The sequence below is a fragment of the Oncorhynchus clarkii genome, chromosome 16, assembly GCF_045791955.1.
Source record: "Oncorhynchus clarkii lewisi isolate Uvic-CL-2024 chromosome 16, UVic_Ocla_1.0, whole genome shotgun sequence".
In the NCBI taxonomy this organism is placed as follows: Eukaryota; Metazoa; Chordata; class Actinopteri; order Salmoniformes; family Salmonidae; genus Oncorhynchus; species Oncorhynchus clarkii.
The window spans coordinates 22,958,221-23,030,309 of NC_092162.1; the positions used below are offsets into that span (position 1 = coordinate 22,958,221).

A 72,089-nucleotide genomic window follows, 5' to 3' on the forward strand; every position below is an offset into this window, starting at 1 on the left:
GGACTCCATTACTTTGTTGATTTCCCCCTTTATTTCTGTCTGCTCCTCAGTTTGTTCCCTGTGTCAGCACTGATGTCGTTATTTGTCCCCTGTCCAGATGCTGTTCCTGTTCTGTTTCATGTCCGTGTTTCATTAAATGTTCCAAAACATGCATGCTATTTGCAAAAGGCAATACAGTAAAACTGTAAGAAAATGTGGCAAAGAAATTAACTTTATGTCCTGAATGCAAAGTGTTATGTTTGGGGCAAATCCAACACAACACAACACTGATTACCATTCATGTTTTCAAGCATTGTAGTGGCTGCATCATGTTATGGGTATACTTGTCATCGGCAAGGACAAGGGAGTTTTTGGGGGAGATAAGAAAGAATAGAGCTAAGCACAGGCAAAATCCTGGTGGAAAACATGGTTAAGTCTGCTTTCTAACAGACACTGGGAAACAAATTCACCTTTCAGAAGGACAGAAGCCAAATATACACTGGAGTTGCTTACCAAGACAACATTGAATGCTCCTGAGTGGCGTAGTTAGAGTTTTGACTTAAATCGGATTGAAGATCTATGGCAAGACTTGAAAATGGCAGTCTAGTAATGATCAACAACACACTTGACAGCTCTTGAAGGAGGTGAGGGCCCTCGGAGTGTGGTGTCAGGAAAATAACCTCACACTCAACGTCAACAAAACTAAGGAGATGATTGTGGACTTCAGGAAACAGCAGAGGGAGCACCCCCCTATCCACATCGATGGGACAGTAGTGGAGAGGGTAGTACGTTTTAAGTTCCTCGGCGTACACATCACAGACAAACTGAATTGGTCCACCCACACAGACAGCATCGTGAAGAAGGCGCAGCAGCGCCTCTTCAACCTCAGGAGGCTGAAGAAATTCGGCTTGTCACCAAAAGCACTCACAAACTTCTACAGATGCACAATCGAGAGCATCCTGGCGGGCTGTATCACCGCGTGGTACGGCAACTGCTCCGCCCACAACCGTAAGGCTCTCCAGAGGGTAGTGAGGTCTGCACAACGCATCACCGGGGGCAAACTACCTGCCCTCCAGGACACCTACACCACCTGATGTCACAGGAAGGCCATAAAGATCTTCAAGGACAACAACCACCCGAGCCACTGCCTGTTCACCCCGCTATCATCCAGAAGGCGAGGTCAGTACAGGTGCATCAAAGCAGGGACCGAGAGACTGAAAAACAGCTTCTATCTCAAGGCCATCAGACTGTTAAACAGCCACCACTAACATTGAGTGGCTGCTGCCAACACACTGACTCAACTCCAGCCACTTTAATAATGGGAATAGATGGAAATTGATGTAAAATATATCACTAGCCACTTTAAACAATGCTACTTAATATAATGTTTACATACCCTACATTATTCATCTCAAATGTATATGTATATACTGTACTCTATATCATCTACTGCATCTTTATGTAATACATGTATCATTAGCCACTTTAAACTATGCCACTTTGTTTACATACCCTACATTACTCATCTCATATGTAGATACTGTACTCAATACCATCTACTGCATCTTGCCTATGCCGTTCTAGACCATCACTCATTCATATATCTTTATGTACATATTCTTTATCCCTTTACACTTGTGTGTATAAGGTAGTAGTTTTGGAATTGTTAGGTTAGATTACTCGTTGGTTATTACTGCATTGTCGGAACTAGAAGCACAAGCATTTCGCTACACTCACATTAACATCTGCTAACCATGTGTATGTGACAAATACATTTGATTTGATTTGATTGATTTGATGTGCAAAGCTCTTAAAGACTTGCCCAGAAAGACTCTCAGCTGTAATTGCTGCCAAAGGTGATTCTTACACATTTTTACTCAGGGGTTTGAATACTTATGTAAATGAGATATTCTGTATTTCATTTTCAATAAATTTGCTAAAATTTCTAAAAACACTTTGTCATAATGGGGCAGTGTGTGTAGAAGGGTGAGAAAAATATCAATTTAATCAATTCAGGCTGTAACACAACAAAATGTGGAATAAGTCAAGGGATATGAATACCTTCTGAATAAACTGTAGGTGTCTTTTAGTGGGGAAAAAGTACTCGTCCCACTAGATGCTGCAAGTTTGTGGTGGGTGGGTGCGTATTGGTAACGGTCTTGGTAACGTTTTTTGTGTTTGCTAAAAGCAAACTACTTTTTTTCTGCTTGTGTAGCTAATGCTTCCTTGCTTGGGTAGGATTTGTGTTTGCTAAAACCCACTACTTCCTGCTTTGTTTGTGTATTCAGTGCTTCCTTGCTTGAGTACGATGACTAGTGGTAAAAGTCAGTTCAAAAGACTAACCAGCCAAGTTTGAACCTCCAACTGTGCCCTAGGGCATGTGGTTTCACAATGAAAATGAAAGATACTCACGAGTGCTGTCCTGTTTACCTGGGGTGGAAACACGCTCAGGAGGCTTTGTCTCGCACCAGTTCATGTGACTGTAGTCTCAGGCTGGACTCAACTTCCATTGGGCGTCGGGCTGACTTTTGTGAGAAAAATTGTGTCTGCTTGCGAAGGGTCTTCAGGTGAATTGACCCCAGGAATTTAGTTGTCTGAGGCCGGTAGAAAGCTGCAGCGGTGGTCGGAGATGATAGGGGTGTCACCCCAGCCGAGTGAGGTTCATTCCAGTTTCTCTGGCAGTGTTCAGAGTCCAGATTCCGGGGATATGATATACTATGCCTGGTTAGCTTTGGAGGGTTTCATAGTTTGAATCGGATGACATCAAGCCGGAGCCTAAAGCCCCGGCTTTGGTTTCAACGGGGGAGAGTGAACCATTGGGGGTTAATGCACCTTTGATGGAGCTATGTCGTAGGGCAACAGGTCACGTGGGAGTGCATTGGTCATCTTCAGGTTTGGGAGGTATCCCTGCAGCGATGATGCGTCGCTTAACCCCTGTTTAAAGATTTAACCAATGCGCTAAAGGCGGCTTGGTATTCCCCTCATTCAACCAGGCTGCTGCTACCAGGTTATGGCGAGTTCATGAATGTAGAGTGTATGGAGGTGGGGCTTGTTTGCATACCTCCGATGGATGAAATGTTAATGTTAATGTTAAATGTTAATTCGCTCCAGAGGTTAACAAGGGGGCTAATCATAGCACAGGGCTTCCGAATAAACAGTGCCGGTTCTCATGGATCAGCTCAACAAAGTATATCAGGCTGAGGCGGATGTATTTGGATGAGTCAGTTTTGCCGACAAGGTTGTTTGGCTCGTCTGTGCAGCCCTTGCAGACCCGTTTTGAGGAGAATCAAAAACGAGAGGCAACTCTATGGGAAATCCTTTGCGGGGGCTGCTGGGCAGTTCCCGACGAGTGAAGGAAAGGATCTAGGTCAGAGGCGTGTTGCCCCGAACCAGAAGGCGGCTTCGAGATCCGTCTTTGACTGTGTTAGTGCTTCTGGGCAGTGGCGGACGTTCTGGCACAGATGCCCTGCTGAGTCGAAGGAGAGCGGGGTGAAAGCTTCTGCGGCGTGGGGGAATGAGCAGACCTCGCGACCCTAGCTGGAGGCTGGGGGAGGGGGATTGTACTGTAATCAGGGTCCTCCTCCCCAACCATTTACAGTGGCAACAGAGCTCCCAAGTGGCTCAGGCAATGGGGGCAAGTTCCTGGTTGCCGATGTCCCCGATCCCGGTGTGGGCCGGGTATCCAAGGTTCCTTGGTGTTCAGGGGTATTGAGAGTGCGGTATCGTCCGGTGTGGGCATAATAAACACAGTTTCTTCCCCACATTCAGACACACGGTTGTGTGAGATAATGTGTGAGATAATGTTTGGGAGACTGGCAGCGTACTTTGTCCAGTGGCAGTCATGCACAGTTTCACCATGGGTGATGAGGATGGGGATGAGGTGGTACGGTCTGCAGTTCACTGTGCTTCCTCCTCCTTTTCGGGGAGTCATTATGCCAATGGTCCCCGAGGTCCTAGCGCTGTCCTGAGAGGGGATATTTGCTCTCTCCTTCAAAAGCAGGCTATTCGGGTGGTCCCCGTATCAGAAGTACAGAGCGGTTGATACGACTAGTACTTCTTATTTCCCAAGAGCGATGAAACTTGCGTTTTAAATACCATAGAGCTGAAGGATGCATATTTTCACATGGCTATACGCCCTCCCCACAGAACGTTTCTGAGGTTTCATTTTGAGGGTGCGGCCTAAGAGTTTCTGGTCCTGCCTTTTGGGCTCTCCACATCTTTTCTATAGCTTGGGCACCGGTGCGGTGCCAGGGAATCAGAGTATTGTCCAATCTGGATGATTGGCTGGTCATAGCAGACACAAGGGGGGACAGCTGGTTTCACATATTCAGTCTCTAGGGTTCATAGTGAATCATAAGAAAAGTTGTTTGACTCTGGCTCAGCGCATTCAGTTTCTGGATCTTGTTCTGGACTCGGTTCTGAACCATGCGTTTTTGTCCCAACAGAGGGTCACATTCTGTCTCTGTCTGGAATGGTTCCTGTATGATAGCTCTGGTGTCTCTGGGACTTGTTAACACGTTTGTTTCAGCGCTGGGTGATTGCTAGGCGTCTGGAAGCTTCTTGCCACTGCCATAGGTTGCTCAATGTATCAAATCAAATCAAATTTGATTAGTCACATGCGCTGAATAGAACAGATGTAGACCTTACAGTGAAATGCTTAATCACAAGCCCCTAACCAACAATGCAGTTAAAAAAATACTTATTAGAATAAGAAATAAAAGTAACAAGTAATTGAAGAGCAGCAGTTAAATAACAATAACGAGACAATATAAAGAGGAGTACAGGTACAGAGTCAGTGTGCGGGGGCACCGGTTAGTTGAGGTGATATGTAGGTAGAGATATTAAAGTGACTATGCATAGATGATAACAACAGAGAGTAGCAGCGGTGTAAAAGAGGGGGGGGCAATGCAAATAGTCTGAGTAGCTATTTGATTAGATGTTCAGGAGTCTTATGGCTTGGGGGTCCTAGTGCCTTGCGGCTGGAGGCAGAGCAGTTGCCATACCAGGCAGTGGTGCAGTTGTAGAACCTTTTGAGGATCTGAGGACCCATGCCAAATCTTTCAGTCTCCTGAGGGGGAATTGGTTTTGTCGTGCCCTCTTAATGACTGTCTTGGTGTGCTTGGACCATGTTAGTTTGTTGGTGATGTGGACACCAAGGAACTTGAATCTCTCAACCTGCTCCACTGCAGCCCTGTCAATGAGAATGGGGGCATGCTCGGCCCTCCTTTTCCTGTAGTCCACAATCATCTCATCTGTCTTGATCACGTTGAGGGAGTGTCACGCCCTGGTCTTATTTTGTGTTTTCTTTATTATTTTGGTCAGGCCAGGGTGTGACATGGGTTTTTGTATGTGGTGTGTTTTGTCCTGAGGTTTCGTTAGGGATTGGGTTTGTGGCTTAGTAGGGTTATCTAGCATAGTCTATGGCTGTCTAGAGTGGTTCTCAATCAGAGGCAGGTGTTTATCGTTGTCTCTGATTGGGAACCATATTTAGGCAGCCATATTCTTTGAGTGTTTCGTGGGTGATTGTTCCTGTCTTTGTGTTTGTTGTCACCAGATAGGCTGCTTAGGTTTTTCTCACAGTTATTGTTTTTGTTAGTTTATTCATGTATAGTTTTCTTCATTAAAAAAACATGAATAACAACCATGCTGCATTTTGGTCCGCCTCTCCTTCACCGAAAGAAAACCGTAACAGGGAGAGGTTGCTGTCCTGGCACCACACGGCCAGGTCTCGTTAAATGTCGGTGATCAGGCCTATCACCACCGTTGTTTCATCGGCATACTTAAATTAAGTTAATTAATGATGGTGTTGGAGTCGTGCCTGGTCGTGCAGTCATGAGTGAACAGGGAGCACAGGAGGGGACTGAGCACGCACCCCTGAGGGGCCCATGTTGAGGATCAGCGTGGCGGATGTGTTGTTACCTACCCTTACCAGACACATCCTTACTTGGATGGGGACCGCTGTGTGTGGGCTACTCGGAAAGAGGGATTTGTTCAACAGCTGAAAGGGTGCTGCATATCAATTACCTAGAGCTACTAACTGTTTTGCTGGCACTGAGATGTTTTCTTCCGATGTTGGAGGGCCATTATCTGTTGGTAAGCTCCAACAACAGGATGGCGGGATATCCATCAACAGGTGGGGGAACACGCTCTCTCTCTCTCTCCTAAACCTGTCCTGTTATCTGCTCGTATGGAGCAGTGAGCATTTCCTGTCGATCAGGGTGAAGTATCTTTCGGATCTCTCAATGTGGGTGCGTATGTACTTTCCAGGGGGGTCTTATCTCTATGGAATGGAGACTGAATGTGGTTGCCCAGATATGAGACCAGTTCGGCAGGGCCGACGTAGATCTTTACGTATCGTGAGAAGACGCAAATTGTCATCTGTTCTTAATGAGGGAGCTGGCCGCTCTGTTGGGAACGGATGCTTTGGCGTATCAGTGGACTTGGACCCTGCTTTATGCATTTCCTCCAGTGGGTCTGATTCAGGCCACCGTCAGGAGGGTCAGTTGTGGATTCTAATGGCTCCCAGTTGGGTGGAGACTCGTGGAGGGTTCCATGTCGTCGGGATCTATTGCCCCAAGTGTACGTGACAGTTTGCTAGACATGACCGCATAAATGAGATATGTGGGTTTGGCCACTGAAAGGCTGAATTTTGACAATTAGGGGTTTACCCTCGAATGTGATTACGACTACACAGTTGGCGCGTGCACCCTCTACAAGAGGGTTGTATACATATAAGTGGCATGCGTTTGAGGGTTGGTGTCAGATTAAAGGTGTTTTTCCATTTCAGAGCTCTTTGGTGGACATTTTGATGTCCCTGCCTTTTTTTCACATTGAAGGTTTATGTGACAGCCATCTCGGCGTGTCATGTAGAGATTGACAGCTCTACTCCGGGGTTTCATCCTCATTGTAGAATAATAGTGAAGACATCAAAACTATGAAATAACACATATGGAATCATGTCGTAACCAAAAAAGTGTTAAACAAATCAACATAGATTTTATATTTTAGATTCTTCAAAGTAGCCAGGGTGGCACGCCTTGATGAAAGCTTTGCATTCTCTTCTTCTTATTGGTGTCCTTTAGTAGTGCTTTTTTGCAGCAATTCGACCATGAAGGCCTGATTCACGCAGTCTCCTCTGAACAGTTGATGGATGTTGAGATGTTTATTTGGGCTGCAATCTGAGGTGCAGTTAACTCTAATGAACTTATCCTCTGCTGCAGAGTTAAATCTGGGTCTTCCTTTCCTGTGGCAGTCCTCATGAGAGCCAGTTACATCATATCGCTTGGTTGTTTTTGCGACTGCACTTGAAGAAACTTTCAAAGTTGTGGAAATTTTCCGCATTGACTGACCTTCATTGACTGGACTGTCATTTCCCTTTGCTTATTATAATATGGACTTGGTCTTTTACCAAATAGGGCTGTCTTCTGTATATCAGCCTTACCTTGTCACAACACAACTGATTGTCTCAAACGCATTAAGAAGGAAAGAAAATCAACAAATTAACTTTTAACAAGGCACACCTATTAATTGAAATGCATTCCAGGTGACTACATCAGGAAGCTGGTTGAGAGAATGCCAAGAGTTTGCAAAGCTGTCATCAAGGCATAGGGTGGCTACTTTGAAGAATCTCAAATCTCAAATATATTCCATGTGTGTTATTTCATAGTTTTGATGTCTTCACTATTACTCTACAATGTAGAAAATATTCAAAATAAAGAAAAACCCTGGAATAGGTGTGTCCAAACTTTTGACTGGTACTGGACATGTAGGTAGGGGTAAAGTGACTATGCATACATAATAAACATTGAGTAGGAGCAGCGTAAAAAAAGGGGGGAGGGGAAGGGGTCAATGCAAATAGTCCGGGTAGCCATTTGATTAGCTGGTCAGCCGTTCAGCAGTCTTATTGTTTGAGGGTAGAAGCTGTTAAGAAGCATTTTGGACCTAGTAGAAGAAGAAGCCTTTTCGGGTAAGTTTTGGGGGAAATTATGGCTTCTGTAACCCCTTTTTAGAGCTGGTGGAACCTGTGTGCGCTTGGGCTGCTGTGTACCTCCTAGTTTGTTACTCTCTGAGCCGACTTGGTACGTGTGACTGTATGTCCCCATAGTATGCTATACTGAGGGACTGACTGAGAGGGAACGTACAGTTATGAATATAAATACTGTTCGCCGAAATGGATGCGAGCCCGGTATTATAGCCAGGGAGGCGGGGCTTCCGAGAGCGGGCTCGGCATCCATTGGCCCGTTGGGCATGAGTTCAGTTTTCTTCGGGTGAGTATGATTGGTAGTTGACTAACCATAGTATTTTATACCTCATTCCCTTCTTCAGGGAACAGTAGTTATAGTCAGAATTGTACATTTATGAGTGTCCATCAAAATGTAATTTTAATACTGCGTTATTTAGAATTGTTGCTATTCTAGTCTACAACAACAATTTTGAAGAATGACACTAACACTAAACAATGTTTATTTATTAAATAAAAATTCAAAGAAGAGTCACCTGTTTATAATTATATATTTTACAGTACTATGATCTCCCCTGGGTCACATGCTCCCTGTGACGATAATGAAGTGTCTGTCTAATGTATTGACCAACAAAACATTCTCAAAAGACCTGACATACACACACACACACACACACACACACACACACAGATCACTCCACTCTGCCAGCTCACTGTCTCGCCTGCCAGCAGCTCCCCTTCAAAGCCAATTAGTTTAATTAGAACTAATTGTGTTATTTGGGCTCATTAAGGCGGAGCAAACTTCCTGAGCTCTGCCATGTCACCGTAGCCCTTTCCTGACCTAATTGTCCTCTACTGGCCTCATGGGTGGAATATTATCCATATTTATTCAACATTTCATAATTAATAAACGCTGAAAATACGGTGTTTCTGTGTCAAACGGTTTTGGTATATTGGGATGTAAACTCAAAATGGAATACATTTCAACTGCTTTATATACAGTATCTGACATAGCACAGGTGCCTTCTTTTTTTTAAATCCGATAACTGTGTGTGAGGTTTATACTTTTGTTTCTAGTTAGATTTCACACTCTGTGTGACCCCGATTTAGCCCACTGCAGTAAAAGGTTAATCCTTTTAAATGTAACTACTTGTAATAGAAAATGTAATCTATGTAATCACCAAAAGTAATTATTTATCATGAGATAAAACATGAACTAGTAATGCTGCATGCTCCAAGAAAGGTTAATATCTCACCTTTCTGGTAAAAAAAAAAGTTATATATTGCTGAGGTGTTGTCACTTTTGAGGACACAAGTTCAAGTACACAGTACAAATGTAAAAAAATGAAATATTTTATATGATGTATTTCCTATTCAACAAAACTATGAATAAGGCTTGAAATGACATACTTTCTTCTAAATATAAAATAATCAAGTTCTGAAAGGACTACCTATAAGATTTCACCTTCCTTATAACTCTAACTGCTCTTTCCATGACATGGACTGACCAAGTGAATACAAGTGAAAGCTAGGATCCTTTATTGATGTCACTTGATAAATCCACTTCAATCAGTGTAGATGAAGGGGAGGAGTCAGGAGTCGGAAGGATTTTTAATCCTTGACACATGGATTGTGTACGTGTGCCATTCAGAGGGTGGATGAGCAAGACAAAATATTTAAGTGCCTTTGAATAGGGTGTGGTAGTAGGTGCCAGGCGCACCGGTTTGTGTCAAGAACTGCAACGCTGCTGGGTTTTTCATGCTCAACAGATTTCCGTGTGTATCAAGAATGGTCCACCACCTGAAGGACATCCAGCCAACTTGACGTCACTGTGGGAAGCATTGGAGTAAACATGGGCCAGCATCCCTGTGGAACTCTTTCGACACCTTGTAGAGTCCATGTCCCGACAAATTGAGGCTGTTCTGAGGGCAAAAGGGGCAGGGCAACTCAATATTAGGAAGGTGTTCCTAATGTTTGGTATACTCAGTGTACATATGTGTATATTCAGTGTGCATATTTTCTGAAGGCCTCTCGCTCGACCATCGCTGTGAATGTCTCAAAAAGCTCTAGCTTGGCTTCCTGAACTTGTTCGGAACTCACCTTTCATCTCATTAATCTTGTCCATCTTTTAGATTACTGGCTATAAATTGATCTCTGAATGTGCTACAGCCACGAAACTACTCTCTCCTGCTGCGTTAAAATGTAAAGATTCCTAGGCATAAAATTATATTAGTGGCTATAACTTAATAAAATGAATAAAATGGTAGGAGGGACTTCCCAGCTTCAAGTGGTGTCAGATTTCACATCCTGCTTCACACAAGAAAATTAGGCATATTAGAATCAGGGCTATCGCTCGATGCAAGCCATTTCAATCTACGGTGTCCACAGAACAATTTATAAGCTAAAATGTTGGTACCAGAACCACGCAGGTCCCCTAAACAGGGGACTTTACATTGAAATGGTTTGAAACTAAAGAGTCCCAGAGGAGTGTCACTGTCACCACGCCATTCTGTGGCCAATGACTTACACAGCCAGCCATAGGGTTGTCATACAACCACACAGCTCCAAGACCAAATCTAAAATGACACCCTATTCCCCCATACAGTAAGTGATTGAAGTGAGCCAGTCCTGACCTGTATGGAGAACCCGGCACCATCATTTTCTTCTTTGCGTGCATCTCTTATCGAATACTTAGTAACAGCCCTTTTTTCATTCCATTTCAAGCACTGCAATATGACCAGTGTTATGTGCTGTATCAAAACATCCATGCACTATAGCACAGTATGTACAGTATGTCATTTGAGGTGCAGCCTAAGTGAGCCTCTGTAAACCAGAGGCCTTCATCATCACAAGGTCATCATTTCAGTTTATCTAATCAAATATTGCTGTACTTCCTGACTGCCAACCAATTGGGTCTAAGCTGCAGCTAGAGCAGCTGGGCAGGAGAGTGTGATGGTTTTCTATCTATGGGAGTAAAAATACAAAATAAAACAGGTGTTGATTGATTTGACGGAACTTTATTGACATGTGTACAGGTCACAGTCCAGGTGGCCATGCAGGAAGGGAGACTGTGTGTGCCAATGCCAGGTGGATGGGGAGGGAAATGACCTTGGAGTACTGGTCCAGAGCCAGGCTTGGTTAGTCAGTCTCAAATAAACTGATCCAAGACCAGCCCTTAAAGGCTACTATACCCGTTATGCCTCTAAAACCTTTATTACGCAGCTATTCTTTTAAAGCTACACGCTGTACGATTTCAAGTCACTCCAGTGGACATTTTGACTAATAAAATACACCCCTTGATGAGGAGAATATATATACCATACATATTACTCCATTGTCTTTGCTTTTGTAGTTATATAGGACTTTGTAAACAAATTACTGTATGTATAGCTTTAAATCATGTATGAAAAAGTACTGTTGCTCTCATGAAATGTCGTCCCTTGATCACTATAGAAATACCATATAATTCAAGTGCTATATGCGTGTGTAACTGTACTGGAATGCATCGTGATGATCCAATACTTAGTGGACCCACTCCTTGATGGCCAAGAAATCCAAGAGTGTGGCTTAATTGCAATATACACTTTATAGCTGTTAGTAAAGATTGAGACTATACTGAGGGGTAATCAGATGTACAGTGTGACTAGAACGGGTAGAGTGCAAAGTCCTGTGGTTGTGTTGTGCTTTTAAGTCTTGATGCTGATATATTAGGTATGGAATGAATAACCATTACTGAAAACAGTGAACTCTTTGATAGCCGTATACCACATGGTTAAGGCCATGATAGCTACATACAACAGTTTCCCCATAGTTCTATTTAAATGCAGTACCAGTCAAAAGTTTGGACACACCAAGCCACTTTAAACAATGCTACTTAATATAATGTTTACATACCCTACATTATTCATCTCATATGTCTACGTATATACTGTACTCTATATCATCTACTGCATCTTTATGTAATACATGTATCACTAGCCACTTTAAACTATGCCACTTTGTTTACATACTCAACTCATATGTATATACTGTACTCGATACCATCTACTGCATCTTGCCTATGCCGTTCTGTAACATCACTCATTCATATATCTTTATGTACATATTCTTTATCCCTTTACACTTGTATAAGGTAGTAGTTTTGGAATTGTTAATTAGATTACTCGTTGGTTATTACTGCATTGTCGGAACTAGAAGCACAAGCATTTCGCTACACTCGCATTAACATCTGCTAACCATGTGTATGTGACAAATCAAATTTGATTTGATTTGATTTAAAAGTTAATTTGTGGAATTTCTTTCCTTCTTACTACATTTGAGCCAATCAGTTATGTTGTGACAAGGTAGGGGTGGTATACAGAATATAGCCCTATTTGGTAAAAGACCAAGTCCATATTATGGCAAGAACAGCTCAAATAAACAAAGAGAAATGACAGTCCATCATTACTTTAAGACATGAAGGTCAGTCAATCCAGAACAGTTTCTTCAAGTGCAGTCGCAAAAACCATCAAGCGCTATGATGAAACTGGCTCTCATGAGGACCTCCTGCTGCAGAGGATACGTTTATTAGATTTACCAGCATCAGAAATTGCAGCCCAAATAAATGCATCACAGAGTTCAAGTATCAGACATCTCAACATCATCACTTCAGGGAAGACTGTGTGACTCAGGCCTTCATGGTCGAATTGTTGCAAAGAAACCACTACTAAAAGACACTAATAACAAGAAGAGACACCAGCAATGGACATTAGACCGGTGGAAAACTGTCCTTTGGTCTGATGAGTCCAAATTTGAGATTTTTGGTTCCAACCACAGTGTCTTTGTGAGACGCAGAGTAGGTGAACGGATGATCTTCACATGTGTGGTTCCCACCGTGAAGTATGGAGGAGGTGTGATGGTGTGGGGTGCTTTGCTGGTGACACTGTCAGTGATTTGTTTAGAATTTAAGGCACACTTAACCAGCATGGCTACCACAGTATTCTGCAGCAATATGCCATCACATCTGGTTTGTGCTTAGTGAGACTATCACTTGTTATTCAACTGGACAATGACCAAAAACACCCCTCAGGCTGTAAAAATGTTGTTTACATTTTTTTTATTTGAATTAATTATTTAACTAGGCAAGTCAGTTAAGAACAAATCCTTATTTACAATGACTGCCTACACCATCGTTGTAAAAGTTATTTGACTAAGGGCTATTTGACCAAGAAGGAGAGTGATGCATCAGATGGCTTCCATAATCACCCGACCTCAACCCAATTGAGATGGTTTGGGATGGATTGGACCGCAGAAAAGGAAAAGGAAAAGCAGCCAACAAGTGCTCAGCATATGTGGGAATTCATTCAAGAATGTTGGAAAAGCATTCCTCATGAAGCTGGTTGAGAGAATGCCAAGAGTGTGCAAAGCTGTTGTCAAGGCAAAGGTTGGCAACTTTGAAGAATAAAAAACCTACAATATATTTAGATTTGTTTAACACTTTTTTGGTTACTACATGATTCCATATGTGTTATTTCATAGTTTTGATGTTTTCACTGTTATTCTACAATGTAGAAAATAGTAAAAATAAAGAAAAACCCTTGAATGAGTAGGTGTGTCCAAACTTTTGACTGGTACTAAGTGGTTATTGCCAAGAAAGCTTCTGACTGCTACAGAGTGAATCCTAGAGTGAATAAATCAGTAAAGGAAGTAATGACATCCACAGGACGTTGTATCCTGTGTTTCATAGACATTTCACTCTCAATTCAGTGGGATACACAAAAACAGGCATTTGAGAGTGTTAGAATGGTATGTTTCAACACAAAATACAGACTATTTCTCTGCAGAAGAAAAAAAACACATCATGGCATTACCAAAAGGGCTGAGGACATCGCGCATGTGAAAATAATTCTGTCGGGTGGTTGCATCCCAAAACATTCCATGAGAATAATGAATTACCAACTTACAATAAAATGCTATGAAAATGGCTGACATTCAGAGGCCTGCGTAGGAGCCCATATAGAGGGAGGAATCTGACTTTTAGGTTAAGCTTTGTGTCTTATCATGCTACACTGTCTCAGTGCTGTGACCGCTGTGACCTCTGCTGCAGTCACAGAGCTCTAAGCCTTCAGTGATCACAGAGAGGGAGAGAGTGCTAGACAGAGAGCATGTGTGACAGACAGAGAGGTGGGGAAAATAAATAGGGGAAGAGGGACAGAGGTCCCAAATAATCACGCATCGTTGGGAAGGACATCACAGCAGGATTAACATGTGTGTCTGTCTCCCCTCGCTCTCCTGGCTAAACCCTTCTTATTAGTAAAGATCATTGACGATCATGGATTTGATATTATTTAGCGCTTTTCCTGATGCTCGGAGCACTTTAAACCTCATCCAACACCTATAGGCACCCACCTGGATGATGCCACAGAAGCCATTTTGCACCAAAAAAACTGTTAGCCATTTAGCTAAACAAATTGTCAAATGGGATTGAGCAATGTAAAGCAAAGAAGGGGGTTAACAAAGATTAAATGCTAGGACCTGAACCTCCCAATGGTCAGGGAGTGAGTGAAGCATGCATCAATACATTTGACTCAACAGTACACTTTCAATTACATTGTCCAAGCTACAATCCTCAAATCAAGCATAGGGCCCTTGAGGCTCCCTTCTACCCCCACCACCTACCCACTTTGGTTTGCCCCAATGTGCTAAATAATCTGTGCCACAGGGAATGCGGCTATACCATATCTGGCTGGGAGGACAACCTCAAAGGAAAAGAGCTTTGTCGCAACAAGCTGCTACAATAAAATGCTACAGAACTTGGACTCACAAAAACGTCCAAATTTCACTTTCACATGAAATCCAAAAAGGTCACACGACCACACGGCGAATAACTGCCAGTCTTCTCCACCTTGGCTCAAGCAGAAGCTGTGCTTGTGTAGATTGTGAGGTATCCATACATCTTTCAGACAACCACTGCCTGCTACAGTCACGCCGCCCAAGCTCCAGGGCCATTGTTAGCATTAGTGTCTTTGTGCAGTGTGTGTGTGTGTGTGTGTGTGTGTGTGTGTGTGTGTGTGTGTGTGTGTGTGTGTGTGTGTGTGTGTATGTGTGTGTGTATGTAGGTGTGTGTGTGTGTGTGCGCGCGTGAACAGGTAAAAGAGTGTGAGGGTACACCACAGGTAAAGCAGCTAGCTCAACAGAAGCCCTCCCCCCTCCTTTCTCTCAAAATTATTCCACCACTCCAAGCAAAGCAGTGAAACCAATTCGATCCTGGCCAGTGTCCACCATATTCTCCCTCCCTCTCTATGTTTTCTGGTGTTGGTGGGAGGGTCCATTTCCACATCCAGGGAGTTGGCAGTCAGTGAGGTGTTAGGGAAGCGCTCCTGATAGAGGGTGGTCTTCAGGGCAGAACGAGGGTCGGGACACAGAGAATTCCCTTCTTTGACGGAAGTCATATCTCCAGAAGGTACTTGGAAGGGACTAGACCTCTCTTCTTCCCACTGCTCAGCTTTAGGAAACCGTCCAACTCTTCGTTCTTCCCCACACAGATCTAGTTTGAGAAAAGAAAGGTGTGTGTTTAGTACAGGTGCGTGTGTGTGTGTGTGTGTGTGTGTGTGTGTGTGTGTGTGTGTGTGTGTGTGTGTGTGTGTGTGTGTGTGTGTGTGTGTGCGCGCACGTGTTGTGTGCTTGTGCGTCAGTGTACCTGAGACTCTTTCACAGTCATCTGCCCTCTGTCACGGTCACCATGGAAACCACCCGTGACCTTCCACACACGCTCACCTGGGCGCACTCTCTGTACAAAGTTGGCGGGGAAGAAGCCCAGCTTGTCTTTGCTTTTCCCCTGTGAACACACGGCAGAGCATAGTTAAGATAATTAATTACACTATGCTAGTATATTCTCAGGGATGTAGTGATAAAAAGGTGTGTAAACGCCGAATGCCAATAGACAAATGGCAATTCATGTAGATACAGCACTTTTTTATTGTTTGAACAAATGGTGTGTCTGCATGCACGCTTGTGTGCCAACGTGTTTGCGTGTGACTGTGTGAGCTGGGCGATTGCCTTTCCATCTGGGCTCACCTTACATCCATTAGGCCAAACCAAAAGGCAAAGCACATAAAACTTTCATTACATCCTGCTCCACTTACTGACTTACTAGCTCTGCTAAACCAAAGTTGCCCAAAGACACTGATTTATGGTCCGTTTAGCTTTTCCCCACCTAATTGTTACAGGTAGAATTGGGGGAAGTTAAGATGATCCTAGATCTGTGCTTATCGGCAACTTGTACCTAGATAAAGCCACTACTCTCTCTATTGTCTAAGAACACTTCATGGAGATGTACTGTATATTAGTGATGCACCGGTTGACCTCGCATGTTTAGGGTCAGGAAATATTGTGTGGATGAAGGGAGTGTGGGTGGTGGGAGGGTTGAATATAGATTAAACAATGCATTAAAAATCCATAAATGTATAATTCCCGTGCAATTCATATCTATGGGCTACATTGAGGTTTTTCTTACATTATTTTTATCTGGCGTTAGTGCGTAGCCTTTAGGGCCTAACTGTACAACCTGGACTCAGGGGTACGTTTTGTATGTATTAATTTGTGGATGTCTATCATTTATTTCGTATGATATGTTACGAATTGCAATTCGTACAATAAGTTACGAATTCCAATTTGTTGTGGCTAATGTTAGCTAGGTGGCTAACACTAATGTTAGCTAGGTGGCTAATGTTAGCTAGGCAAGGGGTTAAGGTTAGGGGTTAAGGTTAGGGTTAAATTTAGAAGTTAGGTTAAAGGGTTAAGATTCGGTTTAGGGTAAGGGTAAGGGTTAACTAATATGCTAAGTAGTTGCAAAGTAGCTAAACAGTAGTATGTATTTGCAAAGTTGCTAATTAGCTATAATGCTAAAGTTGTCCAAGATAGACGTTTGTGTTATGTAACCGACAAACTGCCCTACTTTCATTTTAGCCTTAAGTAACCTTCTGTCTTACCAAATGTAACATATCATACTAATTTGAGTGTCCCGGATACACATTTACTATGTTACGTCTAGTCTATGAGACCAGGCTGAACTGTAGCACACCAAATACATGCCAATTGCCAAACGCTTTTGGGAACTTGAGCAGAAAAAGTTAATGACGATCCACAGAGGCAAAAAGGACAATGCCGGAGTTTAATTCAAGAAGAGAAAAGCTGCAAAATGGGAAGTTACAAATAAATAGAAGGGAGGGCCAGAACAGTGGTCAAATGTTTGGGAAAGATTTTGTAAAGTGGTAAAAGAGGATGTTAGCAGTGTCGGCTATGTTATGTGTGATGATTGCGAGGCGCTATACAAATTCGACAGTCACAAGACGGGGACTTAAAAATGGCACGTCAAGGGAACTGTACAGTTTAGATGGGTTAAATGGAAAAGTAGCCTAACTGAAATCTGGACACTGACTGTTGGTCTATAACCTCTCACATAACCTAATATAATTTGAACTCCTGCAGAATAAAGCATTTCCTGGAGTAAAAATTATACACCAAAAGTACATTTTTACTCAGGAACAGGAGTGGAGAAATATGGATTTCTTTCTTTCAGCATCTTGAGAGAATGAATGCATGGTTAAGGAGTGTCTGTAAAGGTGGGGGTGCTATCTTGGTCACCATCATAAAAAATGATCGTATTCCAACCACATAGAATATATGCATCCAAGCCGAACTGAAATCTTATGAAAAACATGTTGGGTTATTTTTTTTTAAAACATTGACATTTCTTACAACCGATCAAACTGATGTGATTTGAAAATGTTGCATGAAAAATCTTCCCTGTTTTTTGTTGTTATTGTTTTCTCCCCGGTACATTAAATGTCTTTGCTGCACGAACGAAGCAGCGATGAAAGAGGGAAATGAAAACAAACTTTACCCAATGTCAACTAGATTGAAACATTCATTCTATCGATTTATGAACAAGCGTTTATTTAGTCTTATACAAAAGGTGCTATCTAGAACCAGCGCATTTTCTATATTTGTGGGTTAGGGTCGGGTGCAAGCCTCAGATTGTCACGTTATCACATACTGTATAATCACGCGGTTGCAGATCGGTTATTTGCAAGTGCGGGCAGGTGCGGGTGAAGAAATAGCTGACCCGTGCATCACTACTGCATAAAGTATAGTAGATCCTGTTTGAATACTTGAATGCTTTCATGTCTTTTCTGATATTGACTTGACTGGAAGGGTGAAAGCTATGTAATGGAGCCCTTAGATATACAGTTGAAGTCGGAAGTTTACATACACTTAGGTTGTAGTAATTAAAACTCGTTTTTCAACCACTCCACATATTTCTTGTTAACAAACTATAATTTTGGCAAGTCGGTTAGGACGTCTACTTTGTGCATGACACAAGTAATTCTTCCAACAATTGTTTTCACTTATCAAAATTCCAGTGGGTCAGAAGGTGTCTGTGCCTTTAAACAGCTTGGAAAATTCCAGAAAATGATGTCATAGCTTTAGAAGCTTCTGATAGGATAATTGACATCGTTTGAGTCAATTGGAGGTGTACCTGTGGATGTATTTCAAGGCCTACCTTCAAACTCAGTGCCTCTTTGCTTGACATCATGGGAAAATCAAAATAAATTAGCCAAGACCTTAGAAAATAAATTGTAGACCTCCACATGTCTGGTTCATCCTTGGGAGCAATTTCCAAACGCCTGAAGATACCACGTTCATCTGTACAAACAATAGTGCGCAAGTATAAACACCATGGGACCACGTAGCCGGTCTGTCTCCTAGAGATAAACGTACTTTGGTGCGAAAAGTGCAAATCAATCCCAGAACAACAGCAAAAGACCTTGTGAAGATGCTGGAGGAAACAGGTTCAAAAGTATCTATATCCACAGTAAAATGAGTCCTATATCGACATAACCTGAAAGCCGCTCAGCAAGGAAGAAGCCACTGCTCCAAAACCGCCATAAAAAGCCAGACTACAGTTTGCAACTGCACATGGGGACAAAGATCATACTTTTTGGAGAAATGTTTTCTGGTCTGATGAAAACAAAATAGAACTGTTTGGCCATAATGACGATTGTTATGTTTGGAGGAAAAAGGGGGAGGCTTGCAAGCTGAAGAACACCATCCCAAACGTGAAGCACGGGGATGGCAGCATCATGTTGTGGGAGTTCTTTGCTGCAGGAGGGACTGGTGCACTCCACTAAATAGATGGCATCATGAGGGAAAAAAAATATGTGGATATATTGAAGCAACATCTCAAGACATCAGTCAGGAAGTTAAAGCTTGGTCGCAAATGGGTCTTCCAAATGGACAATGACCCCAAGCATACTTCCAAAGTTGGGGCAAAATGGCTTAAGGACAACAAAGTCAAGGAATTGGAGTGGCCATCACAAAGCCCTGACCTCAATCCTATAGAAAATTTGTGGGCAGAACTGAAAAAGCGTGTGCAAGCAAGGAGGCCTACAAACCAGACTCAGTTACACCAGCTCTATCAGAAGGAATGGGCCAAAATTCACCTAACTTATTGTGGGAAGTTTGTGGAAGGCTACCCGAAACATTTGACCCAAGTTAAACAATTTAAAGGCAATGCTACCAAATACTAATTGAGTGTATGTAAACTTCTGACCCACTGGGAATGTGAAAAAAGAAATAAAAGCTGAAATAAATAATTCTCTCTACTATTATCCTCTCTACGATACATTTCATATTTTTAAAATAAAGTGGTGATCCTAACTGACCTAAGACAGGGAATTTTTTACTAGGATTAAATGTCAGGAATTGTGGAAAAACTGAGTTTAAATGTGTTGGTGTATGTAAACTTCCGACTTCAATTGTACCTATCCAAATGTGTTGCATTTTTCTAAAGGAAGGAAGGAAGAACGTCAGGAAGGAAGGAAAAATAGAAGGAAGGAAAGAAGGAAGGAAGGAAGAACGGAAGGAAGGAAGGAAGGAAGGAAGGAAGGAAGGAAGGAAGGAAGGAAGGAAGGAAGGAAGGAAGGAAGGAAGGAAGGACGGAAGGAAGGAAGGAAGGAAGAACGGAAGGAAGGAAGGAAGGAAGAACGAAAGGAAGGAAGGAAGAACGGAAGGAAGGAAGGAAGGAAGGAAGGAAGGAAGGAAGGAAGGAAGGAAGGAAGGAAGGAAGGAAGGAAGGAAGGAAGGAAGGAAGGATAGAAAAAGTATTCTAACAAAACAAAAACAAAAATTTTCACTTACCTTCCACCAGTCCTCATTGGAGTCATCAGTTACTTGCACTCGATCGCCAGGTCTGAGAGGGAAACAACAGGTACTGATTAAACACACAAACGCACACACACACACACACATACACACACATTCCCGGCTGCCTGTCCTTCTCAGTCTGTGGCTCCAACAGCGTTGCCAGTTACGTCTCAGACCCCCAGTGAGAAGGCAGATGGTCTGAGAGATGTGTTGGCACTGCACACCTGTCCCTCCTCTTTCTCTCACCTGCCCACTGCGACAATACCCCCTACCTATACACACATACATTTCTCCCTCCATCCATTCTTCATCACTGCCCATTTCTTTACCTCTAACTTTTAACCTTTCATGTGGTAATGCGAAGTCTGACTTTCTGTCTGAAGATGACCGAACACGTGTGCAGGCACACATGCACACGCACGAGCACACGCACACACACGCACATGCACACACACGAACATGCACACGCACGAGCACACGCACACGCGCGCACGCGCACACACACACACACACACACACACACACACACACACACACACACAAACACACACACAAACAAAAGTACTATGTATTTAACTCACTGTAATTCCAGATCATTCTTCTCCTGAGGGATGAACTTGTACAGAGCCACATAGGTGTGTACAGAGTGGACGTCGATGCGCTTTGGAGTCTGGACACACACGCACACACCAAATGAGTCTAATACACACCGTTTGTATTTAATTTGATCACTTTGGTACTGTTTTCACAAGTGTGTGTGTGGTGAATTTTCAAAACTCCTACTACAGATTTCCAAACTGGTAACACTTGTAATGCAGCCGGTCTTGCATTCAAAAACCTTTCATTATGCATTCATTTTGCTTGTGGACATCTTTCACCATTGATCCAAAATATACGTTTACTGTGAAATATAATGAGTAGATTGGTTCACCAAAACATAAAATAATGATATCTTCTCAATTTAGTTATTTTAACAACCAGTTAATCCAATAGCAAAAAAATGTAATATGCATGTTTAAAAATTGCCCATTGAACGTAGTATGCTTCAGTACTGTAAATGACAGTACATTACACTGTTTTCACATTAGGCAATACACTTGCACTACACATTCAAATTTACTGAACATAACATTTCTGTCATTTCTGTCCCATGTGTGACCAAAGGTGTGATCATTGTCGACATGTTTCACAACGTGATCAAATGAAAGAAATGAAAGAGACAGTGTTTAGCAGGCACTAGTTTGAGTCCAGCCTGTCTTGAGCATTTGGCCATAGGTTCTCATCAAAATCGCAGCAAATATCCTCATTGTTCATGCGCCTGGGGAAATCCAAGCCTGACATACTTCAGGTCTGGTTTGATGTCATTGCATGCCTCATCCATGGCCTGAAGGAGGGGGGGGGTACACTCATTGGGATGGCAATCAATCGTAAATAGCATATATTACACTATTATGGTACTGTATTGGCCTATGCAATTTTAGTAAAACAGGGGTGAACAAAAAGTCACTTTGAGGTTGATAGCAGAGTTTGAAAGAGGGATAGACAGAGGGAGGGTTTAAATGTAGAGGTGAAGTGGGATTCAAGGTTGAAAGGAAAGAGGAAACACTTGAGAAAGAGATATGCTGACTACGCACCTTCAGACTGACCCTGTCCTCTGAATCAGCCTCACTTTCAGGAGGATTGAGAGCTAGAGGGAGAGAGAGCAAGAGAGAGGGGGGGGGGGGGAGATAGAGAGAGAACGAGAGAGAGAGAGAAAGAGAGAAAGAAGATAGATCGAGAGCAGGGAAAAGAGAGAGAGGAGAGAGAGAAAGAGAGTGGGAGCAGAAAGAGAGAGGGAGGGAGAGTGAAAGAGAGAGAGGGAGCATACAGATTGAAAGAGAGTAGAGATACAGAAAGAGAGAAAGAGAGAGAAAGAGGGAGGGGGTCTTGTCACTTTGCAGTATAGCACAAAGACAAGGTCAGTTAGTTAAAGCATACACAGTACTTTATATCATCGGATTTATTGAAGATGGAAAAACACTGGTGAATTCACTACACACACGCACGCATACACAAACACGCACACACATACACACAGGCATATTCTCACACACACGCATGAACAGACAGACAGACAGACAGACGGACAGACGGACAGACGGACAGACGGACAGACGGACAGACGGGCGGACAGACAGACCACCTAGTTTTGTCAATGGAAGGCCTTCTCTGTGTAATGGATGGGTATAATGATAGTCTATAATGAAAGAGATTATTTCAGGAGAGGAGGACAATGGTTGACAGTCCAGGCTTGACTTTTTGCAAGTTCAACCAACTAGTCACGTTGATGCAACGTTACATATATAACATTACATTAATTACATTTAAATGACATGACATTGATAAAGGAGTTTGAAATAATGAGGAAATAGGTTGACTCAACCATTTAAAGCCCAGAGTGTTGGGGGTTTGGAGTGAGGGTGCTTTAGAGTGAAAGGATAGGGAGGGGCAATGTTTCCTCTAAGCAACGTGAGTGCACAGGCGCTGCTTCCCAGGGACTGCCGCGCACAGAAGAAATATCAAGTCGCGCAGAGAAGCACGAAGTGCTGGAGTTTCCCCCGTGAGTTAACATTAGCAATGTTTGCCTTTACTATGGGAATTGTAATATAATCAACGCGATATTAACTACTTTCCATTTTAACATACCAAAACAAAACAAATGATGCATGCATTAGTATGCAAAACTAACTATGCAAAATATTTTGCTGTAGGCAGAACACATCGGAATAGGATTCTATTGCCCGTACTCTAAACAGACTGGTGCGCCATAACCAATCAGAGCTGCAGTAGGCCTATATGCAAATGACCCTTGCCATATATGGATTTGTGCAATTCCCTCTGAACTGGACTGTTTTACACCATGGGTGGTTGTAATTATTATACGCTTCTTTAGGGTTTAATGCGAGAGCAGCATTTAGCCACGTGTGCACATTTGTTCATATTCTTTGCTAGTTTGTGCGTTATTAGCCCAGTAATAGCTAACTTGTAGTTAGCAATGTGGGAGTGATTGCTTCCTACAAGAGTACAAAACGTGTATTTCTAGACCTTTTTGAAAAGCGAGTAGCCAATAGGCAGAGGGTAGCATAATTTGTCTGATTCTCTGTAATAATGGTATAGGAATAACTCATCTTATTTGGTAAAGTGGTTTCTTGCATCAAAACAACATTTTCAGTCAACTCCTTGTCTGAAAGGACAAGTGGATAAACAGGTTAATGTCAAGCCCAGCATGTCTTTTTCAAAAGACTCATGGCCTGCAGACCTGCATCAAACACCACACATGGGCTGTTACTGTTGGCTGAATGATAGAAACCCTATTTCCATGTTAAAATGTTATGGGATGCCTTTTCTCCATTGTTTTTCATGTTAGGCCACTCTGGTAGGCCTACATTATGATCAAATAGCCACAGTCGTCAACTTAGCCACTGTTAAAACTGTAAATGAAAGCAGGTACAGCCTCAGTGTTCACAGAAAACGGGCGCCGGAAATGGCACGGATATTTCACAAGGTTCGAGTTTGCACTCAGCAGACCTGAAATTTGCTCAGTGCTGAAAAATATTAGAGGAAACATTGGGGAGGGGTTGGGAATAATAGCAAAGATGGTGGATAAATAAAGATAGTTCACTCTGGCCGTTAACCATTGAAAAAAATTGTAATTTCTAATCTACTTAACGGGGTGGCTCTCCCATAGATACCAATGATGGGTCTGGTCCGCTTAGTTCATTGAATGTATTTAAATCAGAAAAAAAAACAGAGTGGGATGTCTGACTTCCTCTTCCATCTCTGATAATAGGTTAGAAGTGAGAGGTTTAGAGGTGAGAGGTTGGGGTGCGATGTCAGGTAATAGGTTAGGGGTGAGTAAATTGTGGGGAATTTGACCCAACTCACTCTCAGTCTCTGGGACAATCTCCTCTTCAACGATTGGTTGCGTTTCCAGTCCCTCCCCTACTCTCTCCACCTGAAGAAGACAAGAACAAGGTGCCAAGTCAGAGAGTGAAGAAGACAGCGTGCAAAAGGAAAGAAGCTGGGAAAATACTGATCAGTTTTAACTGTTATTGTTAGCATTTGTATATCAAAACACATAGCTTTTTTAAGTATAGTGAGAAATATTCAAATGGACGATTTGTATCTATGAACTCAAGTGCATGTAAGCAGTGTACCTTATGAATGGGGGACTCAGTGATGCTTCCGAAGCTAGAGCGACTCATCTGTGCCAGCGACGTTCCATAACGCAGAGCCTCATACACAGGGTCAACTCCCCCTTTATCAGACTCTAGAAACACACACACACACACACACACACACACACACACACACACACACACACACACACACACACACACACACACACACACACACACACACACACACACACACACACACACACACACACACAGAGAACAAAACAATGTGTCAGACTAAAGACCAGATCTTGGAATGAACTAAAGGTCTATATGTAGCATCAACACTGATCCCTCAAGCAACATGCACGCGCACACACACACATACACACTCACTCACCTTGCGATGGTGGAGCTTCCTTGACCACCCCTAACATATCGTTAGTCAAGAGAGGGGAGCTGAAGTTCCGTTTAAAGGCCCCCGTCTAGCAGGCGAGAAGGAGAGAAGGAGAGTGGGATGAGAAGAGACAGAGAGACGATGAATAACTGTCCCTATTTATTCATTTTGTTTAATCTTTATTTAACAAGGCAATTCATTAAGAACAATTTCTTTCCCTATCAGCTGAATGTTATTTAAGCAGCGAAAGGCGGACAAACACAAGTGTCAGAATCTTTCCCACCGTAAACGGATAGTCTTGTGGTTTACAAAGGAAGCTGAAAATGTATGTGTGCGTGCGTGCGTGTGTGAGTGTGTGAATGTTCGTGCGTGCGTGCATACGTGTATGCAGAGCGGATGCTGACTGTGTATGATATTCCCTCTGCAGTCTGTGGCCCGGGGGTCACTGTAAATTGAACAAGGAGACAGGTGAAACTCGATTCTTAGCCTTCTGCATTTCCAGTGAACTGTACCTGCACTCTCTTATCATGTCTATCTGTACAGCATCGTTCACATCTCACACCCAATGTCAGCTAGACAAGCACAACAAAGCCTCGGCATTGTCGTTTGACAGAAAACCAACATTCGCCACAGTAATTCCCAAGCTGTTGGGATTAAAATAGTCCACGGACGCGCAAGGCAATGAATCACGGATTCTGATTTAGAAATAGAACCGGAATAGAACTCAAAGGTCGATCTGAGTCATTGAACGCTTTGTGTTTGACAGAGGGAGCAGTGTTGTGTCGTTGTTTTCCCTTGTACGATCCCGCCCCAGGTGCAGCATAGCTCTACTTTCATCTTTGCGGGGCATCATGGCGTAAAATATATCCATATATCAACAGCTGTCATCAGTGGCTGGATGAGAGCTTATACAGAAAGGGGAAGATAAGGTGTCAGGACCACGCTAATGTGATAAGTCACTTTACCCAAGACCCGAAAGACTTGTGTTAGCTTCCGAGGTAATGCCTTGGCTTCAGTTCAGTGGGCTAACACAGTCTTGTGATGAGAACCGATAACCGAAAGCATAACATAGGACCGGGCAGTGTCATCGACAAAATATTGTCAACCATACTCATAAAAGGTGAACCATGAATCGTCATGAGCAACCTCCCCCAAGGCAGGGAGACTCGCATTGGCTCCAAGAGCTAATGCCTTGGTTAAGTTTGGCGCGCCGACGCGGTCTTGTGGCGATAACTGGTCGATCATTCTCGCTTCTTCCAAATATAACTTTTTGGAAACATAAATCACAAGTTATTATATGAGCAGAGTATCCTCTCTGCATTTGATTAGATTAGTCTCATTATAACGGATATGTTATAACGGATGCGCCACCGTGAGATTTTGATAAATGAGACGAGAGGTTCCTATTGGCTGTCAAGATGGCCCCAAGGTGCTCAGCAGGGCATGTGGGGAATTGGAGGGGTGACTTTCTACTTTCTCTGGAGTGATCTAAAGTCAATTTAACGCTTATTGCTTCTCTTATTGCTTATCTTGGGGCCCTCCTCGTCCCCGTCCAAATTACAGCTTCACCTCTGATAGGGTAAAACGATGATGAGAAAGAGAGCGAGAGAGAGAGAAAGAAAGAGAGCGAGAAAACAAGCGAACGAGTCGAGAGAGAGAATGAGAAAGAACTAGAGAGAATAGATAACTAAACTAGTTGTGTTTACAAAACTCTTGCTCGTTAATCTTGGCCGACAACCTTTATTTTTGTATTATTTGGGGGTGAAGCTGAGAGGGGTGGAATTACGAACCAAATTTACCTAATCATCCCTTCTCCCCACCCCAATCGTGCCTTTATTATAATTATTGGTCTGGGCTGGGGATTGGGCTAGATTACTAATGCACCTTTGATGATATTCCCACTGGCTGGATTCAATGTGGCTCCAAGATGTCCAACTGATTAAGATTTTTTGGACACTTTTGGACAAACACACAATTGCCCCTCTTTTGACCTCAAACGAGACTGGTGCCCAATCCTGTATTGACACCATCACTCCTAACTCCTAGCCCCCACCTCCTATCTCTTAGGCATTGTGTCGATCAGAGAGGATAGGTGTAAGCAATATGTTGGACATTTTAATCTAGCCTATCTGAAGGCTAGGTGAATTACCAGTCTCACCATATATTCCAAATCCTCACATTGCTTTTCATAATGCTTGGTCCTTGTATTTTTTTAAATACATTGTAATTGACTCTACAACAGAAGAACGCTGACAACGTCACTAAATTAAATGAATTAAAAGTTGAAAAATGAATTCAAATTCAAATCCCACTCCACAGGGGCCATATTTAATTTGCATACAAAGTGACACCAAAATTCATTACATACTGATCAGGGGTGGTTGGGGGGCAACACAAGTCTAAACTTATGTACAAGCTACTGTAGCATGTTGCTGCCGTCTCTCCTCCATTATGACTATGCAGCGGACACAACAAGTTTTGCTGCTGGCGGCCATGTCGCGTCCCGCGGGAACTGCGAGCACCTCAAACACACCGCATTTCACACTGAATTAGTACCAGCGCCTGGTGCAGGGAGATGTTGATTTTTCCGACTGACTTGAGAAAATCGGATCCATGCGAGAAGAGGGTGGGTGGGTGACTGGGGGATGGATGGGGGGGGGGGGGGTGACTGGGGGATGGATGGGAGGGGGGGAACAGCGCTATCTGCCTCAGCCCTCGCCTCGGCTTTTGTTCCACATATAGAAATTCAGAGTCATTGCGGATCATTTTATTATGGCTCTCACTCATCCTCTTCTTCTCTTTTTTCTTCAGCTGTTTCTCTTTGTCAGGTTGTCAATTATCTTTCTATTTCTATCCCCTCTTTTCCTTTTTTTTAGCTCCTTTAGTGGAAAAACTTTCATCCTCTTCTAACACGATTGGGACTTTGAGACTACATTCAGCCCCCCGCAAGCCCCCCCCCCCCCCCCCCCCCCCCCCCCCCCCCCCCAAGAAAATAATAATATTTAGACCGTAATTGTTGAGGATCGGAAAGCAGTAGATAACCAACTCTAGAACAGTCCACTACTTAGGTTGTGATGGTTGAGTACAAGACAGCTGTGGGGAAATCTGAATCTAGGGCAGTTGACTCACCTTTCCTGTGCAGGGCTGTTGGGACAGCTCAGAGGAGCACCAGAGGTGGGCGCCCAGCTTACAGGCTTTACAGCGCAGACCCTGCTTGGAGTTCCCTGCACAGATGGGAAGCCAGGTTGCTACAGTACTGTACTTTCCTTTACTATACTATACTGTACATACCACACACGACAGTAGCCTCAGCTCACACACTACAATCCATTCATCAATCAATCAACTAGGACTAGGTTATAAAATGTCAAAAGTGAGACCCTTTTGATGAGAGATGTTATAGGCAACGTTTGTATGGACAGTGTGATTATCAGCCACATCTACTTCGAACTCATCCTCAATCAAAATCCTAACTTGCCATTTGGCTACAAGAGCTAAAATTTTTGTGGAAACATTGCACTGATCACATGGGATTGCTAGATTGTGTTGGATGTGCATACGGTCTCTCAGTAGTCAGTAGTCTGCCCAAAGAGAATAGCTTTTATGCATTAAGGGAGTACTGGACCTGAATCGACCTACCCTGGATCACGTGTTTGCATTGCTGGCAGCAGGTGGGCCGACGGAAGACGTGCTCCTGGAAACAGTGGGTCTTCACTAGCCGGCCCTGGAGCTGGGCTTTGGAGGTCAGGGAGAGGGAGGGACTGAGGGAGGGCGAGCGGGACGAAAGCGAGGGGTTGGGGCTGAGCGAAGGGGAGAGGGAGGGTGAGCGCTCGCAGGTCAGGGGCGTCTCCCCGAAGGGTGGTGGCGAGGAGGTCAGCGGAGGCTCGTGGATGATCCCAGAGGGCAGGCGGACTTCCCCGTTGCTGGGGCGCTGGAAGAAGTTGTCCACGCTCTTGCTGCGCATCACTGACTTGAAGGACAAGGAGCGCTTTAGTCGCTGCAGCTGTGGAAAGAGAGGAGTGGAGACATTAGGTCAGCATGGATAGACAAGGGCTGGGGAATGACAAAATCACTGACACTGATCGTTCAGAATAGCAGGGTGCACTCATTAAGGGCTGAATCGTAACTTGAGATCCATGTATGCACCTAGCAACTCCAGAATTCGAACACAATTTGACAAAGCACTATAACTTCGCTGTCTCCATGTGATGATAACGAAGGTGGTTCGGTGAACCCCTCTCGGGTAATGAGTAACCTTGCCACAGACCTGAAGAATTGTGTTAACTTCCCAAGCTAATGCATATGAGTTTATAGCGCAGCAGGCTAACGTAGTCTTGTGGCACGAGACCTGGGTTTGACCGCAGCCACTCACATCTACACAAGATCCCTGGTCATGACCTGTGTTCAACCCACTGGATCAAAGACATTCATTCCATCCATCCATTCATTTATTTATTCCTTCATTCAGTGACGATGAAAACAAAACGACCACAGAATTTGCTAACTGACTCTTAAAAAAAAAAAAAAACATCTAAACGTTATCATTTTAGCAGCAGCTAGCAACAGCTCTTCTGACTTGAATAAGGTGACAGGAGTGAGACAGAGGGAAGCGAGACAGAGACCCTGCAGTACCCTCTGACTGCCCTTGTCCTACAACACCACACTTGCCTTGTTTGGATCAGAATTATAGCAGATCCAGGGAACTCAAGTCAATACCCCTTAAAATTCAGATTTGATTAGTTTATTGACCAGTCTGCTCCTCCGTACTGTGATGTATTGATGCACAACAAGGAACAAACACTGGGTTGATATTTCACTCCTCCGGCCGCCTCACTTTCAGTGGACTTGCCCAGGCATCTTGGCCGCAATATTACGATTCTGCTAATGGCATAAGATTATGGGGTGTGGAAGGCAATGAGGTCCTATGGTATAATAATAAGCCACAGATTCCTACATCAATAGAATGGCCTACGGAATGAGAGAGCACACATGCAGGCACACACACACACACTCACACACGTTTGTTTTACTACCATTGTGCGAACCAAACTATTGACTCCCATTCAAACTCCTGTATTCCCTAACCCCTAATCCTAAATTTAACCCTGAGCCCTTAATTTAACCCTAACCTTAATCCTAACTTTAACCACAAACCCCTGACCCTAACTTCTAACCCATGGTACTCCCACCCTGTTCCTGGAGAGCTACCTTCCTGTAGGTTTTCCCTCTAAACTCAATTGTAACTAGCCTGATTCAGTTTATCAACCAGCTAATTATTAGAAGCGGGTGTGCTCGATTAGAGTTGGAGCGAAAACCTACAGGACGGTAGAGCTCCAGGAGCAGGGTTGGAGAACCCTGTCCTAACCATAACCCTGACCTTAAACCTAATTGTAACGCTAACCCTAAACCTAACCCCTAAGCCTAAAATAACCTTTTCCTTGTGGGTGCCGACGAAATGTCTCCAATTTTCCTTGTTTTTATATTTTTTATATACACTGCTCAAAAAAATAAAGGGAACACTTAAACAACACAATGTAACTCCAAGTCAATCACACTTCTGTGAAATCAAACTGTCCACTTAGGAAGCAACACTGATTGACAATAAATTCCACATGCTGTTGTGCAAATGGAATAGACAACAGGTGGAAATTATAGGCAATTAGCAAGACACCCCAATAAAGGAGTGGTTCTGCAGGTGGGGACCACAGACCACTTCTCAGTTCCTATGCTTCCTGGCTGATGTTTTGGTCACTTTTGAATGCGGTGCTTTCACTCTAGTGGTAGCATGAGAAGGAGTCTACAACCAACACAAGTGGCTCAGATAGTGCAGCTCATCCAGGATGGCGTTGTAGGGAGGTCATACAGGCACGTGGAGGCCACACACACTACTGAGCCTCATTTTGACTTGTTTTAAGGACATTACATCAAAGTTGGATCAGCCTGTAGTGTGGTTTTCCACTTTAATTTTGAGTGTGACTCCAAATCCAGACCTCCATGGGTTGATAGGTTTGATTTCCATTGATAATTTTTGTGATTTTTGTTGTCAGCACATTCAAGTATGTAAAGAAACAAGTATTTAATTCATTCAGATCTAGGATGTGTTATTTTAGTGTTCCCTTTATTTTTTTGAGCAGTGTATATAGTAAAACCAAAAACACATTGAGGTGAAACTGTCGGGCATACCGCTATTCGCTGCCTATCTGACTGGTATGGCCGTTTTTTACGATTTCTTTTCCCGTGGCGCAGTATAGTTGTGTGTTATGTCTACGCCTTACAGCTCGTGTCTGTGGTGTATAGCTGTTTGTTATATGCTCTTCGGTTTCTTTTGTCTGCAGGTTACAGCTTGTTTTGTTTCTGTTTGCACCTGCACTGCAGTAGCCTAAAGATAAAAAAATATATATATGACACAACTGTGGGTATATATCATTATCAAGGCCTTGTATAAGTTGGTGTGTGCGCATGCGTGCATGCATGTATTCGCGTCTCCCTATGTGTGCATCACTGAGTGTTTGTAGCCTTCACATCGTTTCCCTCTGCACCTGCGGAAGCTTCTTGGAGCCTGCGCTCTCTCGGAGAAACGGTCATCAATAACGTTGAGTGGGTTCCTATTTTCCTCCCTTAAGCCATGGCTCCACTGGCACCAATTATCTTGAGTGATGAAAAGAGCGCTCTCTCTGTTGACCCATTAGCGAGCACCTCTTGCACGTGCTTTTCTACCCCGAGCTGCATCACAGGCTCATTTTTAATGGGCTTTTATAGGGTTGACTGGTGGTTCATTCAAAATAGTCTAGTTGATTTTTGTCTCGTTCCACCACACTGTTTACGCATTTGACCATGTTTTTGTATTTAACGTATTTCATAATAGAAACATTTGAGTAAATGTGGGATTAAAAAGTATATTGGAAGCAGGTGCTTCCACACAGGTGAGGTTCCTGAGTTAATTAAGAAAATATTTAAGGCCATTAGTTTGGCTACGATGGCTATGTCCACATAGGATGACCATGCCCGCATCCACAGGGCACGATTAGTCCCCGAAATGGTTTGATGAGCTTGAAAACGATGTATTTCAAAGCTGGAGAGTAAACCCTGCAAGTTTCATCAAATTCTGTAGCGCATCAAAATCATTTCCTGACTTGCGACATAGAATTATGTTCTGTCATCTACTTTACTCAAAGAACCAGCAATTTCAGCCTATTTACAGTGCATTCGCAAAGTTTTCAGACCCCTTGACTTTATCCACATTTTGTGACGATACCGCCTTATTCTAAAATGTATTAAATAACATTTTCCTCAATCTAAACACAATACCTGATAATGCCAATGCAAAAATAGGTTTTTAGATTTTTTTTGCAAATCTATAAAAATAAAAATAAATCCCTTATTTACATAAGTATACCTACTCTTTGCTATGAGACTCGAAATGGAGATCAGGTGCATCCTGTTTCCATTGATCATTTGGGGCAGCAGGGTAGCCTAGTGGTTAGAGTGTTGGACTAGTTCAAACCCCCCAGCTGACAAGGTACAAATCTGTCGTTCTGCCCCTGAACAAGGCAGTTAATCCACTGTTCCTAGGTCGTCATTGAAAATAAGAATTTGTTCTTAACTGACTTGCCTAGGTAAAAAAAAATAAAAAAATCTGGAGTTGTTTCTACAACTTGATTGGAGTCCACATGCGGTAAATTCAATTGATTGGACATGATTTGGAAAGGCACACACCTGTCTATATAAGGTCCCACAGTTGACAGTGCATGGCAGAACAAAAACCAAGCCATGAGGTCGAAAGGAATTGTTCTTGCAGCTCCGAGACAGGATTGTGTCAAGGCACAGATCTGGGGAAGGGTACAAAAACATTTCTGCAGCATTGAAGGTCCCCAAGAACACAGTGGTCTCTATCATTCTAAAATGTAAGAAGTTTGGAACCACCAAGACTCTTCCTAAAGCTAGCCGCCAGGCCAAACTGAGCAATCGGGGCAGAAGGACCTGGAGGTAACCAAGAACCTGATGGTCACTCTGACAGAGCTCCAGAATTCCTCTGTGGAGATGGGAGAACCTTCCAGTAGGACAACCATCTCTGCAGCACTCCACCAATCCGGCCTTTATGGTAGAGTGGCCAGACGGAAGCCATTCCTCAGCCCGTTTGTGGAGTGCTCGGAGACCATGAGAAACAAGATTCTCTAGACTGATGAAACCAAGATTGAACTCTCGTCTGAATGTCAAGCGTCTGGAGGAAACCTGGCACCATCCCCACGGTGAAGCATGGTGGGGATGTTTTTCAGCGGCAGAGACTGGAAGACTAGTCAGGATTGAGGGAAAGATGAACGGAGCAAAGTACAGAACGATCCTTGATGAAAACCTGCTCCAGAGCCCTCAGGACCTCAGACTGACTTGAAGGTTCACCTTCCAACAGGACAACAACCCTAAGCACATAGTCAAGACAACACAGGAGTGGCTTCGAGACAAGTCTCTGAATGTCCTTGAGTGGCCCAGCCAGAGCCCGGACTTGAACCAGATCTCTGGAGAGACCTGAAAATAGCTGTGCAGCAACGCTCCCCACCTGACAGAGCTTCAGAGGATCTGCAGAGAAGAGAGAAACACCCCAAATACAGGTGTGCCAAGCTTGTAGTGTCATACCCAAGAAGACTCGAGGCTGTAATCACTGCCAAAGTTGCTTTAACAAAGTACTGAGTAAAGGGTCTGAATACTTATGTAAATGTTATATTTCAGTTCCAATTTTATTTTGCTTCTAAAAACCTGTTTTTGCTTTGTCATTATGGGGTATTGTGTGTAGATTGATGAGTGGGAAAAAACTATTTAATCCAATTTAGAATAAGGCTGTAACATAACAAAATCTGGAAAATGTGAAGGGGTCTGAATACTTTCCGACGTTTAATGGCATGAGTCTTGTCCTGGAGGCAGAACTGAGTAGTTTCCCCTTAGGCCAGCTGCAAAGTCAAAATGGTCTATTATGGAAAAATGTATGGAAACAAAGATTAATTTAAGCTTAGAGTTAGGCATTAGGGTTATCAGTGTCGTTAGGGTTAGGTGTAGGTTTAAAATCTGGTTTTATTACTTTTATTACTTTTATCACGGCAACTGGTTGGATACATTCACATCGGAAGGTAAATAATGTTCTTATTCAGTAATCTTGCTCTGATTCGTCACATCTTCTCCTGCTCGCCAGAATACTAACCACCGGTCCTGATTCACACCTGGACTTCAATACCTTCATCATTTTCTCCCATCTATATGTCACTCTCTTATGTTTTCTCACCAGTTGGTATTATTCTCGTGTACCGGCGTATAGCCACATGGAATTGTCTCGTTTCTGGTTTTGTTGTTTTATTAAAACGTTGCACCTTCACCTGCTTCCCGACTCACAGCTCTGTTATTACCGAATACCAACTCAAACTATGGAAGCAGCAGGAAAGTCGGAAATCTCAGATGGTCGATGAACAAGGGTGTCTTCTACGTCAATTCCATGACCAGCTGGCTCAACTGGGGACTTCCATGAAAGAGATTCTCCGCAGTCTGCAGCGTCTCAAACACCCCCGAGAGACGTTGCAGCCAAGCATTTGAGGATACTCTAGAGCCAGTCTACCCAGCGAGCCAGCGAAACAGCCCATTCAGCAACACGCTCAGGTCAGCTATGCCCGTCTACCCCTCTCTGAGAAATACGACGGTACACAATCCAATTGCCGTGGATTCCTCCTTCAATTTTCTCTATTTTTCACACCAGTTGGGACCCCCACTACCGAGAGGTCTAAGGTTGCCACGGTTCTTTCTCTGCTGACCTGGTGGGCATTGGAATGGGCTTTGGCCGTCTTGGAGATAGGAGAGGAGAAGATTACTATGAGGGGTTCATGGCTCTGTTTAAATGCATTTTCGATCATCCCGCGGAGGGCAGAGAGGGAGGTGATCTTCTGCTTCAACATTCGTCATCCTCACCAACCATCGGCACCTAGAATACAAACGGACAGCAAGGAGACTGAATCCGCGCCAAGCCAGATGGGCCCTTTTTTTCACCAGGTTAAACTTCACGCTGACCTATCGCCCAGGTTCTAAGAACATCAAGGCCGTTGCTCTGTCCCGTATCTACGATTCGGGAGAGGTTCCTGACCAGAGGGCACCCATAATCTCATCCTCCCGAGTCGTGGGGGGGGTCCAGGGGTTTGGGACATAGATGTGGACATCTGCCAGGCACTAGAGAGGGAGCCCACACCCTGGAATTGTCCTCCTACATTCCCACAGGGATAAGGAATTGGCTGCTGACCTGGGCACACACAGCTGTCGTCGCTGGAAGTCCAGGTATTACTCGCACCATCCACTCCATCGCGGAGAAGTACTGGTGGCCCACCTTGGTGCAGGTGGGCCACCAACCCCCCAGAATGCTCCAGCAGGGAAACACCTACCGCTTCCCGCACCTCAGCAACCTTGGTCACATCTATCCATTGACTTTGTAACCGATCTTCCCTCCTCTGATGGTTTCACCACCATTCTGGTGGTAGTGGATAGATTTTCCAAGTCATGTTGATTAATTGCTCTTCTGAGGTACTCTTCCAGCAGGTCTTCTGGCATTATGGCCTTCCGGAGGACATCGTCTCTGACCGTGGCCCCCAATTTACATCATGAGTTTGGACGGACTTTTTGGAGAAGCTCAGGGTCACGGTCAGCCTCACTTCCGGGTATCGGCCTCAGTCCAATGGGCAGGTGAAGAGGATGAACCAGGAGCTGGTGAGGTTCCTGAGGAGTCCCTGTCAAGACCAGCAGCGTGACTGGGCACGATTCCTTCCCTGGGCAGAGTACGCTCAGATCTCCCTATGTCACTCCTCCACTGGGTTGACCCTGTTCCAGTGTGTTTTGCGTTTTCAGCTGGCCCTGGCCCCGTGGACCCCAGTCCAGACAACGGCTCCTGCGGTAGATGAGTGGTTCCGGTACGCGAAGGGGGTGTGGAGTGACGTGCATGTGAGACTCCAGCGCACTGTCCATCGTCAGAAGGAACAGGCAGGCCGCAACCACAGTGAGACTCCTGTGTTCCATCCTTTACCCGGAAACTCCCACTCCGCCTGCCCTTTAACAAACTGAGCCCCCGATTTGTGGGGCCGTTCAAGGTTCTCCGGAGAGTCAACGAGGTGACGTACGGGTTACAACTACCCAGTCACTATCGCATATCACCCTCTTTTCATGTCTCCCTTCTCAGGCCGGTGGTTCCTGGTCCCCTAGCTGATACTGTCCCCCACGACAAACCTCCACACCCTGGACATTGAGGGGGGTCCAGCGTATGCTGTCAGATCTCTACTGGACTCTCGACGTTATTAGGGTCAGCTTCAGTATCTGGTGGACTTGTTTCGGTGGACATTCTGGACCCCAACATCATCTGTGACTTCCACCTTCGCCGCCCGGACCGACCCTTTCCGTGTCCTCGGGGTCGTCCCTCTGGTCGGCTTCGTCCTGCGGCTGGAGCCGTGCGTCAGAGAGGGGGTACTGTCACATCTTCTCCTGCTCCTCCCCTCCGGCGTACAACGTCGCCAGAGTTTCGGTTTGTATTATCTTTTACCAGATCTAATGTGTTATTCTCCTACATTAATTTCACATTTCCACAAACTTCAAAGGTTTTCCTTTCAAATGGTATCAAGAATATGCATATCCTTGCTTCAGGTCCTGAGCTACAGGCAGTTAGATTTGGGTACGTCATTTTAGGCAAACATTTTTTTTAAATGGTACGATCTTTAAGAGTGTAGCAAGATCAAGGGTGTGGGGTTTCCACGTCACCAAATTCAATAACAAAACAGGCACCAGTAGCACAAATGGAATGCAAAGGGGAAGTTTTAGGGATTTACGTACAGGGGGAAAGAAGGGGGAATTCACCAATCACCTCACAGTCCACAAGCCTCTCTCTCTTTGTACGTTCCATTTTCCAGGAGTAATCCACACTCGGGTCCTCAGCCAATCCGGTCCGGTACACAAGGGGGGTAATCCAACAATCCGGGCCACAACGGGCAATCACACAGATTTTGCTCTCGTTTCTCTCACTCTTCATACCTTTCTTGTCTCTCACCTTTGTGCAGGCTGCTTCCTCCTTTATCCCCAAGCACTGGCTTAAAGACCAATAGCCTTTCCTCGTTGGGGCAGGAAGTCCATATAAGGCTTGGGGGTGGAGCCAGCTACCTGCAAGATCTCTCTCCTCAATTACCACTCCCCTCACCTCTCCCTGCCGGCTGTCACAAGAGGCTATGTAAAAATTAACTGAAACAAAGATTAATTTAAGGTTAGGGTTAGGCAATAGGGTTATCAGTGTTGTTAGGGTTAGGGTTAGGTTTAAAATCTGTTTTTATTCCTTTTTGGCTTTGCCAGCTAGTGACCACTCTGCAGAGCTGCCTCCAAAACAAGATTCATGACAAAAAAATGCCGACCAGCATTTATATATTTGTACCTGTTTTTTTAAGTATTGTATGACATCACATGTTTTATGTATGTGTTTGCATATGTACAATCATGTTAATTAAACCTGCCCTTCATCCTCTCGTTATAGTAGCAAATCTGCATATTTCCGCAGGCCTATGTGAATAACTCCCATTATGCACCACTGACAGCACACCTAAGTACCTCAGTCGACACACTTGTGAGTGCATCCCACTGGGCTAATCACTATACAGTAGGTTTGCATTATTCAGCAATCTCAATTTAATTCCAGGCCTCTTAGGTTCGGGCTACATGGATCTCATATCAATATGCAAAGGCCAGGTTAAGTGCCTTGGCTTCTCTCATTGTCCCGAACTGCCGCAGTGGGTGCCAGCTGTGAACAGAAGGGCCCTGTGACAGGTTTGGGTCTCATGGGTGTTTTTCACACCTTACACCATTAGTCCTACCAAAGTGACTGCATGAAGTATCTGACTCATAACTGTTGTATTCGCCACTCACACTTCAGGGGCTGAAAGGTGTGCGTGTGGTGGTAGGGGTGTGTATGTGTCTGTGTGTGTGTGTGTGTGTGTGTGTACACGGGGGAGTGACTGTGTGTGTATAGTGTGAGACTGTGCGTGTATATGTGTGAACTTTTTTGTGCGTGTATATGTGTGTGTGGGTGTTTGTGAGTAGCCTATTTACATGCGAGGAGGGTAAATGGCGACTTCCCAAATGTGCTCCTCTGCTCCTTGTCTCTTACCACATGTCTCCCTGAATTTGAAAGGAACAAATGCAGACCCTTGGGGGATGCCAACCCTCTTCAATTGCTGCAGTCTCTCCCTCATGTGCAGTTGCATCAATTCATAATTCCAAAAAACACAGACCACTCTCTCTCTGAACAACTGGCTGCTCAATTAGCAGAAAAGAGAGAAAGAGGGAGCAATAGAGGAAGGACCGTGTGAGAGTGGGACAGGGAGGGGAAAAAGAGAGAGAGAGAGAGAGAGAGACCCTTTCTTTTGAAATCCCAAACAATGCACAGAGCCTTTTTTCCTCCCTCTGACAGACGGATAGACAGATAGACAGATGGTAAAGACAGAGGCAGAGAAGACATTGTGGCCTTGTTCTTCTTCGGCTGTTTGAAGATGAGCAGTCTACAGAGCGGCGAGCTAAAAATAGAGTGTTGTGAGATGCATAGATAAATTAATGATTAGGGTTACGGAGGCGTTCACACGGCATGCCTCGGAAAAACGGTAAGGTATCGAGCACAAAAAACGCTGCTGTTAGTCCTACAGTACATATTAGATTTCTTGTCGACTTCCTGTTTCTCACACTACTTAGTTCAACTGTTGTACCCCAAAATATGTTTTTTCGCTCCTTTTTGCCCCCAAAATGATTTTTTTTGCTCCTTTGTTTGTAAAGAAAACAATTGTAAACAAACATTGTATGGCCTCAAAACATGGTTAAACTATAATTTTGATAATATGGATGGTCAGTCCAGGGCTGCGTTCAGTACGAAAAAACGTACTGGATCGTTCAATTCAACAGAAACGGTGCTGTTCTGAACAACCAGCTGAAAAACGGGGAGGGGTTGGGTTGTGGAACGCTGTCAGCATGGCCGCTGCCCTTAAAATGCTTCACTCATTGCTTCAAGCCACACCCCGCCACACCACCAAACAGATCAAACATACCTCAAAAGTCTGTTCCAGAGCGCACAAGAACATTTTGGGGAAACGCTCTGCAGCGTAGCAAACATTCAATCGAACTGAATGCACCCCTTGTATCCATAGCTCTTTCCATGAATTTGAGAGTGGGAACATTTCTCTAGCCTCACCTCTCAGCTTTTTACCAAAACAGCTTGGTTTCTTGCAACTGAGTTGCTTCTTGATTGATTCCTGAAACAGCCCCAGCAACTAATAAGCAATTTATTTGCAACTTGGTTGCATGCAGTTGCAAAAATGTCAACTTTGTGCAATTAGTTGCAAGCTGGCCCTTGGATGTACACAGAGAGATAATATTAATCATATGCATGTCAATCTCTCCTGGCTCAAAAATGGAGGAGAGATTGACTTAATCACTACTTGTATTTATGAGCGGTATTGACACGTTGAGTGGACCAAGCTGTCTATTTGAGCTGCTGGAGCACAGCTCGGACACCCATGCATGCCCCACAAGACATGCCACAAGAGGTCTCTTCACAGTCCCCAAGTCCAGAACAGACTATGGGAGGCGCACAGTACTACACAGAGCCATGACTACATGGAACTCTGTTCCACATCAAGTAACTGATGCAAGCAGTACAATTTGCTTTAAAAAACATACAAATACACCTTATGGAACAGCAGGGACTGTGAAGCAACACAAACATGGGCACAGACACATGCATCCACAGACGATAACATACGCACCATACACACACGTACACATGGATTTTATACTGTAGATATGTGGTAGCGGTGGAGTAGGGGCCTGAGGTCACAAAGCATGTTGTGAAATCAGTGAATGTATTGTAATGTTTTTAAAACTGTATAAACTGCCTTAAGTTGCTGGACCCCAGGAAGAGTAGCTGCTGGGGATCCTTAATGAATACAAATACAAAGCAACTGCCAATCAAAACAAATGCTGTTGTCACATGATCCATTCCAAGGTTCAGAACTCTGACCAAGTTGTCATGTCATGTCAACACAGTGCCGCGGGAACCACAATGATTGATAGAATTGTTAATAGAATGGCTAGTAAAGGTTTATGTACATGGTTTGGCAGTCAATAAATGTAATGTTCAAAGTGAACCTAAACCTCTCACTGACCAGTTTCAACTTAAATTATTCACCATGAACTAGCTTAATTAGTTGCTATCTTGGATAGCTCATTGCTAGCTAGCTGTGTTGGTGTTTGCAATGACATTTTGGCTAGCTAGCTAAATTGTACAGGCTGCATTGTGTTTATATCCATGCTGTTACAATAAACAAACGGTTGGAAAATTTGTGACACCATTATGTAATGCAGCAGATGACACGGGGTATAGAAATCTCAAACAATATGACAGAAGCTGCTTCAATTTAATTGTCTGTTGCATGCTATTCTAATCGCGTTTGAGTTGCTTTATGTAACAGCAAAGTTGCTCGAGATGATGTCACTTGGGGCGGCAGGGTAGCCTAGTGGTTAGAGCGTTGGACTAGTAACCAGAAGGTTGCAAGTTCAAATCCCAGAGCTGGCAAGGTACAAATCTGTCATTTTGCCCCTAAGCAGGCAGTTAACCCACTGTTCCTAGGCCGTCATTGAAAATAAGAATCTGTTGCTTTGTGTAACTCCAGCCTTATTGTGCAAGCTGCAGATTGCCCCTTTAAGTACACTCAACTTATTACACTGAGTTGACTAAACATTTCATCCTAAAAGTACAGAGAACTAAGCCATTTATTTAAGTTAGGTCGCTTGTCAGTATTTACAGTGCACCAAGAAACAAAAAACATGGCAAAGAACGTGTTGTTTAGTAACACTGGAGACATATCTGTATTTTAGGGGAGATAATTGTCAAATTATGTATTATGCAAATGTATGTTTTATACAAGAGCTAAGGGTGAGGATATCATTGCGATAGAAGTGAAAGAAATCAATGGCCACCCACTGTCAGTTTAATCGGGTTCTCTCAGGCCTCACTTTTAGCTTTGTGCGTAAACTATCTGGCTTTTCTGGGGGCGGTAGGTATTTTTTAGCCTTATTTAGCCTATTTTAGCCTAACTAGCCAACACTCCACGTGCTTGCGTGCTTTGGTCTGAGTGTATGTATGTGTGAAGAGGAGCTAGCTATATGTAACATCTCCAAATCCTGCCTAAGCAGCTTTAGCAATTAGCATGAGGTGGTAGATGTCTGTACATGTCGTCATTGGGCTAGCATGGCTATTCATTGGGGCTGGGATTTGCCAGGGACCTCACGATACGATATTAGGTGCCAATACGATATGTACTGTGATTCTCGTGACTCTCACTATGCTATATGTATTGCTATTTGATACTGTGATTTTATTGCGATTCGATGTTCCAAACATATCGCTCACCATATGTCTGCTGCAGCGGGACAAGAGAGAACCACGAGAAAACTAGCTTTGATCAGTCAGGGATATAAAAGTGCTGAAAACAACATTCGCTCCCTGTTTAAAAAGAAGTTTAGGGAAAAATCTATGAAGGAAAAATACTGGCGTTTTGGTGCAGGTACAACCAACTAGTGCAAAAATAATATTGCGATAGTCAAACTCATAAGATGCGAGATATCATCAAAAAGATAGGTTTAGATATGTAGCTGTGTCGATTCCTTCCCCCCCATCACTACTATTCATGTCCCCTTTCATTGCTAATTTGTACCTTGCAGGGGAGTTGGCGTATAAGGGCAGCACAGCATCTGTTTATGGACGCATTTCCTGTCATTATCAGGAAGTAAGGTGTTTTTGTTTTTAAAATATATTTTGACAATATTTTACTGACTGTCAGCTGTCGCTAATGCACTGTCATTGAGAAGGTTGGCTAGCCTCACAGGCTATACCGTACATTTCTATTTCAAACTGTACATTGCATTGACTGTATATTGTACCGTTATGTGAAATGAGATTATTGTTATAAATCAAATCAAATTTTATTTGTCACATGCGCTGAAATACAGCAGTGAAATGCTTACTTACAAGCCCTTAACCAACAATGCAGTTTTAAGAAAAATACCTTAAAAAAATAAAAAATAAAAGTAACAAATAACTAAAGAACAGCAGTAAAATAACAATAGCGAGGCTATATACAGGGGGTACCAGTACAGAGTCAATGTGCGGGGGCACCGGTTAGTCGAGGTAATATGTACATGTAGGTAGAGTTATTAAAGTGACTATGTATAAATAATAACATAGAGGTTCAGCAGCGTAAAGGGGGGGCAGTGCATATTGTCTGGGTAGCCATTTGATTAGATGTTCAGGAGTCTTATGGCTGGGGGTATTTATTTTTTTTAACCTTTATTTAACTAGGCAAGTAACTTAAGAACAAATTGTTATTTACAATGACGGCATACCGGTCACATCTTGCACTGAGATGCAGTGCCTTAGACCGCTGCGCCACTCGGGAGCCCTGGGGGTAGAGGCTGTTTATAGAAGCCTCTTGGACCTAGACTTGCCGCTCCGCTACCCCTTGCCATGCGGTAGCAGAGAGAACAGTCTATGACTAGGGTGGCTGGAGGCCTTCCTCTGATACCGCCTGGTATAGAGGTCCTGGATGGCAGGAAGCTTGGCCACAGTGATGTACTGGGCTGTACACACTACCCTCTGTAGTGCCTTACGGTCGGAGGCCAAGCAGTTGCCATACCAGGCAGATGCAACCCATCAGGATGCTCTCGATGGTGTAGCTGTAGAACCTTTTGAGGATCTGAGGATGTCAAATCTTTTCAGTCTCCTGAAGGGGAATAGGTTTTGTCGTGCCCTCTTCACGACTGCCTTGGTGTGGAAGAGAGGAGTGGAAGAGAGGAGTTGACGTATAAGGGCTTTACAGCATTTGTTTATAGAAGTTTGTCCTGTCATCATCAGAGAAAAAAAGATCAACACCAACCCTGATCTTATGGTTATATGTAAGCCAATCAAAACACAACACAGAGGCAATTTACGGCGGTCACACTGAGGCTTTGTGAGACTGATGGTTGGGTTAAGAAATATTTTGTATGGACAACCTGCCACTTTTACCTTGATCCAGGGCAAACTCTTTGCAATTACTATCCCATATCTCGGGAAGGCCTTGATTTCTTAAATATTCCAAATATCATCAGGGGTGTGAGAGTGTGAGTGTGTGCGTGTGAGTGTGTGTGTGTGTGTGTGTGTGTGAGTGTGCATGTGGTAATCCTAAATTACATCTAGATTAATATATCAAGAATATAATTGCAACAGTAAAAGGTCATCACTGTCAGCACACTCTTGTTCTCTTGTTCTCCAACTGTGACTTTTCTGGGTCAGTACTTTGTGGAGCTCAATCAAGGGTATTAGAAGGATCATCATTCAGAGTGTTATAAATGATCAGTTCGTGGCCCTGGGTTGGTCTAGCTAATGGTTAGCGTTGCCTCCTCCTTCATCCTTCTGTATTCTCTTGTTGCTTTTCCATCTCTCTCTCTCTCTCTCTCTCTCTCTCTCTCTCTCTCTCTCCCTCTCTCCCTCTCTCTCTCTCTCTCTCCTTCCCTCTGCTTCTTTCTCTCTCTCTCTACCCTTGCTCTCTCTCTACATCTCTCCCTCTCCACCTATGCTTTCTCTCTCTCTCCGTCTCGCTTTCTCTTTTCCTTTCTCTCTCTAACCTTGCTTTCTCTCTCTCTCCATCTGTTCTCTGTACAGACATTTTTATTTAAAGGTCAGCAGGTCACTCAGTTTGGCAAGCTGTGTGTGTGTGTGTGTAAACAAACACGGACGCACACACTCTCACAAACACTTGCCCAAACCAAAGTTAGCACACAAATATATACAGTCATGCTTACACACACACACACACACACACACACACACACACACACACACACACACACACACACACACACACACACACACACATTTTCTATTATTGCTTCTTCCGTAGTGCCTCCATAGTAGTATAATGTGCTGTGAATGATGTAACCTTTACACTGTGGAATGGCTGTTTGTGGAGGCACAGTCAAGAAGCCAAAACACAGATGACACGTCTCTTTCGCTTCCTTGCTCTCTTCTTTCACTCTTGCTTGTGTCCCATCACTTCCATCTCTCTCTAGTCTTCACTCTCCTCTCTCTGTCCTACCTTTCTATTTTTGTCCCTCTTGCTTCCTTGCTATTTTCTCCATCACTCTATCCCCCCGTCTTGGCACGGGCACTGTCCCTGGCACGCTACCCTGCCCGTAATCACACCTCTAACCTGCCAAGTGCTCAGCCAGCCATCACCACCCAATCAATGTCCATAGAGACAGAGGGGGGCGGAAACAGAGAGGGGGAGGGGGGGGGCATTCAAAGGAGAGGGAACATCAAATGTGGAGAAGTGTATAGTGAAGGAGACAAGAATGAATCGAAGAGAAAACAGAGTGGGTGAGGAGAGAGTTCAGAGAAAATGTTCATACGAAAGCGAACAGAGGGAGAGAGGGAAACAAGATAATGACGCAAAGAGAGGGGTGCAACATTAAAGAGGCAGAGAAGGGAGAGACGGATGAAGAGTGCGTGCAGGATAGATATAGAGAGAACAGGAGGTTGCTGGCACCTTAATTGGGGAGGATGAGCTCGCGGTAATGGCTGGAGCGGAATAGGTAGAATGGTATCAAACACATGGTTTCTATGTGTTTGATGCCATTCCATTTGCGCCGTTCCAGCCATTATTATGAGCAGTCCTACCCTCAGCAGCCTCCACTGATAGAGAGAGCGTAGTATCATAATTTCCCCCTCATAAATGTGCATTCCCACTAGGCAGACACGGGTTGAAACAACGCAGTTTCAATGTCAGTTCAATGAAATTACGTTGAACCAACGTGGAATAGACATCTGTGCCCGGTACGTTGTGTGTTAATTGAAGAACTGATGGGCCATGTGACGAGGCTCTGTACTCTTCTGCACTATCAGAGATTTAATTCAACACTATCTCTTTATATCCAGTGTTCTCCCTATTGATTCATTTCCAAGAAGGGGCACAAAGACCCCCATAATCAACATCTAGGGGCTCTTTAACAATTCTTTGGGCAAATGAAACCAATCAATGCAAAAGTGATTTAGGCAGAGAGGGAAACGTAGTTCTATTTCAGAGCTGTAGGCAAAGGTGGCCCACCCCAGCTTCACAATGATAGGGGAATCACTGCTCCATATCCCTTTGATTAGAACTACCTTGAGTGGAATTGTTATTTTAATTTGATTTATTTAACCAGGCAAGTCAGTTAAGAACAAATTCTTATTTTACAATGACAGCCTACCCCGGCCAAACCCGGATAATATTGGGGCCAATTGTGCACCGCCCTATGGGACTCCCGATCACGGCCGGTTGTGATACAGCCCGGGATCAAACCAGGGTCTGTAGTGGAGCCTCTGGCACTGAGATGCAGTGCCTTAGACTTCTGCGCCACTCGGGAGACTATCAACATCACCCATTAGTCTTACCTCCCCCTTAGAAACCTCCCCCAGCAGGGAGGTTGAGGGGGTAAAAAGGGCCAAAATCATTTGTTTCAGAGAACATAGCTGTCACTGCACCCCAAAGGAGGAGAAGGTCACTTAGCAGAGCGCTGAGGCCAGCGGTCCCATTTAAGACTATGACAAATTCTCCCAGAGCCATTTGAAATTGGAGTGGAGAGGGACAGCGAGAGTGGAGAGAGGAGAGAGAGGGGGATAGAGAGAGAGAGAGAGAGAGAGACACAATACGAGAAAGAGGGATGATATGCCACATGTCCTCCTGGCCGTTATACACTGAGACTCCTCTAACCGGTTGGAAATGGGCCTGTGGCTGCCAGCCGGGGCTTTGGCTTGGCGGGAAGTGAAACATGGGACAACCTTTGTTTCCCCCATGTCTTGTTGAGCCAGCGACCCACTGAGTTATGACCCAGCTGGTGGCCAGACAAAGAAAACATCTGTTACCTGATTGAGTCATAAATTCTCAGGTGACGGTCGAGGACTGAGTCCGCCCTCCCTGGTCGAAATGTACCGTAGCTCATCCCTTTTAACACTCGTCTGTGTGTGTATGCTAGGTGACTGGTGTGTGAGCGTTTCCATGATCAATCAAAAAATGTACATTGAGCACAGAGATACTTTTAGTTGAAATAATTGGGGCCCATGGGAAAGGGGATGTCCAAAAAACATCTTTAACACTAACATTTTGTAAAACAAATACTTTTTGAGGGCAGTCTCAGTTTGCATATAGATCATTGACAACCTAATGTTGCGTGTGACCAGTTGGGTTCAAACCCGGGTTTCCTGCATGCCTGTGTTAGACGCTTAAGTTAAAGCCTAGGTAAGTATTCAAGTATAAAACAATGTTACTCATCACACAAGTGTGATTCAGCGAACCACCTCCATTCATACAACCTCTAGTACGTGGTGTGCCTGTCTAGAGTTCTGGAGAGTAATGGGAGCTGGAGCTCACGTGTGCCCAGGCACAAAGTTCCACCACTGGGATAAAAACAAACTCTCAGGGAACTACACCCAGACTGCCTCTGGAGCACTGTCCCTGTCAGTGCACATTCCATCACACACACACACGCGCGCACGCACGCACACACACACACACACACACACACGCACGCACACATATGCACACACAAACACACACACATGCATGCGGACACACACTCTCACAAGCATGCACACAAACACACTTGATTAATTGGGGGTAGAAGCTGTTAATGAGCTTTTTGGACCTAGACTTGGTGCTCTGGTACTGTGGCCACTCACTGTCACTCACGGTGGCAGAGAGAACAGTCTATGACTTGAGTGACTGGAGTCTTTGACCATTTTTGGGGCCTTCCTCTGACATCGCCTAGTATATATACGTCCTGGATGGCAGGAAGCTTGGCCCCAGTTATGTACTGGGCCATACGCACTACCCTCTGTTGCGCCCATTACGGTCGGATGCCGAGCAGTTGCCATACCAGGCGGTGATGCAACCGGCCAGGATGCTCTTGATGGTGCAGCTGGAGATCTTTTTAAGGATCTGGGGACCCATGCCAAATCTTTTCAGTTTTCTGGGGGGAAAAGGTGTTGTCATGCCCTTTTCACAACTGTCTTGGTGTGTTTGGACAATGATAGTCGACAGCCCTGTCGATGTGAATGGCCCTCCTTTTCCTGTAGTCCACGATCATCTCCTTTGTCTTACTCACATTGAGGGTTAGGTTGTTGTCCTGGCAGTCTCTGACCTCCTCCCTATAAGCTGTCTCATCGTTGTCGGTGATCAGGCCTACCACCGTTGTGTTGTCAGCAAATTTAATGATGGTGTTGGAGTCGTGCTTGGCCACGCAGTTGTGGGTGAACAGGGAGTACAGAAGGGGACTAAGCACACACCCCTGAGGGGTCCTCGTGTTAAAGATCAGTGTGGCAGATGTGTTGTTGCCTACCCTTACCACCTAGGGGCGGCCCATCAGAAAGTCCAGGATCCAGTTGCAGAGGGAGGTGTTTAGTCCTTAGCTTAGTGATGAGCTTTGTGGGCACTATGGTGTTGAATGCTGAGCTGTGGTCAATGAACAGCATTCTCACATAGGTGTTCCTTTTGTCCAGGTGGGAAAGGGCAGTGTGGAGTGAAATTGAGATTGCATCATCTGTGGATCTGTTGGGGCAGTATGCGAATTGGAGTGGGTTTAGGATTTCCGGGATGATGGTGTTGATGTGAGCCATGACCAGCCTTTCAAAGCACTTCATGGCTACCGATGTGAGTGCTACAGGGCAGTAGTCCTTTAGGCAGGTTACCTTCGCTTTCTTGGGCACAGGGACTATGGTGGTCTGCTTGAAATATTTAGGTATTACAGACTTGGTCAGGGAGAGGTTGAAAATGTCAGTGAAGACACTTGCCAGTGTGTCTGCGCATAATCAGAGTACACGTCCTGGCACCGCAGCCTTGTGATTGTTGAACTGTTTAAAGGTCTTGCTCACATTGGCTACGGAGAGCGTTATCACACAGTCATCCAGAACAGCTCGTGCTCTCATGCTTGCTTCAGTGTTGCTTGCCTCGAGGCGAGTGTAAAAGGCATTTATTCAATCTGGTAGGCTCAGGTCACTTGGAAGCTCGCAGCTGTGCTTCCTTTGTAGTCCGTAATAGTTTGCAAGCCCTGCCACATCTGATGATTTGCCTGTTTGACGCTTTGCCTGTTTGATGGTTCGTCTGAGGGCATAGCGGGATTTCTTACAAGCGTCCGGATTGGGGTCCCGCTTCTTGAAAGAGGAAGCTCTAGCCTATAGCTCGGATGTTTCCTGTAATCCATGGCTTCTGGTTGGGATACAGTGCCTTGCAAAGGTATTCATCCCCCATTGCGTTTTTCCTATTTTGTTGCATTACAACCTGTAATTTAAATAAATTTTTATTTGCATATCATGTAATGGACATACACGAAATAGTCTATATTTGTGAAGTGAAATGAAAAAAATTACAAAAACGGAAAAGTGGTGCGTGCATACAGTGGGGAGAACAAGTATTTGATACACTGCCGATTTTGCAGGTTTTCCTACTTACAAAGCATGTAAGAGGTCTGTAATTTTTATCATAGGTTCACTTCAACTGTGAGAGACGGAATCTAAAACAAAAATCCAGAAAATCACATTGTATGATTTTTAAGTAATTAATTTGCATTTTATTGCATGATATAAGTATTTGATCACCTACCAACCAGTAAGAATTCCGTCTCTCACAGACCTGTTAGTTTTTCTTTAAGAAGCCCTCCTGTTCTCCACTCATTACCTGCATTAACTGCACCTGTTTGAACTCGTTACCTGTATAAAAGACATCTGTCCCCACACTCAGTCAAACAGACTCCAACCTCTCCACAATGGCCAAGACCAGAGAGGGTGTAAGGACATCAGGGATACAATTGTAGACATGCACAAGGCTGGGATGGGCTACAGGACAATAGGCAAGCAGCTTGGTGAGAAGGAAACAACTGCTGGCGCAATTATTAGAAAATAAAGAAGTTCAAGATGACGGTCAATCACCCTCGGTCTGGGGCTTCCCATGCAAGATCTCACCTCGTGGGACATCAATGATCATGAGGAAGGTGAGGGATCAGCCCAGAACTACACGGCAGGACCTGGTCAATGACCTGAAGAGAGCTGGGACCGCAGTCTCATTGAAAACCATTAGTAACACACTACGCCGTCATGGATTGAAATCTTGCAGCACACGCAAAGTCCCCCTGCTCAAGTTAGCGCATGTCTAGGCCCGTCTGAAGTTTGCCAATGACCATCTGGATGATCCAGAGGAGGAATCGGAAACGGTCATGTGGTCTGATGAGACAAAAATATAACTTTTTGGTCTAAACTGTTTGGAGGAAGAAGAAGGATGAGTACAACCCCAAGAACAGTAAGAGCATTGAAGATGGGTCGTGGCTGGGTCTGCCAGCATGACAACGACCCTCTTTGGAGGGAGCTGAAAGTCTGTATTGCCCAGCAACAGCCCCGAAACCTGAAGGATCTGGAGAAGGTCTGTATGGAGGAATGGGCCAAAATCCCTGCTGCAGTGTGTGCAAACCTGGTCAAGAACTACAGGAAAGGTATGATCTCTGTAATTGCAAACAAAGTTTTCTGTACCAAATTTTAAGTTCTGCTTTTCTGATGTATCAAATACTTATGTCATGCAATGAAATGCAAATTAATTACTTAAAAATCATACAATATGACTTTCTGGATTTTTGTTTTAGATTCCATCTCAGACCTCTACATGCTTTGTAAGCAGGAAAACCTGCAAAATCGGCAGTGTATCAAATACTTGTTCTCCCCACTGTATGTATTCACCCCCTTTGCTATGAAGCCCCTAAAGAAGATCTGGTGCAACCAATTACCTTCAGAAGTCACATAATTAGTTAAATAAAGTCCATCTGTGTGCAATCTGTGTCACATGATCTGTCACATGATATGTATATGTATTTTTACACCTGTTCTGAAAGGCCCCAGAGTCTGCAACACCACTAAGCAAGAGGCAACACAAAGCAAGCAGCACCATGAAGACCAAGGAGCTCTCCAAACAGATCAGGGTTGTGTTATAAAAAAATATTTCCGAAACTTTGAACATCCCACGGAGCACCATTACATCCATTATTACTTCTACACCTGCATTGCTTGCTGTTTGGGGTTTTAGGCTGGGTTTCTGTACAGCACTTTGAGATATCAGCTGATGTACAAAGGGCTATATAAATACATTTTATTTGATTATTAAAAAAGGCAAGGAATATGGCACCACAACAAACCTGCCAAGAGAGGGCTGCCCACCAAAACTAATGGACCAGGCAAGGAGGGCATTAATCAGAGAAGCAACAAAGAGAACAAAGATAACCCTGAAGGAGCTGTAAAGCTCCACAGTGGAGATGATAGTATCTGTCCATAGGACCACTTCAAGCAGTACACTCCACATAGCTGGGCTTTACAGAAGAGCGTCCAGAAAAAAAACATTGCTTAAAGAAAATAATAGGCAAACAGATTTGGTGTTCGCCAAAAGGCATGTGGGAGACTCCCCAAACATATGGAAGAATGTACTCTGGTCAGATGAGACTAAAATGTCGCTTTTAGGCCATCAAGGAAAACGCTATGTCTGGTGCAAACCCAACACATCTCATCACCCCGAGAACACCATCATTTTTCATTGGCAGGGACTGGGAAACTGGTCAGAATTGAGGGAATGATGGATGGAGCTAAATACTGGGAAATTCTTGAGGGAAACCTGTTTCAGTCTTCCAGAGATTTGAGACTGGGACGGAGGTTCACCTTCTAGCAGGACAATGACCCTAAGCATACTGCTATAGCGACACTCAAGTGGTTTAAGGGGAAACATTTAAATGTCTTGGAATGTCCTAGTCAAAGCCCAGACCTCAATCCAATTGAGAATGTGTGGTATGACTTAAAGATTGCTGTACACCAGCGGAACTCATCCAAAACTTGAAGAATGGGCAAAAATCCCAGTGGCTCGATGTGCCAAGCTTATAGAGACCTACCCCAAGAGACTTGCAGCTGTAATTGCTGCAAAAGGTGGCTCTACAAAGTATTGACTTTGAATAGTTGAATAGTTATGCACGCTCAAGTTGTACATTTTTGGGGGTCTTATTTCTTGTTTGTTTCACAAGAAAAAATATTTTGTTTCTTCAAAGTGGTAGGCATGTGTGTAAATCAAATTATACAACCCCCCCAAAATATATTTTAATTCCAGGTTGTAAGACAACAAAATAGGAAACATATCAAGGGGGGTGAATACTTTCGCAAGCCACTGTATGTACATGCATTCACTGTTGGGGAAGATGTCGTTGATGCACTTATTGATGAAGCCAGTGACTGGGGTGATATACTCCTCAAAGCCATTGGATTAATCCTGAAACATATTCCAGTCCTGTAGTGTAGCATCCGCGTCATTTGACCACTTCGGTATTGAGCAAGTCACTGGTACTTCCTGCTTTAGTTTTTGCTTGCAAGTAGGAATCAGGAGGATAGAATCATGGTCAGATTTGCCAAATGGAGGGTGGGGGAGAGCTTTGTATGCGTCTCTGTGTGTGGAGTAAAGGTGGTCTAGAGTTTTTTTTCTCTGGTTGCATTTGACATGCTGGTAGAAATGAGGTAAAACAGATTTAAGTTTGCCTGCATTAAAGTCCCCAGCCACTAGGAGCGCCGCTTCTGGATGAGCATTTCCATGTTTGCCATTGGCCTTATATAGCTCATTGAGTGTGGTCTTAGTGACAGTGTCGGTTTGTGGTGGTAAATAGATGGCTAAGAAAAATATAGATGAAAACTCTCTCGGTAGATAGTATGGTTCTACAGCTCATCATGAGGTACTCTGCCTTAGGCGAGCAATACCTCGAGACTACCTTAATATTAGACATCGCGCACCAGCTGTTATTGACAAATAGATTTCCTTTGGGTGGTGGACCATTCTTCATACACAAGTGAAACTGTTGAGCATGAAAAACCCAGCAGCAGTACAGTTCTTGACACACTCAAACCAGTATGCCTGGCACCAATTACCATACCCCGTTCAAAGGCACTTAAATATTTTGTATTGCCCATACAACCTCTAAATGCCACACATACACAATCCATGTCTCAATTGTCTCAATGTTTAAAATCCTTCTTTAATCTGTCTTCTCCCCTTCGTCTACACTGCCTGAAGTGGATTTAACAAGTGACATCAATAAGGGATCATAGCTTTCACCTGGATTCAACTCATCAGTCTATGTCATGTTTTGTACACTCAGTGTACATACAGAAACAGACACAACACTCACACACACACATATACACACACCACACAAATCCAGGTGCAGAGTAGAAGGTTGTCAGGGCTCTGCAATCAATGGAAGTTTTGGATAGTGTTTTTTTTCTGTTGTGTGTGTGATACGTTATTTTTTTGGGTTGATAGCCTTGGCTTGTTTCAATAGAAGTACCAACGATTTTGTAAACAATCTTCATTTGAAGAGACAGTAGAAAATGTAGGCCTATTTTCAATTGCTTTTGTCTCTTTCTTACCGGTTATCCACTTTTACATGTAGGCCTACCGATTGTATTATTCCCTATGTAGGCTACTTTTGTTGTTTTATATTACACTGTTTCATATACAGTACACTCACCAGTCAGTTTATTAGGTACGCCATCCCGTTCATGAAAATGAATCGCTCCTACAGACAGTGAGTCACGGGGCCATGGCTTGCTATATAAAGCAGGCAGACAGGCATTGAGGCATTCAGTTACTGTTCGATTGAATGTTAAAATGGGTAAAACAAGTGACCTAAGCGACTTTGAGCGTGGTATGATCGTCGGCGCCAGGCGCGCCGGATCCAGTGTCTCAGAAACGATCGCCTTCCTGGGCTTTTCACGCACCACAGTGTCTAGGGTTTACTGCGAAAGGTGCGACAAACAAAAAACATCCAGTCAGCTGGAGTCCTGTGGGAGAAGACAGTTTGTTGATGAGATAGGTTGGAAGAAAATGCCAAGAATCATGCACGCTAACAGGCGGGCCACAAACATGCAAATCACGGCACGGTACAACAGTGGTGTGCAGAATGACACAGCAGACGACCACATCGGGTTCCAGTCCTATCAACTAAAAACAAGAAGAAGCGGCTCTAGTGAGGGCGCGATCATCAACACTGGACAATTTAGGAGTGGAAAAACAATTGCTTGGTCCAACTATTGCGGTTGCGTCATGCTGATGGCAGAGTCAACATTTGGCGTAAGCAGCATCCATGGACCCATCCTGCCTGGTGTGGGGAATGTATTCCCGGCACACGTTATGTCAATTGAGCAACGAACGTTTCCAACACATTTTATAATTCATGCCCCAAAGAATTCAGGCGGTTCTGGAGGCAAAGGGGAGTCCAAGCCGGTACTAGATGGGCGTACCTAATAACATTCTGTAATACGTTTTAAATATGTCTATGCATTTTTGTATAAAAAAAACAATGCTGCTTTATACATAAAATGTATTATTATTACTTTTATGAATATTTGGATCTTGTAGATTTCATCTGGTGACATGCAGGTTCATCCCTCCTTAAGCTATAGTCTTCTCTCAAACAACTCACAGAGTTCCGACTTCAGTGTGTTCAACACAACTGGGAACTTGGAAAATAACAAGCTCCAACTGGTAAAAATGGTTTCGAACAGTCATCCAACTCGGAATTACAAGTCGGGAACTCGGACCTCTTTCTAGAGCCCCGCCTTTCCGACCTGAAGATCACTGATGTCATGATTTGACCTCGTTTTTCCCCGAGTTCCCAGTTGTCTTGAAAGCACCATGACACTGTCATTTAAGGCTAGCTGCTAGCTGTCACTTTCGATACATGCTGTCACTTTTGCCGCCTGTGGTGTCACATCCCAGTTTTTCTCAATCATGTTGGGTCTCAAAAATAAATATAAATGCTTTGCATATAAACGAAAAATGTAGTCTAAAAATGGTTAGGTATGGCTATAAGTCCTCATCATTTGATTCAGGCCATTAAACTGCATTGCATTTAAACTAATATCTGGCAACTAGAATCAACGTCTTTGCGTGCTCACCTGCAAGGCTTCAAAGTAAAGCCGAATGTCTTACCTTTGATTCGGGCTGAATAGGCACAGTGCTCGGGCAACGATGGAGGTCCCGGTGTTGCGGTTCATTCTCCTTCTCATTGTTTTCCGTCATCTTTTGGCAGACAAGCAGAAGCTATTACAGTATACTGCCAAAATTGGATACCGTGGTTAAATTTGCTCTAGTGAAATACAACAAACGTCTAACGCGACCGGTATTCGTGGGCTATGAACTTGAAAGCATACGTAGGCTATAAAGGCTCATGCTTTTCACTTTTTCACGAGTCAAATCGAAGTAATTTACTCGATAACATTCCAGTGAATAAGGTATCTTGACGCGCAAAGCCACTCCGTCGCAAAAACAATATCCTCTCTCTTCCAAATAAAAAAAATCCTCGTATCACGTTAGGCTACTTTAAAACAATTGTAAATATCCACTAGCCAAAGCGTATTATATAGCCTTATCTTTATCCGTGTATCTATTGATGAGCGCTGTCCACTGCTTCGCTCAGCTTCTGCCACACGCGCCTTTACAAAACTTTGATTTAGTGACAAGGTTGGCTCAACCTGATTGGCCTAACCCCCTTACACTATGCAAATGTTAGTGTAGTACCACGTCAGGACTGGATCAAAGTTGATGACGTTGGTAGACCTGGGCGGTGCTAGCACGCAGGTGTACGTCTCTGAAGATGTTGATGGCAATGCAACAGCTTGCTAACATGTCTATTAATAATGTTCTTTCGGTTTATGGTTATGACTGCTTTTATGTTGGATGATGTTATTTCAAAGTGGAGTTGTAGGAAGGCTAGGTGGAACGTTGTGTTTCAGCACCATATGCCCGGACAGGGTTTGACTCTTTCCTCGCGGTATTATAGCTGGACAAAGTAAATCCTAAAGGCACCTAGTCTCATGTTTCAGCACCATAGGTTTGGACAGCGCCTGGTTCTTTCCCCATGTTTCAAAATCATACGTTTGACAGTACTCAGACCCTATGTTTCAGCAGAAAAGGCCTGAACAGTGCCCAGTCCCTGTTTCAGCACCATATGCCATGGACAGAACCTGAACCTTAGAATAGCCAAATCACATTAAAAAAGGGGGTGAAACACAATGTAAATCTTCAAAAACATCAACAATACTTTCTCATAGTCAACTTTACCAAGTCAATCTACTGTAATAATCACTGGTTTTGCAAAAAAGCAGTACTTCTCACTTGCAAACGCAAGCATCCCCCCTCTTTGAGTTTTTAAATATGCACCCACCCCATGACGCCGAGCTAAATATAGAAGCTATTGAATAGAACAAGGAGGATAGAGAGGCATATAATATTATTCACTTACAACACCGCAATGCTGAAAACTCAGATGGGACAGCCAATGGCTACATAACCACAACAATTACTCATTTATCTAAAACACAGACAGTAGCTGATCACTTTTATGATAGCGTCCTTGAAGTTGTAATTGGCACTGCGGTTCATGCACATGTATTCATTATTCATTCCCATGGGTTCTTAGTCACGTCTTGCCCATTCTGTTACAGGAATAAAGACAGTATCACAGGGAAAAATATTAGGCCATAACACGTGATCAGAGGTTGGTTGATTGTTTCGCCGGCTAGCTTGCATTTCCACATTACATTCCGGAGGCACATTGAGGCCTAGCTTTTGAGTGACATAGTATAACTTAATTGTGTGCGTGTGTGTCTGTGTGTGTTTGTGTGTGATACATAATACACATCAAGTGTATTAGCTACTCTGTAACCTGAGTTTCATACAGGGCATTTATGTTTGTCGGGATCATGTAGGTCTGCATCTCAAATGGCACCCTATTCCCATAGGGCTCTAGTGAAAAGAAAGTCCACTAGGTAGGGAATAGTGTGCCATTTGGACCATCGACTGAAGTCAAATATACTAAGAGCTTTAAGCACTACTTAGGGTGTAAGTGGATTAGTGAGGGTGAGTAGTGACAGAGAGAGAGAACATGGCTGTTACATAAAAAGGACATATTTTATAAATTGTGTGTAAGAGCATTTTTAGTCCCATTTAGAGTATGTACTCATCTCTCATTGCGCATTTCTGTCTCATTCTCTCTCTCCCTCTCTCTCTCTCTCTCTCTCTCTCTCGCTCTCTCTCTCTCTCTCTCTCTCTCTCTCTCTCTCTCTCATTGACACCTCATCACACCATCCAGAGGAATCAGGTAGAATGGAGATGTGTGGCTCGTGCTGTTATCAGGCAGGGTGGGGGCGACAGCTAAAATTCGGACAAATGTCTACGTCTATTTCTGTCTCTTCTCCTTCCACTCCTGACAGTGCACGTGCGGCCCTCTCCTCTGTGTTCTTGTTTCCTGACTCTGCCTCCACAAACAGTCATCCCACAGTGTAAAGGTTACAACATTCGTAGCACACAGCAGGGAACAGAAGTAGAATTAGAGGCAAGCGTGTGTGTGTGTGAGAGCTAGTGTGCATGCAAGCTAGAGTGTGCCCGAGTATGTGTGTGTGTGTGTGTGTTGCTTTCTAAGATCCAGAAGCTCTTCCACAGTAGGTAGAGAGCAAGGGGATAAGTATCCTGGCTCAGGAACATAAGCAGGCTGAATGTCTGCCCCCCCCCCCCCCCCCCCAATTAGCATAACACCCAGTGTCACTCTCTCTCTCGCCTCTTCTCTTCTCTTCACCGTTCTTTCTTGCCACCTCTCCATTTCACTCTCTCCCTTGGTCTTCAACTTTTTCTTTACAGCTTTTTCTCTCTCCCTCTCTTTTCCTCTCTCTCTCTCTCTCTCTCTCTCTCTCTCTTTTCATCTCTCTCTCTTTTCCTCTCTCTCTTATTCCCTTCTGCTGCTCTGTCGTTTCTACTGAGTGCCAACTTTTTGTTTCTTAAATCTATTTTGGTACAAAAGAGCCGTCTTGCAACTGGAGGCCTGTGAGCAAATAGTGCTTTCAGCCTTCTCGCTCTGCTGGGGGGGGGGATGTCTGCTCTTGTGTCTTTTTAGACTCAGCTCCATGGCGTGTTATTTACAAGTGCTTCTGACGAGTGACCTCGTTTCACCGCTGTGTTCATTATTATCGCAAAACGGAAATAGAATCAACTTTTCGGCGTGATTTTGAGGAGGACGCCGTGGGGCGTGTTATGATGCGCCACAATGCCAAGAAAGGCTGGGCGGTAGCAATCACCATGTGAGCGGTTTCTCACATCATTAGATAGGATGTGCATGAGCCACATAAGTTACTTTAAATAGAATCCTCTGACTATATTTCGATGTGATAAAGCTCATTGATTCTTGAAGAATATACCTCCATGACAAGAAAAACTCACACGGTTTATGGGATCTCGTCCTCCTCTTCTGAGGAGGAGTAGCGAGAAGGATCGGAGGACCAATGAGGAGCGTGGTAAGTGTCCATAATGTTTTTTATCAAGACAATAGAACACTCGAACAAAACAACAAACGATGACGTGACTATACAAAACCGAAAACAGTACCGTGTGGACCAAACACTCACACGGAAAACAAACACCCACAAACCAAAAGTGAAACCAGGCTACCTAAGTATGATTCTTAATCAGGGACAACGATTGACAGCTGCCTCTGATTGAGAACCATACTAGGCCGAACGCAGAAATCCCAAATGATAGAAAAACGAACATAGACAACCCACCCAACTCACGCCCTGACCATAATAAAACAAAGATATAATAACAGAACTAAGGTCAGAACGTGACACACGGCTAGTCAGTATCTCTTTAGTTTATCAAGCTTACATATCAGAGCTCTGCGGCCAGAGAATGATATGAGGCCGATATAAGGCCTTTAAAACCTCTTAAATGTAACTAAATGTAATTGAAAATGTAATCTACATAATCCCCAAAAGCAATTATTTATCATGAGAGAGCCATAAACAATAACTAGTAATGTTGCATACTCCAAGAAAGGTTAAAATCTCAACTTTCTGGTCTTTAAAAAAATAAATAATCTGAGGTGTAGTCATTTTTGAGGACACAAGCTCAGGTGCACAGTACAAATATGATGAAAATATGAAATATGTTGTATGATCCCTTTCCTAATCAACAAAACTGTATGAATAAGGCTTGAAAGTACATATTTTCTTCTCAATATAGTATCATCTATTTATAAAATGAATAAGCTATTAGAGTTCACCTTCCTTATTATAACTGTAAAATACATATCTGTGTATTTAGTGCGTATTTTCTAAAGGTCTCTCTTGATCAAAACGTCTGCCCCACAGCTGTGAACGTCTCACAGAGCTCTAGCCTTGCTTCCTGAACCCGTTAGAAACTCACCTTTCATCGGACATTAATCTTATCCGTCTATGACAAACAGAAAGTGTCAAATCTATGAATTATTTTGGATTGCTGGCTATAAATCGATCTCTGAACGCTCTGCAGCGACGAAACCACTATCTCCTGTTGTGTTACGATGAAAGGATTCCAGGCATATGCGTTGTTAGTGACTGTGACGTAGGGAGTCGGAAGAGCGAATGAAATGGTAAGGAAGGACATCCCAGCTTCAAGTGGTGTCAGATTTCACATCCTGCTTCACACATGCACAAGAGACATACTCCTGTGTCCGTGAGAATCAGGGCTCCAGCTCAACGCAAGCTAAGTATTTTTTATTTATTTATTTTACCTTTATTTAACTAGGCAAGTCAGTTAAGAACAGATTCTTATTTTTAATGACGGCCTAGGAACAGTGGGTTAACTGCCTGTTCAGGGGCAGAACGACATATTTGTACCTTGTCAGCTCGGGGGTTTGAACTTGCAACCTTCCGGTTACTAGTCCAACGCTCTAACGTATAGAAGCTATTGAATAGAACAAGGAGGATAGAGAGGCATATACTATTATTCACTCACAACACTGCAATGCTGAAAACTCAGATGGGACAGCCAATAGCTACATAACCACAACAATTACTCATTTATCTAAAACACAGACAGTAGCTGATCACTTTTATGATAACGTCCTTGAAGTTGTAATTGCCACTGCGGTTCATGCACATGTATTCATTACTCATTCCCATGGGTTCTTAGTCACGTCTTGCCCATTCTGTTACAGGAATAAAAACAGTATCACAGGGAAAAATATTAGGCTTAAATACGTGATCAGAGGTTGGTTGATTGTTTTGCCGGCTAGCTTGCATTTCCACATTACATTCCAGAGGCACATTGAGGCCTAGCTTTTGAGTGACATAGTATAACTTAATTGTGTGCAAGTGTGTTATCCATTTCAATCTATGGCGTCCACATAATGATTTATAAGCAAAAATGTCGGTCGGAACCAGTACCAGAATCACACAGGTCCCCAAAAGAGGGGACTTTAAATATAAGAGGGATATAATTTCGTTATTACCAATCACCTGCAACAAGCAACCTCAAATGTGTGATCACTTTTCCTATTTTGAATAATATACCTTATAATGCCTTATGAGCCACGTAAAACTGTCAGACCTTACATCCACTGCTGTCTATATGTTTTTAACAGTGGTTACATTACCCCAGCCCTATCCCTCAGCTGACCAAACAAAGAGGCCGGGTCAGGCTGTGGAAATGACAGATTGTGCCCTTTAAGACATGATTTCTAACATATGAAGAATACGAGCCTTCAGCTTGGCCATTGTTAGAGCTTTATTTGTATCCTCTGTTGTTATGAAAGTCCCCAATGACTTGCTCTCTCTCTCGGTCAAAGAAGAACCTGCTGATACATCAAATAACACTGTATGATATAACACACTTCCATTGAGTGTGCAAAAGACCTGTGGGTTTGTGTGCAAAATATTTCTGTGTGTGTTCGGACCTCTGTTGACATGAAGTGTGTGTGTGTGTGTGTGTGTGTGTGTGTGTGTGTGTGTGTGTGTGTGTGTGTGTGTGTGTGTGTGTGTGTGTGTGTGTGTGTGTGTGTGTGTGTGTGCATGCGTATGTATATTTTTTTGTGCAAAAGTGCTGTTTGTGTACGCAAAAGTGCTGTGTGTGTGTGTGTGTGTGTGTGTGTGTGTGTGTGTGTGTGTGTGTGTGTGTGTGTGTGTGTGTGTGTGGTAAAGGCAGTGTGCGTGTTTGGACCTCTGTTCACTTAAAGTGTGTGTGCGTATGCACGCACGTACGTGTATGCGCTTCGAAAACAAAATCTTTACAACAGATGTTGAAAAATTCAAAACACCTAAAGGTCAATGGTACTATGCTTAGCTACTGCAGATTGACATGAGCAGTCACATATGTGGCACACAAAATGAACACGTAAAATGGCCTTTCTCATTTTAATCCCTGCCATGTCCATGAATATTGATTGGATTACCGTGAATTTAGAATAATAAACGGGTCTTGATTAGAGAGTTTATACATTGTCATTTATACCCCTACACGCAGTACAATAAGTCTGGTATGACATATTTATGACTTAATATATTTATAAAAGTGTATGTACAAAGATATTTAGCCTGGACAATGAGTACATTAGCATTCCAGTGTCCATCTGTGCTGAGTGTGAATAAAAAATGAAGGAGTGGTATGATATCCTGGTAATAACCTCCCCTGTGAAAGAGGGAAAGAGAGAGAAAGAGAGATAGAGATCCATTAAAAATAAAAATAAACTATGACCAAAAAACAAGAATACTTTTTGTTCAAAATTGAAAATTGGGGATTCGATTTCATTTATTGGATCATCGAATTAAAGAGCGTGTGAGTGTAATAGAGAGAGGACGGCCTTCAATGACAAAGCCAGTCAGAGTGCCAGGGAAACAGAGGAAGCCAGATAGCAGAGCCGGCACAGAAATATGTTTGCTCAACAAATCTGACAGCCAGAGGTCTATTCTTAGTTGCACGCGTCGATGTGGCTGCTCTCTGCTGGTTACGGATGTTAGTGGGAGAATAATATTGCTGTCTTGGGATTGGGACTCAGCGTTCTCCTCTAAAAATTGCTCTAGCTGTGCTGTAGTGTATCATTGTGGATACAAATAAAGTGCTTAAGTGTGTGTGTGTGTGTGTGTGTGTGTATGTGTATGTGTTTCTTACATATTCTGCTCACTCTATGAAATGTCTGTCTGGCTTAGCTATTTGTCTTATCTTGGCAACAGCAACTCCTTCTCACCTCGTGTGAAATATTCAGAAACCCCATTTACACCTTAAGTGCTTTTGAAGCGAGGAAGAAACAAGGTGTGAAAATCTATTTTCTAAAACAAAATCGGGTTTGAAGTCCAGATATGCCCGCAGGGCTTAGGGTTCTGTGTCAGTGGGTGAGTTTTAGAACACTGTGTTTTGTGTGTGTGTGTGTCTGTGAGAGAGAGAGAGAGAGAGAGAGAGAGAGAGAGAGAGAGAGAGAGAGAGAGAGAGAGAGAGAGAGAGAGAGAGAGAGAGAGAGAGAGAGAGAGAGAGAGAGAGAGAGAACCGTACCAGACGGAGTGACATTGACGGGGAGGAAGTGTTGGACATACCAAGAGGTTTTTACGCCGTCAGTCGCTGACTCACCCTCCATCGGGATTATAAGGACAATAAAGCTCCATTTATCTTTAATGAGAGGTATAACTGGGGTCCGAGGCCGGGTTATCACTGTTGAAATAGCTTGAGCGCTGCAGCCCAGATGAGGCTGCTGATTGGAGAACGGCTCATAATAATGGCTGGAACGGAGCGAATGGAATGGCATTTAACCATGTGTTTGATAGCATTCCACTCATTTCCCTCCAGCCATTACCACAAGCCCGTCCTCCCCAATTAAGGTGCCACCAACCTCCTGTGGTGCTGCTACAATACATCCACTTCGGGCCAAATGTACTAATATACCAGGATTCTGGATGTGTTCAGACAATACAAAACTTTTGGTAAAATGTTTACAGACATATGTACTTTATTTATGTTTTAAAATGAGTTTATAGACTGTTAATCTTGAGATTATACAGTATATAGTGAATGAATAAGTGATGCACAGTTGTAAATAATTGGTTGATATGGTGTGATAATCTCGCTATTAGTCTATCATTAGAATAACAATACCTGATGTATTGGGTGGCGCAGTGGTTAAGGGCGCTGTACTGCAGCGCCAGCTGTGCCACCAGAGACTCTGGGTTCGCGTCCAGGCGACGCACAATTGGCCTAGTGTCGTCCAGGTTAGGGAGGGCTTGGCCGGTAGGGATGTCCTTGTCTCATCGCGCACCAGCGACTCCTGTGGCGGGCCGGGCGCAGTGCGCACTAACCAAGGTTGCCAGGTGCACGGTGTTTCCTCCGACACATTGGTGCGGCTGGCTTCCGGGTTGGATGCGCGCTGTGTTAAGAAGCAGTGCGGCTTGGTTGGGTTGTGTATCGGAGGACGCATTACTTTCAACCTTCTTCTCTCCCGAGCCCGTACGGGAGTTGTAGCAATGAGACAAGATAGTAGCTACTAAAAAACGAAAAAGGGGTAAAAAAATATATATATTACAAAAAATGTGGACTTCTAGTTTCCCCTTGTCGTTACTATAAAGAGATCTGATTCCCCCTTGGTTTCTGATTGCTTAGGAAGAGTGCCTGAATGCTTGGGAACTGTCCATGGTCCTAAGGTATAGGTGTAGGTAAAGGCCCGTTTTTCACAACATTTCACATTCAGGTCAAAATGATGATCCTGTCTTTTCTCTCAATCTCATTATTTTACAAGTGAACAGAATCTAACGAGTCAATTGCCCTTAGAGGTCAACGTAAATTCCATTACAAATTAAATACACAGACACAATGAAAATTAATTCAAAAATGAATGTATGTATTGTATGTATGTATCATAAGCCATAAACCATAATAAAGTAAGTAGGTAAGTAAGTAGGTTGGTAGGCCGGTAGGTTGGTAAGTATGTCGGTAGGCAGGGAGAAAGATAGATAAGCAGGTAGGTAGGTACATAGGCATGTAGGTTGTTTAGGTACATTGCCTTGCAAAAGTATTCATCCCCCTTGGCGTTTTTCCTATTTTGTTGCATTACAACCTGCAATTGTATTGTAATTGTAATTGTTTTTTATATTTTATTTTACCCCCCTTTTTCTCCCCAATTTCGTGGTATCCAGTTGTTGTAGTAGCTACTATCTTGTCTCATCGCTACAACTCCCGTACGGGCTCGGGAGAGAGCTGGTGCGCGATGAGACAAGGACACCCCTACCGACCAAGCCCTCCCTAACCCGGGCGACGCTAGGCCACAACCTGCAATTTAAATGTAAAAAAAAATGGATTACATGTAATGGACATACACAAAATAGTCAAAATTGGTGAAGTAATTTTTTTTTTTTAAACGGAAAGGTGGTGCGTGCCCCTAAATAAGATCTGGTGCAACCAATTACCTTCAGAAGTCACCTAATTAGTTAAATAAAGTCCCCCTGTGAATAGTTATGCACGCTAAGTTTATTTCTTGCTTGTTTCACAATAGAAAATATTTTGCATCTTCAAAGTGGTAGGCATGTTGTGTAAGTCAAACTTTACAAACTACAAAATCTATTTTAATTCCAGGTGGTAAGGCAACAAAATAGGAAAAATGCCAAGGGGATGAATACTTTCGCAAGCCACTGTAGGTATGTCAGTAGGTAGGTAGATGGGTAGGTTGGTCAGTCGGTCAGGTCAGTCGGCAAGCAGACAAGTGCTTGTGTGTATTTGTTTGTGTACTTAGTATCTTGGGTAGCTTTTCTTAGATGGATGATGGGTCAACAGGAGAAAGAAGTGTCATCTCAACCCGAATCCATCAATGAATGAGACAGATATATTTATACTCTAGAACAGGGTTTCCCAAACTCGGTCCTGGGGCCCCCACTGAGTACACGTTTTGTTTTTTGCCCTAGCACTACACAGCTGATTCAAATCATCAAAGCTTGATGACGAGTGGATTATTTGAATCAACTGTGTAGTGCTAGGGCAAAAAACAAAAACGTGCACAAAGGTACGAATTTCGGAGACCCAGCTCTAGAAATATTATCTAAATTATAGAAACCTAACTTCCTTAAATGGTACGTCACACTCAAGGCCTGCCTGTGTCATTCCTGTTCTTACTACTCTTCTTCTATGGGTTGAATCTGTTAACTCCGATACCCCCAAACTATGGAAATCCATAAAATATTTATTTGAGTTTTTTTTTGCTTGGGATTTTCTATCTGCTTACCTTTTCTTGAAACTCTTGAAGCTTCCTGTCTCTCTTGTCCTCTCTTGTTGCCTGAATTTCAGTATGAATGTCACTGCGTTTCATCTCATCTCCCTGAATATCCCTCTTCTCCTCCTCCTGTTCACCCTTTCCACCTTCTCCTCTGGTGCTTTTGCTACCATTTTTTTTTCTTTTTTTTTCTCTCTCCTATCAATGCTCCCCTCTGCCTGCTCCTTCACCTCTGTGGGAGAATCACCAGTCAAATACTTTACATAATGTATTTGACCCAGGTCTGACCCTCATAAAGTGTAATCTACAGTGAATATACGGTGAAACCCTTTATTCTATTCAATTAATCCCAGAGTCTCATCCTAAACCTCAACTCACCCTGTCCCTCTCCAAACCCAGTATTTCAGCTCCCGTTTCCTTGTAAATGGCTGTCATCCAGGATGGAGAGATGGGGCAGGAGGATGGGTTGCAGCGTGTCACAGATAGAGATGGGAGGGAGAGTGGTATAGAAGGGGGGGAAATATGTTGACAGGTGTAGGGATGGACAGGGGGCAGGCAGTTGGGGAGGAGACGGAAGAGGAGGATGTGGTAGCAGAAGCATGGGATGAATGTCTGTCTCCCATCTCTCTGTGAGGCTCTCTAATTGGCCCTGGGCTCTGCAGGGTGGGAGAAACAGAGGAACAGGGTTAAGTTAGGCCACAGTGGTATGCAGATTCATCCAACAGACTGCATAGTTACAGTGCCTTCAGAAAGTAGTCATACACCTTGACATTTATTGTGTTACAGCCTAAATTTATAATGGATGAATGATTTACTTTTCTTCGCCCATCTACACACAATAGCTCATAATGACAAATTGAAAACATGCTTTCATTTTTGTATTAAGCTAATTAACTTAAAATGGAATACAGAAATATCTCATATGAATGAGTATTCACACCCCTGAGTCAAGACGTGTTAGAATCATCGTTGGCAGCGATTAAAGCTATGAGTCTTTCTGGGTAAGTCTGTAAGAGCTTTCCATCCATGGATTGGGCAATATTTGCCCATTATTATTTTCAAAATTCTTCAAGCTCTGTCAAATTGGTTGTTGATCATTGCTAGACAACAGTTTTAAGTCAAAACTGTAACTCTGACACTTTTTTTGCCTTGTGTTTTCAGTTATTGTCCTGCTGAAAGGGGAATTCATCTCCCAGTGTCTGGAGGAATGCAGACGGGACCAGATTTTCCTCTAGGATTATACCTGTGCTAAGACCCATTTAATTTATTTTTTAGTCTGAAAAACTTCCAGTCTTTAACGATTACAAGCAGCCATCACTATGCTTGAAAATATGGAGAGTGGTAATAAGTAACGTGTTGTATTGGATTTGCCCCAAACATAACACTTTGTATTCATGACAAAAAGATAATTGCTTTGCCACATTTCTTGCAGTATTTAGTGCCTTGTTGCAAACAGGATGCATGTTTTTGGAAAATGTGTATTCCGTATGGCTTCCTTCTTACCACTCTGTCAATTAGTTTAGTTATGTGTAGTAACTACAATGTTGTTGATCCACCCTCAGTTTTCTCCTATTACTGCCATTTAATTTAGTAACTGTTTCAAAGTCAACATTGGCCTCATGGTGTTGATCCCTGAGCAGTTTCCTTCCTCTCCGGCAACTGAGTTAGGAAGGGCGCCTGTATCTTTGTAGTGACTGGGTGTAGTGAAACACCATCCAAAGTGTAATTAATAACTTCAACATGCTCAATGGGATGTTCAATGTCATTTTTTTTACCCATCTACCAATAGGTTCCCTTCTTTGAGAGCCATTGGGAAACCTCCCTGGTCTATGTGATTGAATTGAGGGACCTTACAGATATTTATACACTATATATACAAAGTATGTGGACACCCCTTGAAATTCGGGCCATTTCAACCACACTTGTTGCTGATAAAATCGAGCACACAGCCATGCAATCTCCATAAACGAACATTGGCAGTAGAATGGCCTTACTGAAGAGCTCAGTGACTTTCAACATGGCACCGTCATAGGATGCCACCTTTCCAACAAGTCAGTTTGTCAAATTTCTGTCCTGCGAGAACTGCCCGTCAACGGTAAGTGCTGTTATTTTGAAGTGGAGACATCTAGGATCAACAACGGCTCAGTCACGAGGAGGTAGGCCACACAAGCCTACAGAATGGGACCGCCGAGTGCTGAGGGTGCTTAGCACGTAAAAAATTGTCTGTCATCGGTTGCAACACTCACTACCGAGTTCCAAACTGCCTCTGGAAGCAACATCGGCACAATAAATGTTAGTCAGAATCTTCATCAAATGGTTTTCCATGGTCGAACAGCAGCAGATAAGCCTAAGATCACCATTAGCAATGCCAAGTGTCGGCTGGAGTGGTGTAAAGCTTGCCGCCATTAGACTCTGGAGCAGTGGAAATGCTTTCTCTGGAGTGATGAATCACACTTCACCATCTGGCAGTCCGATGGACGAAGCAGGGATTGGCGGATGCCAGGAGAACGCTACCTGCCCCTGTCCATAGTGCCAACTGTAAAGTTTGGTGGAGGAGGAATAATGGTCTGGGGCTGTTTTTCATGGTTTGGGCTAGGCCCCTTAGTTCCAGTGAAGGGAAATCATAACCAAGTGCACGCACTCACCGGAGTGCGTCACAAACATTTTCCAACCAACCAGATGCATCACGAAAGTCAGAAATAGCAATAAAATAAATGTCCATTTATTTGGCGCGTTTGATTCAGAAATACACCTGTTCCAACTCCCCCAACATGCCTACAAAGCAATGTAAAAAGTTACCTGTAAACTTGGTCCAAACATTTCAAACAATGTTTCTAAACCAACCTCAGGTACCTTAATATGTAAATAATCAATATAATTTAAGACGGAATAAACTGTTTTCAATACCGGAGAAAAACAACGAGGAGCACGCAGTCATTCACACGCACCAAAAGACAAGAGTCCTTCTGAGTGACACTTAGAAAGAATACGAATACTTCTTCATTTAAAAAAAAAAAAAACATTGAACAATTTCTAAAGAATGTTGACATCTAGTGGAAGCCATAGGAACTGCAATCTGGGTCCTAATAATTAAGGTTTCCCATAGAAAACATTGGAAAGTCCAATGACCTCAACAAAAACATTTCCTGGATGGATTGTCCTCTGGGTTTCGCCTCCCATATACTTATACTCTCAGACATCAACTCCATCGAACACCTTTGGGATGAATTGGAACGCCAACTGCGAGACAGGCCTATTCGCCCAATGTCAGTGCTCGACCTCACTAATGCTGTTGTGGCTGAATGGAAGCAAGTCCCTGCAGCAATGTTCCAACATCTAGTGGAAATCCTTCCCAAAAGAGTGGAGGCTGTTGTAGCAGCAAAGGGGGGACCATCTCCATATTAATGCCCCTGATTTTGGAATGAGATGTTCGAGGAGCAGGTATCCACAAACTTTTGGTCATGTAGTGTATGTGTGGGGTACAGAGATGAGGTAGTCATGTTAAACACTATTAGTCCATGCAACTTATTCTGTAATTTATTAAGCACATTTTTACTCCTGAGCTTATTCAGGCTTTGTCACGCCCTGACCGTAGAGATCTTTTTATTCTCTATGTTTGGTTGGTCAGGGTGTGACTCGGGTGGGAAACTCTATGTTCTGTGTTTCTATGTTTTGGCCAGGTATGGTTCTCAATCAGAGACAGTTGTCTATCGTTGTCTCTGATTGGGAATCATACTTAGGCAGCCTTTTTTGTTTTTGTATTTGTGGGTAGTTGTCTTTGTTAGTGGCCTGTATAGCCCTAGTAAGCTTCACGTTCGTTTTTGTTGTTTCTTGTTTTGTTGGCGACATTTATAATAAAGAAAAATGTACGCTTACCACGCTGCACCTTGGTCCGGTCATTTCCACGACGATGGCGATCGTGACAGAACTACCCACCACAAACGGACCAAGCGGCATGGCCGGGAGGAGCAGACAGAGTGAGCAGACAGCCACGAGGGTCCCCAGTCCAGGGCCTGCAGAGAGGGTCCCCAGTCCGGGGTCGGCGACGAGGGTCACCGCATCAGAGGCGCCACCAAAGTGGGGGGAGCTAGAGGTGGAGCGGGGTCTGCGTCCCGCAACGGAGCCGCTACCGAGGTAGATGCCCACCCGGACTCTCCCCTATAGTGTCAGGTTTGCGGCCGGAGTCCGCACCTTTGGGGGGGGGGGGGGACAGGCACTTGAGGGAGAGTGCGAGGAGCAGGAACAGGACGCACCTGACTGGGAAAGCGCACTTGAGGAAGAGTGCTAGGAGCAGGCACAGGACATACCGGGCTGTGGAGACGTACTGGAGACCTGGTGCGTATAGCCGGCATCAAAGGTACCGGAACATTAACACACTTCACACGGCAAGTGCGAGGAGCTGACACAAGACGTACTGGTTTGTGAGGGTGCACTGGAGCCCTGGTGCATATAGCCGGCTTTAATTGTTCCGGAACTCAGCCATCTGCCTCCTGTGTTTGCATTTGGGTCTCGCCTTGTGCCCTTATAGTATCAGCGTTAAAGACTAAATGTTTCACTGCTGATAAATGTAATCCAATCAACAAAAGCATGCATTAATGAAATTAAAGCCCTATCATAACACCGATGATTAAATCCATTTTCACAGTGAAAACTTAGTAAACATTATTTTGGATTTCCAATAGGACATGTCTGATATCTGTTTTGATCTCCTGTATGTATCTGGTGTGATTTTAAGCTGTCTATTAGAGAAAGATTATCTCCACACTCGGAGTAGTGGTAAGACTTTTCTCTTGTGTGAACTGTCTAACGAAACTACACTACCGGTCAAAAGTTTTAGAACATCTACTCATTCATGTTTTCTTTTCTTTTTACTATTTTCTACATTGAAAAAATAAAAATGAACACATCAAAACTATGAAATAACACATATGGAATCATGTAGTAACCAAACAAGTGTTAAACAAATCAAAAATATATTTTCTATTTGAGATTCTTAAAATAGCCACCCTTTTCCTTGATGACAGCTTTGCACACCCTTGGCATTCTTTCAACCAGGTTGGCTATATGATCATACTGGTAATAGATCCATTGTTTTATTACGTGTGAGGCACAGCTGAGTGAGCATACGTTTAAACTATTTGCTTTTTATTTTTATTTTACGGGGCTGCTGGTGTCTGCATCTGATGGTCAGTCTCAGCGGAGGGAGAGAGCAGCAGAGTGAGGGTCCGCCTCTCAACATCCCTCCGCTCTCCATTTCCTCCACTGACACTGACCAAAAAGGGACACCGTCTTCCAGCTGATGGGGAAACTCGAGTCGCACTGCATTATTTAATGCAAAAATTCTCATTCACAAATTCATGTTGTTACTCCTATGAACAGAGAAAGTGAAATATTCCTCTATTAAAAAATACCCAAGCTGCTAATAATAACAACCCAGGCCTATAAATACACTTGCACACTCATTCATTAATGCTGCACTGCTTGCTGTAGAGCTGAGTGGAAATAGGAAGAACGCACATTTCATGGCTTATAAAAGTGTTGAATACAAAGTGTTGACAGTGCGGAGTAAGAACTTAAAGATCAACTCACTGGGCTCCTGAGTGGCACAGCGGTCTAAGGCACTGCATCTCAGAGCAAGAGGTGTCATTACAGTCACTACAGCGCAAGAGGTGTCATTACAGTCACTACAGTCCCTGGTTCAAATCCAGGCTGAATCACATCCCATAGGGCGAAGCACAATTGGCCCAGCGTCGCTAGGCTGTCATTGCAAATAAGAATTTGCTAGCGGGAGAACTTCCGGTGAAACTGGAGGGCATGCAATTCAAATAAATAATCATAACAATGATGTATATAAAACATGTAGGTACATACAAGTGTCTTATATCGATTGAAAGCTTAAATTATAGTTAATCTAACTGCACTGTCCGATTTACAGTAGCCATTACAGCGAAAGCAGGCTATGCGATTGTTTGAGGATTGCCTCCCACATCAAAATATTTTTCCACAGGCACAGGTTTCATAAATTCAAAAAATAGCAATTTATTCACTTACTTTTTGAAAATCTCCCACTGATTTGTCATCCAAAGGGTCCCAGCTATAACATGTAGTGTCGTTTTGTTAGATAAAATACTTCTTTATATCCCAAAAAGTCAGTTTAGTTGGCGCCATCGATTTGAGTAATCCACTCGTTCAACATGCAGAGAAAGGAATCCAAAAATGTACCGCTAACCTTTGTTAAAACAAGTCAAAATACATTTCTATTGACTCCTCAGATACCCTAAAATGTAATCAAACTATAATATTTAATACAGAAAGAAGTACAGTGCCTTGCGAAAGTATTCGCCCCCCTTGAACTTTGCGACCTTTTGCCACATTTCAGGCTTCAAACATAAAGATATAAAACTGTATTTTTTTGTGAAGAATCAACAACAAGTGGGACACAATCATGAAGTGGAACAACATTTATTGGATATTTCAAACTTTTTTAACAAATAAAAAACAGAAAAATTGGGCGTGCAAAATTATTCAGCCCCCTTAAGTTAATACTTTGTAGCGCCACCTTTTGCTGTGATTACAGCTGTAAGTGGCTTGGGGTATGTCTCTATCAGTTTTGCACATCGAGAGACTGAAATTTTTTCCCATTCCTCCTTGCAAAACAGCTCGAGCTCAGTTTTGGAAACTTTAGAGTGTTTTATATCCACATCTACCAATTATATGCATATCCGAGCTTCTGGGCCATATGGGCCATATTCTGGGCGCTTCTCATCCATATGCCGAAATACTGCCTCGAAGCCAAAAGAAGTTCAACTCCCTGTTCGAAGACTGATTTAAGTCTGTCAATCACACAGCATCATCTGATTCAGGAATTTGCAGTGTGCCATGCTTCTGTGACAGACAATTGTCATCTTAAGCAGCATTGGTTTGGTGGTTTCTGTAAAGCCACATTGGTTCTTGTGCTGATTCATTGACTTCGCTGTGTAAAGAAGGCAGAGATTGCACACATAAAATCCCTGACCACGACGTGATTTGAACACGCAACCTTCTGATCTGGAGTCAGACGCGCTAGCTAAATTACTGCAGACATGGTAATCTGAACCATCCGATTGGGCAGCTATAGACCTATAATTGACTTGATTTGCTCTCTGGGCCCGCCAGCAAGGCAGAGTTTGTACCTTCAGACACATAAAATGGTTCCAAATGGCAACAGTTTGCCTATCCGGCGCGTGAATCGGGTACACCTAATGCCAACAGCTTGAGACTAATAAAAAATATAGGAACACAAGGCATTATCATTTTTACAGAAATGTTTGGCGATCGACTAGGAATGCCTTGGAGATCGTGATTGACCGGTTGGTGACCACTGCTCTAGAAAATTGAGTGTTCAATCTCATGCTTCTCTCCCCTGGCTGCCTGACAGTCCCAGGGGAGCTATGCAGCATTCTTGGGGCTACTGCGAGCATGCGCACGTGTGCAGTTTAGAGGGACAATTGCTCTTATGCTTTATATATCCTTGAGTGTCAGGGACTACCATTTTACTGCACATAATGAGATGGTATTATGTTTGATGAGAGTAAATAAAACAGATTAAATAACATCTGTCACGCCCTGGCCATAGAGAGGCTTTTTATTCTCTATTTTGGTTAGGCCAGGGTGTGACTAGGGTGGGCGTTCTATGTTCTTTTTTTCTATGTTTTTGTTCTATGTTTTGTATTTCTGGTTTTGGCCTGGTATGGTTCCCAATCAGAGGCAGCTGTCAATCGTTGTCTCTGATTGAGAACCATACTTAGGCGGCCTGTTTTCCCACTATGGGTTGTGGGTAGTTGTTTTCTGTTTTGTGTTGCTGCACCTTACAGGAGGACTGTTTCGTTTTCGTTTCACTCTCTTTGTTATTTTGTTTAGTGTTTCTGTTCCAATAAATAACATGAACACTTACCACGCTGCACATTGGTCCGATCCTTCATACTCCTCGTCAGAAGAGGAAGAAAACCGTTACAACATCCAGCTAAACTAAAGTCTCTAAAGCTCAAATTGGCAGTTTGAAGTGTCTCAAATCCTATTTATTTATTTTCATATCCAATTAGTATCTGTTCTTTTTGCTGCAGTCTGGATAGCCTAAAAACGCATGGAATCTGATATTTCAAGGGCCCCACACACCCCAGTCATGAGCTGTTCTCTCCCTAACCATCGGTCAGACGTATCAGAACATGAGGTCTGATACCAACAGGCTCAGAGACCGTTT

General features: G+C 43.6%; 1 protein-coding gene across 1 annotated transcript; it reads right to left on the minus strand.

The window, feature by feature from the left end:
• Nucleotides 1-15,080: 15,080 nt before the first annotated feature.
• Nucleotides 15,081-54,119, minus strand: LOC139367526 (SH3 and cysteine-rich domain-containing protein 2-like). Its single transcript, XM_071105772.1, has 11 exons — nt 53,788-54,119; nt 28,319-28,682; nt 27,809-27,903; nt 24,683-24,767; nt 24,322-24,434; nt 24,050-24,119; nt 21,760-21,812; nt 20,707-20,795; nt 20,120-20,171; nt 15,618-15,755; nt 15,081-15,464 (listed from the first exon to the last, which is right to left on the minus strand). Exons 1-11 carry the CDS (start codon nt 53,875-53,877, stop codon nt 15,366-15,368), a joined length of 1,248 nt encoding a protein of 415 aa, XP_070961873.1. The 5' UTR covers nt 53,878-54,119; the 3' UTR covers nt 15,081-15,365.
• Nucleotides 54,120-72,089: the final 17,970 nt, after the last annotated feature.

Bases quoted from the DNA above. Each gene is read 5' to 3' on its own strand.
- LOC139367526 (XM_071105772.1), bottom strand. From the start codon at position 53,877: ATGACGGAAAACAATGAGAAGGAGAATGAACCGCAACACCGGGACCTC. The intron at 28,683-53,787 runs GTAAGACATTCG...CTCTTTCCACAG, and splicing joins CTATTCAGCCCGAATCAAAG to CTGCAGCGACTAAAGCGCTC. The intron at 15,756-20,119 runs GTAAGTGAAAAT...GTGTGTTCACAG, and splicing joins CCAATGAGGACTGGTGGAAG to GGGAAAAGCAAAGACAAGCT.